This window comes from Ammospiza caudacuta, chromosome 1, assembly GCF_027887145.1.
Source record: "Ammospiza caudacuta isolate bAmmCau1 chromosome 1, bAmmCau1.pri, whole genome shotgun sequence".
NCBI lineage: Eukaryota > Metazoa > Chordata > Aves > Passeriformes > Passerellidae > Ammospiza > Ammospiza caudacuta.
Genome location: NC_080593.1, coordinates 67,743,291 through 67,815,379, shown reverse-complemented (window position 1 = coordinate 67,815,379; position 72,089 = coordinate 67,743,291).

Sequence of the window (72,089 nt, the reverse complement as noted above, 5' to 3'; positions counted from 1 at the left end):
AGTTGGTGAAGTATGACACCAGAAGACACTACCCTACAATAATGAGGCAGAATTAACTGGAAAACTATACCTTCAAAAATACAGCTTGCTTTTCAAGACTGGCACAATACATGATGTGATGAGCAGGCTGCAGGCACAGAGTGAACACGACAGGCCATGTTTTTATACTAATTATTAACCTTGTCAAAGCTATTAGTGGTGTGTCACATGCAAACTATCCTTTCACCTTCTGATTATCATAATCAGATTCTCTTAAAAATAGTAATCAAAAGTGCAACACGTGTAGAGTTTAATAAAAACTCCCTACGGGCACCTTTATTCCAAGTCCAGACAAAAGAAAACATCTGCCACTTGCTGTTGACAAGATGTTGTCTGAGTTTCAGAATATTTAGTAAGGAAATGCTTTTCTGGTGCTTTCCTTGTATGCTGAGCTTCCCAATGTGGAGGTTTGTGGAGGGGAACAGGCACAACGGCATGACCTTTACCAAACTTTGCCTGAATAATGGTATAGGGTCTGTCCCACTGTACCAGAAGATATTTTGGCTCTGCCCAAATGCAATCTGCAGGGTCCAGCGCACAACAGGGACTCCCAGTTAGGCTTGTTGATTTGAATGGAAAAAAACTCCTTCTGCAATAACTAACTATATAGTACTTAAAATCAGAATTGCTGTTTCTCTTTTCCCCAAGAAATCAATTTCTTGCATCATTTTGAGGAAACACTAGTGCTAGGTCTTCTTTTAATGCAACTGGATATCAGAACCCATGCCACACTTAGGAATCACATGGCTACCTTGACTACTAGGTTTAGTGGTCTCACAGTAGCTAATAATCTCTTCTTTAATCCTGTCTTGGATTTATTTTGGAAGAGATAGCATATTTCCATATAGATAGAAACCTTCTGGAATTAAATTAAGCAGTTAAATAAACAGTTGAATTTGTTAAACTTCTTTTGTTTCTGCACACAAACCATACTTAACAACTAATCTGAATGACAATTATTTTCAGCTTAATTAGAAAATCTTAATTAACAATGAAGATTTAACCTTAATATTTTTGGTTTCTGAATCGTATAAAAAAAAATTAACATTATATGAATAAATAAGACAATCTTTTTAAACCTCAAGGCAGGATTACTGATGCAGGCAGCCTTCGTTATTAAACACATTCTAAATTAAACGCCTCTATGAATTTTATACTGAAATATATTGTGATAGTTTTGCATGCCAAATGTGACATTTTGTATTTTAGATTCATCTTCTGTAGTAACTTTGGAAATGTCATACAAACAAAGATTTTGTCATTTACCAATGGAATTACTATGCATGGCCGGTTAGCCATCTCTTTTCTGGCTCTTCTGGTTGTTTCAAGTCAGCAAGCCATAAAAAATCTTTATCTCTCTGAAACACAGCAATTTGGAAGATAATCGAATAGTGACTGGGGGGCAGAAACGCCAGTCTGAGGAATTATACCACAATCTCTCTTGCATTTACAACCTTCCTCAAAGCGAGTGTCAGTCGAGTAGGAAAAGGAGAAAGAAGATTCATCATATTTCAAGCCTGTCTCATTTGCATGGTGGCATAGCTGTCTCATCTCCTGCTGAAAGACTTTGCTTGGCCAGCACTGACAAACTGTTTTGAAGAGCTCTTGCCATGCCCAAATGATTCATCATTAATAGCTTTAGACATTCTCTTTAAGCATATGGTTACTTCTGCTGGAAAGCATATTTTGAAACTGCTAAATTCTATCCTCTTAAACTATGAAAAGAGAAAAAAAACCAAAACAAAACAAAAGGCAATAATGGAATGCAATTGATCCAGTGATTTAGCAGTTCATATGAGGGAAAAGAGTGCTCATATAGGATCTCACCTTCCCACGAGGTCCTGCTGCTCCATTTAATCCAGTATTCACATCTGTAAGGTTACCAAAGCTGGCTACCATTTCTTCTTCAATTCCACTCTGCTCTGTTTTCAGTAGCTGACTTCCTACTCTGCAGAGGTTAGAAAGGGAAGAAGAATGGAAAAGAAATTAAGTATAATGCACACAGAGAAATCACTTGTTGTTGGAAATACAACAGTGTGATGTTTTCCTTGAACATACCATAAGACTTGCAGGGCACCCAGGAGAAACAAGAATGTGCTAAAGCAGAGAAATATCTAGGCTTCAAAAAGCAGCATTAAAAAGAAAAAAAAAAAAAAAAAAGAGACCAGTATTTGTCAGTCTGTGTCACAGGTCGATACAAGGAACCCCAGCTTTTACTGCCTGTCTGGCTTTGGGACTTAGGATCAGGTTAAGAATATTTCAGTAGGAAACCATTGCCTCTGTCACCACCTTGAAAACTGACTGACAGCTTCAATAAACTTGGACAAGTTTTTGGAAAACACTGATTCTTTGGGGCCTAGGTTGCTCAAAACCACTAAAAATAAATAATTCTGTTCTTAAAATTTTTACTTTTTTCTTTTTGGTTTTTTTTTTCCAAAAATGTCTTGTAATTTTATATGTATATCTTACATAATTTATAAATCTTCATAATATATACAGGACAAGAGCTCTATATACAAATTATATACATGCACATACACAAACTTCCAGGTCTATGTGAACCACAGAACTTTCCTTGTTTTTTACATGTTATCTTCTTTTGTATTTAATGATTTGGGGGGGGGGGGGGGGGTAATATATAACCTCAAAGTTGTTGGGTTTTTTTTTGAAGAAAGGTCACTATAGCAACACAATATCAGCAAATACGGCAAGAATAGCCCAACACTGGATAACCCAATGCTTAGTGCACAGGATACACAAAAGGCACAGTACTCTATGGAGAAAACCTCATTCCTAGAACACAGCAGGAGCAAATGCAAAACTAAGTCATTTACAATGAGCACTATAAAGCTGCATGCTTTGGCAATCCCATCCCACTTTTCAACAGACACAGAACCATGAGTAATTCCTCTGTTCCTAAGTGTCATCAGCATCTAAATATTATTGACCCTAAGTAAAAACATCTGTAGATGCTCTGCTGGCTTCAAAACACGTCAGCTCTTGCTTCCACTACGTGCTTTAGGCCAGGGAGGGTCAGTCAGTCACACCAGTGCTGGTGATATTCCAGCCATGCTTGCAGGTGGAGCCAGGGAAGGCACAGACAAAGACATGGTAGGTCTCAGAAGATGGAGGCTGAGCAGGCTGGCCCTGAGCCATGCTGGAAGTCAAGGGAACTCTGCAGCTTCTTGAGAGGAGCTGCAAGGAGCCAAGGAAAAAACACGGCATCAGGTGCACTTGCAATGCAGGACTGACTGGGATGTCTACAACACAGGCATCAGAGAACAGGCAGCCTTAGGTTCCCAAGCAAATGCAATCTGTTAAGTCTTTAGCCACAAAAGAAAATGCTATCACTTGGTGTTCAGTCAAAAAAAAAAAAAAAAAAAAGACAAAAAAAAAAGAAAGAGAAGACTCAAATCAAGACTCAAAATCAACAACATTTCTCTGGACTGCATTTCTGAAACATTCCTTCAGTATTTTCTGACTTGCTATTGAAAAATTCAATACCAGTGCCATCATTCCAATTTTCCTCCTGTGCATGCTAGGTTATATGAGATGTCTCCACATTTGTAAAGATTAACATGCAACATGGTTCTTCATTAAAAAAATTACAGTCACGCTAAACATCATGTTTCAAATTCCCCTCTTCTGAAACAGATGCTCCTGCCCCCAAGATCACAGGACATCACTACAAATCAGTTTCTATTCAGAAATCAGTTTCTTTTCAGACCTTGCTTATTTCTTTTCTTTTCAATTTGGACATATTTACATATTACCAGCAAAATTACCACTGCTTCATAGCTAAACTCTTTTCCAGATTCCTCTACAGTAGAATTGAATCACATAAATTCTCAAGCAATAACTGAATCAGTTGGAAGGTCTGTGTGGATGCTAGTGGTAAGTAGCATGTAGATGCTAGTGGCAAGCATGAAGTACATGGAAATTTTGCCCAAGCCAGGACTGACGAGAAATAAGGACAAGATTCAAGTGCTAAGAAGTGAACACATGAAGCACAGGGTCAACCATATCTGAAGTTTTATCCCTGAGCTTTAATCACACCAACTTGGGTCCAGTTGTCCTGAACAGAAGTATAACAAAAGATGACTCTTGAATGGCTCCAACTAACTCATAGATCTGAAACATCAGAGAAGTTAAAGCATTCTCAAGGAGAGAAGTTGTTTGGAACTTTGTACTTACTTCGCTTCTCATGATGGAAATTATCTCACTTAATTTGGTTAGAGTTGCATTGACACAGGGGTTCATTAGAATGCCCATTTGCTTGCAATTCAATTTAAAATTAAATACACTTTGCTGTTGATTTTATTACTTTTAAACTACTGTATCTATTGCCTTTATTAGCTGCTAATACACAATTATGAAGGTAAACAGTTTTCATTATTGAACATCAAACATTTAAATAACCACATTTGATCTCTCCTAGTTGCACCATTTTTCTCCTTTCTCTGAGTATGAGATTGAAGACAATAATTTATTGAGTGAAGTTAGGCCTCTTTTATGCTCAGCAGCATGCTCATCAGCTGTCACAGCAGAATATGGCTTTCTTTGCTCTATTCATGAGGGTTTTTATTTTGTCTGCTCATTTCTTTACAGGTAATTAGATGCATGTATTTATCTGAAGGTCATTGATTGCAAAAACTTTGCTCCAATTCCTATTTCCTTCACTCTCTAAGACTAATTCAGAGGCAAGGATGAAGGATGCTGGGCCAAGCCATTTGGTCACCTTTTGAAGTGCACTGTGTGTAGCACTTAAAAGCTACAGTCCAAGCTGGGTATCTGAAAACAGAGGTAATCCAAAACAGAGACTTCTTTCAAATGTACAGGCCTAATTTTTCTAGTCCTGAGGTCCTTTGTTTGGGAGAAGTTCCCTTCATTAATATCTGTAAAGAACTGAAAGATCTTTAGAAGGAAAGTACACTAGATGGAATTACAAAGTAGCCTTTATCTGACATACCTTTGAAAGAGTTCATGAATCCTGGCTCTCCACTTTTGTTTCTTGTGGTGAGAAGCTCCCTTGTGCTTCGAGTCCCACATGCCAAGAAGAAAAAGAGAAATCAGAATTTATTTCCAAGTGTACAGAAATAGCACAGAAATAAAAGCTATAAATGTGCAATTTTCCAAAGGTTTGCCTTAGGTCTTCTGGTTGAAGCTTTTCAGAAGCAATGAGGAACTTAAGCCACCATTACTTTATTACTTTTTTTTTCCATAACTTTTTTTCCCCCTGTGTGTTTTCCAATATTTACTGCATTATTTCCAAGAGAAGCTGAGCTCTCATCTTGTTTTAAAAGTTTTTTGGTACAAAGTATATTTGTATGCGGTAATGTCTACAGTCCTTATTTTTGCAAGACCTGATCAGACAGTCATGTGTAAGCATACATACATTCAAGTGTGTTTGTATACACACACAACAAAACAGCACACAAAGCAGTTAGGCATAGACCACAGAACTCATATCTTAAAACCTTGCTTGAAATCTGCTCCAAATCGTGATGTCTTTCTTGTCTTACCACAAAAGTTTTTAAATGTTTGGTGAGAAGGACTGGCATTTTTTTGGAGGTTACAGCACGTGGGAGGCCAACTCACATGAGCAGTCCTCTCCCCCAAGAGTTCTGCAGCTCTCCAGCATGAAGCTGGAGGGCTTGAAGTTATTTTTCCCCTGCACAGCAAGCTGAAAAAAGTCTTTCCATCTAGAAGCTAGCATCAGCATGTATTAGGCTGTGCTCTCTGTGCAAAAATTCATAACAATAACTGCTGAGGGCTGTGCACTCACGAAAACAAAATTCTTCCCCATGACCTGCACTGTTCAGAGATCTTGCTGAACATTCAAGGGCATTTCTCAGGTCTGGATCTTTTCCTGGGTGTCCCTGAGACCAACATAAAATGTGAATACACTACCAATACAGAAGAAGACATCCTACTGTGTACCCTAGACTGTCATCTAAACAGTGTGAAACTATGCTTCTACTCTCATCAAGCCTCAAGGGCAAAAAGTCATTTTAGTAGGGAGACAATGCAAGAGCCTCCCTACTAAAAACTCTCCATTGAGCCTCCATATCTGGCTGTTAAAGTCCCTCGTTTCTTCCAAATCTCTTAAATTTTTTGATAAATTTCTGGCTGTTTTCAAGGAAGCTTGGAAATGTCTGTTGAAGACTAAGGCAAAGCATCCTACTTATTTCCAAAATTAAAATTGTCAGAGTGTGAAAACAGACAAAACCAACAAAAGCCTGTGCATGTAGCTTTTAACGTAACTTTTTTAACACTGTAAAATTAAAGCAGCAACAACATGGTTGCCTTAAAGAACAGTGGGATTTGTTGGCAGTCCCAACAGCTATCCTCAGACAGATGCAATAAATCCTCCAGGTCAAGCATCACATACAAACAATTACAAAGGTGGCATTACTGAACTAGCTCAAAATGAGACCTTCCAGTTTTCCATATTGCAATTGGGTCATGGGCAATTCTTTCTTCACCACTGCCCCTCCACTGGTGAGAACCAAGCCCTCCTGCTCCTGGACAACTTTTGGTTAAAATTTACTAGGACTCTCTATTGCCAGACCTGTTTCTCTCCCACCCCTAGTGGCACTGATTTTCTTTGCCAGGCTGGTAAATCACCACCCACACCACATCCCCAGGAAGGGGCTGGGAGCTGGCTCTGCTCTGGAGTTCTGCTCCAGCAGAGCTGGTCACTGCTTAGGGCTGTCAGAGCCCCCCTGTGACACTCCCCACAGCCCAACAGGCTGCAGTCACCAGGGAACATGGCAAGAGGTCTCCAGTTTTGGGCAGAGGCAGTTAAAGCCAAAGTTCAGAAAGTTGGAGTAGCATTTGGATCACATTTTTTCTCCTGGACGTAGCTCTTGGTGATGTCTGTGAAAGCTATTTTTGAGGTGAGTACTTAGATTAAGAAATAAGATGAAATAGCATGCCCACTTCATGTAAAATATCAAGTAGCCATAACACTGTAACAACATTCAGACATTACCACTCCAGGTTTACACTGAGCCAGTAGTAAAGAAATTTTCTTTAAAAAAATCTATTTTATCACCAGACTCCCACAGCTGTCCAATCTCCTTGTTTATCTTCCTAATCTTAATTAAATAATGAATATTCAAAAGAAAATATGAATCAGGCTTCTCTGTATGAACTGCACTGTTTTCCATCTCTGCCTCTGAAGTAGCAATGGGAATATGATTTAAAACTATTTCTTCTGGATCCTAGTAAAATATTTGTCACAGTGTGTCATGATAATTTTTAAAAAGCTCTATCATCTACCTAATAAATTTGTTAAGTTTATTCAAATCTTATTGAACAGGAAAAGTGCAATGAGTCATGGTTAATATTTCTTTACCTATACTAAGAAAAAATTATATCAAAAATTCAGTGCTCAAGGTCCTATTCAGAAAACCTCTATGAGTCTGTAATACATCTTCTACATGATTAAAAAAACAGGAAACTTGCTTTAAAATGAATTATTCACCACCTTGAATAAATTTCCATCTTTCCTATTTGCAAAACCCCTAAGTCAGTTATGTAAATTTTAACCTACACTAATTACCTCAGGGGTGTGCAAGCTAAAGGAAAGTAGATGCAGTAGAAAAAAAAATCCCAGACATTTCCATCACCAGGAAGCAATTTAATAGAGGAAAAAAATGTGTAAGTTTTCAAAAACAGAGCAGCCCACATTCTTTTTTTTTTAATGTGGAATAGACATTTCTGCAATGTGCCTTGAATCAGAGCTTTATTGGAATAAAACAAGTGCTTTTCTCAATGGCATGTACCATGGCACACATAGCAAGGCACTTGTTTCTCATCACGACACCAGCATTGTCTGGACTGTGACAACGACCCATTGTTGACAACGGGCATTCCCAACGAGAAGGCATGAAATGTGGTTTAGCTTCAACTCCCTATAGACATTGAGGGCCCCTTTGGAAAATAAGTGGCTAAAATCTGCGAGCTGCTGTTCCAGGAGGTACTGGGAAAAGTGGAGTTGTTTGAAGGCAGAAGGGCTCAAGCACAGCACCACTTTGTCCTACTCCACACCACAATACCAGGTTCTGCTGTAGCTGTGAGCCAGCTCCTTCACACGTCTCTCCTGGTTTCTTCATCAGCTACCTTGAGGTCTAATTACACAAATAACCTATCTACTGATTTCAGAGCATGCTGTCAAGAGCAGGGCTTGAAAAGGTCTTTCAGTCTGGGCTCAGCCTAGACACACACAATGGTGCACATTGTTTCTACAAAGACAAGAACCTGACTCAACACTACTAATCAATGCTGACTGGATATTTTCAGCGTGAAACTACTTCACAAATGGCAGGATCTGGTTGTATAGCACTTTTCAAAAAATTAGAAAAATTAAACAAAACCCCGCCCAAACACATCCTTTCTTTTTGAAAGCAAGCCCACGAAATTCAGCAAAGCTTTGAAGCAAAATCAATTTGGCTTTTATTGTTCAGCAAAAATGGAGCATTTAGGGAAAACATTTACACGCACACACACCTTTTTGGTCAGTCCTAGTCTATCACAGCCTTCTGCTGAGGAGCTCTCCCCATGGCAATTTAAAACAGCCAGTGGAGCACTGGCCTTGGTGAAAATCTTACTCCATGCAAGGAGTGCTGTAGGGGACCACCTTCCGGCATGCCTTCCTCGCCAGGTCAGGGTGCAGGAAAGGCAGCATGGAGACACAACCTGTGGGGTCTCCAGCAGCCTCCCGCTGCCCACAGCAATCCCACACGCAGGGCTGGTGCTTCCCCTTTGTTCCACTCCTTGAAACACCATGTTGGTACATCACAGTGCAGGTAGTACTGACTTCTTTTAGGTTTAAACAGATATCCAATTAAAATATTTTACTTAGAATTTCCATCTCTGCATCCTAAAATGTTTTTCAGTGGTGGAAATCCTGCCCACTCTTTTTTTACAGATGGGAGAAGGGAGAGCTCACTGAGCAAAATATCAGCAAGACCAGAAAAAAAAGCCCAGATCTCAAGTCCCACTGGTGCCACCTAATTCTTCTCCTTCACAGTCTGGCTGCTGTCTGGAGATTCATTCCCAGTGACTTCAATATCTAATGCACTATACACCTCAAAACAAGTTAAAAAACGTAGAAACATTTGAGATTAACAACAAAAAAAAAATTTGTAAGAAAAGTTAACATTCTTTTCAGGCAAACTGAAGTTCTGGAAGGCATATCTGCTCCATGGTAACTGTAGAGAGAGATCACAGGGAAGGGAAGCATGGACAGGTAAGTTAAATGGAGTGCCCTTCATTGGAAGCAAAGACTAAAGGAGCTTGATAAGACTTGCTCTGAAAATTGCACTACTCATTACCTGATGAAATTTGTTTGACCTTGTTAAGGAGATGGCCACAAACCAGAAAGGAAAGTTGTGCCAAACCATGGACACATGGTAGTATTATTGATGGTGCACTCTGCTAAAAAATGCACCACAAACTCTTAGATGTTTTTTCAAAGAGAAAGAGAAAAGGCAACAAAGCAAATCCTCCCTGACTTTCCTTTCAAATGGAAAATTAATTTACTGTTCATGAGAATCAAATTAAAAACTTAGACAATTGAGTGTTTGTAACAGAACTCAAACTCTCTTTTAAAACTGATACTGCTGAACACAAAGTGAGATTTACTTTAGTCGTGCTACAGCCTTATTACACTGAGTGATACAGATACATTTAGTGACAACATTATAGGCTGATCATTTTGATAAATCGGTAAAGCACTGCATTATTTCTAACAATGCAGCAAAAACTGAGCTACCAGTCACAACAGAGGAAAGTAGTATTCTGCTATCAAGGTAAGTGCTTTTATAAGAATGTACATCAAAGATACTAATTTTGAACAGATATGGAAACTAGATCCAGCTGTAAAGTAGGTGTGATAAACAAGGACCTGAATTTTCTCAAAACTTAGAGATGTTTTCATTCAGGATTTTGGTCCAAGATGATAGGACTGGACTAACAAATTAAAAGAACTTGAATCACTTTGCTTAAGATGCATTGAGAAAACTCTGTTGAGTAGCTCTGACTGCTGCAAGGCTACCCAACTTCTGCAAAACAAGGATTTTGCCTCTCCAGTCTCAAAACAGAGAATTCATTCTTCTCATTTCTGTCTTGCTGTTGACAGAGAGACCACCTGCAGTATCTTCAGAACACCAGATGCTCCTTCAGATGCTTCCTACTTCACAGCTGAGATGATGTAGCTTCAAGGTCATAAACCTTTGGTATCCTCATCAAAATCTAGAGAGTGTTGTAAGAGAATGCAAGGCCATTTAGGAGAACATCTGACTACCATAGCCAAGCACTGAAAACATGTAATGCTGAAATGTCTTTTGCCGATGATTAAGAGAGTTTAGGCAGAAACATCTTAGCCTGTCAAAGTTCCACAAGTTCAGGTGTTTCCAGATTAGCCTAGAAATCACCAGTTACTAAGATTCAGCAACTTTTAAACAGTAAGATACAACAGAATATGCTACCAAGAGATGATGGAAGAAAGTAACCACATTTTATTAGGGAATACATTCCCTCCAGTATAAAGCCATTCAGCATGAGAGATGCCACTGAAAACCAAAGTGAACTATGCCAATCTATAAATCTAAAATGGATAGTTTACATTGACAATGGAAAAATGTTCATAAGCTACGTAATGAACTTCAGCATTTTGCAACCACCTTCTACTTTTTGGGTACTGACAGCAAATCGGGACACAACTGAAGGGAAACGGAAAGGAAATACCAATCGGAAACTGACATTTTTATTGTGGTTTTCCCCCATTCTTCTTCAATTTAAAAATGTTTGTCAATTTCAGCACAGAATGTTTTTATTATTTGTAAAGCCTTTTCAAAGTCTCTCATGAAACTTTACTCCTTTAATCCTTTTACTCTTCCACAACGCAGGTATCTAATTTTAGGTCTGTTTTGCAGATAGGGAAAACTTGAGTCATGGCAACAAATTTGCTTGTTACAGCTGCCCAAAAAAATCACGTTCAGGCCAGAGGTTACAATCTATTTCATCTTTCTGAGTCCCTGTTCTTTTTTCTGACTGTCAGTAAAGCATTGCCTCACAAATCTGCCTCCATTATAATTGTAATCAAAAAGTACAGACTTTAACTTTATCCAACAATTCCCGTTTGTACTCCCTTTCACATCATCTTCTGTTTCTAGTGTGCAGACATATTTGAACATTTTATAATTAAGACAGACGTTCACTTACAATTAGTGTATGAAAATTACAGAAATGGAAAAAATACTAAGTATGGTTTACTGTATGATTGTCTTAAATACAACAGTGGCAATGATGAGTTGCCATGCCTAATGATTTTTCACTGTAAAGAACAGACCTCCTCCTGCTGGCCCACATCCTGCTCCAAGTCTCAGCTGAAAGGAAATTGTTTCACATATTCAGCTGGGATCTTTCTCTGATTTGAATGCTGATATGAGCAACTGTATGATAACATCATATTCTGCTGATGTATCTTTGAGTGAACATGTTGACGTTATTATATATTCTCATCATAACCACCTAGTTCTGAAAACTGTATCTTGTCTAAGGGTCTGCACAGTAATGAGAGAAACCAACTGTGCTAACAGGTTGCCAGCAGGCTGAACAACAGTGGTGATTTTTCAGCTTTGTACTAAATAAATAAACAGGCATGTAATGCAACTGGACTCTGCTTCACGGTATTTTAACATCTTTCAGTTTACAGACTACTGGTTATATTTCCCACTTGCAGACTGATGTGAACTCCAAAGCCCTTAAAAAGTCTGGTTACACATGAAAAACCCAATGCACCTCAAGAACAGGAGGCTGGACTAGACAGGCTCCAGAGGTGTGGCTCTTCTCCTCTTGAATTAATCTGTTCTATGAAGTAAAGGTCAGATGTGCCATACAGCACAGATTCCACTCAACAAATTCAGTTCTACTTTAAGACTACAGAAGTAAAACTTTCCACTGTATAGAGCAATTCCTTTATCTGCAGCTCAAAATCTATGTAGTCTATTAATGCTGCTAAGGAGTATGTACCCCTGTTACAACAACTAACTTGTTGGTAGATTTAGCTTCATCTGTGACTATAGTTTGGCTACAAATGTATTAAAAATACAAATAAAACAACCCTGGGGGAAAAAAATAATTCTGGAGAATACATGAGCAATTAAAATTTTGGTTTTATTGTACTTATTTTTTTGCAGGTTTGTGCCTCTATTCATCAGTAATGTGATGCTTTCCTTACAATCCTCATCTGAGTTTTGCTTCTTTTAACAGGTGGTCAGTGCCTGATGAAGTCTCTTAAACTTCATCAGGATTTGGCAATCACTAATTCTCTTTGAAGAATCTTTCCAATTGCCTCTGTTTATTGAACCATAGAAATGGACTTCCTTACTGGAGTTTATAGTGGGATAATGAGCCAGAGAGCTGACCAGTCAGATTACCTTAAGCCGCAGCAAATGCAGTATCATCATTTACAGCAGCTGTAGGAATCATTGTTCCAGCTCAATAGACTATCAAGAATTACTTCAGTTCTTTAATTGCCCTTCTGATCTTAAAGTGTGAAAGAACACAGTAAAAACTAAATGAATTTATTTTTAGTGAAAAACATAGGAAATATGGAAGATTTTCATTACTTCCATTTAAATATTTACTTAAATAAAACTCTTAATATTTACTTTAAATGAAACTCATTCAATTCCTGGACAAAGCAATCAAAAAAGTGCCACAATTTAAAAGGGGAGCTATATCTACATTGGGGGTATCGTGACAACACAGCAACAGACTACTTACAAACACATCGAACATCTTCTCCACTATTTTGTTTATGTTAATTTCCATGCTCTGTCTTCAATACCCCCCCACCAGCTCCTTTAAAACAAAAAATTATCTGAGTGCCCAGAAGCAATAAGGTAGGAACCTCAGAAATTTGGAAGGTTCCCAGGCTTCCAACTGAGGACACAGGAACAAGCCTAATAGAATGAAGATATTTAGAAATCTCGGATTGCCGACCTCCAGGGTGGAGAAGTCCCCATGCTACAGGTATGGCTTCTACATCAGACTATGGGTCTGCCCAGACTATGGGCACTGACACATATCTGAGGGCCACAGGCTCTCACTGAGCAGGAAATCAGAAGTCCAAGGGGCAGAAGCCCAATATCCCAACCATTGGGAAGTTCACCTTTTGTATTTTGCCCCCAAACATAGGCTTCTGTAAGTTTTTTTTCACAAGTACAAGAACAGGCTACCTATAATGAATTCAATGAGCTCAGCCTAATGATGGATTTCAAAAGAAAATTATGTGCTAAAGAAGACAGCCATAATTCCTACTATATCATGCAAATGAAATGGAAACCATTACACTAACTGGCTTTAGAAATGCTTTGACAGTCAAATAATGTATGTAGCATATAGGTAGCTTGCCTAAAATGAAGTCACCCACTTTTAAGATAGAGTGAAAATTAAACATTTTCAGTTTTTGTATTCTTGACATGTAATTCTCAGGAAAGAAAAAAAAAGAAAAAAGAAAGAAAACAAACAAGGAAAAAATCCCCACCCCAACTAATTTACACATAACCCTCATTTAAAGTCCTGGTAAAAAAGTAAATTTCTGCTGACAAAAAGTCACCTTCAACTCTGCATTGCTCTTAGATGAGCATATTCCTACAAGGGTTATACTCAGAATGGACTGTACAATGCTTAGTAGGCTAAAGCTGTGATGAGGGAAGGTCTGTAGGTACCGTCAGGATATAAACAATCTTTCAGGTCCCTTCCAACCCAAACCATTCTGTGATAGGACTCTATGACATATTATCCAACAGGATAGAACATGCAAGAAAATGTGCGTTGGTGTTTTATCTGATGTTTATCCAACTGAGGTCTGATCCCATTGGTTAAATTCATGATTGGAGAGTAAATTTACCATCTTACATAGTACCAAATTTTACCCATGTTCTATCTACTGTAATGAAAGGAAATCCGATCTCTCCATCATCATATAAATTGATCTCTGTGACTTGGCAAGGAGTCAGAGCAGTGATGATAATGACCCTGTAAGAGTATTAGACCTAATACCCTGAGGCATTAACCTTTGTTTAACCAAAAGGTAAATCTTTTGATGAAAGACAACATTTTATTACTATCCACCTGCAACAAATAGCTCCTTTCTTACAACTATAACTCAGCTGCTGGTACCGAAGAGCAAAACTTGCACTTTACATTCAGAGGCTCCTGAGTAATTCACAGGGAGGTCATGGATCAAAACTGATTATATAGTGATGATGATCAAGTCCTGCAAGGTTCTATGCCCTGCACAGAGGGGTAAATGTAGCAGCTGAAACTGGTAGAGAGAGATGGAGGCTGCGAACAAATTGCCCCTGGTGAAGAATACTGGCTGAGTTGCAGGAGGAAGGTGGGCAAACAGGAAAGATGTTCTTGGTTTGTGGAGCAGTACTGATCCTTTCAGTCACCTCATTATTATTTTTTTTTCTGAGAGAACCTACATAAAACTGAGTAGTCACTTCTATTATCTCAGTTCAGAAACAGCTAAAAATTCTAGAGTTAGTAGTACTTTTCCATGAAATTTAAATTAGTGTATAGCAAGATTATGTTGCCAAAAGCCCATCAAGTGCAATCTCACTCCAATCATCACTGTTTGCTCCAACTTCAGCAGTGTTTTGAGAGCACCCCATTTTTAAGCAAACATGGTAAGTCAGCATTATTTCAGGTATTTCCTTGCATATTTCCCTGCCCTGTAAGATCAATTTCCACCCCTAAGCACGTGCCCCTGCATTGTCTCATGACAAATGCTTTTCTGTGGTGCTCTGAATATCCAGCCTTGGTTGTACCTCCTCAGTTTCTACCACAACACAGTCTCAAGTTTTGATTTTCTTGCAACAGAGCTTATTTTTCTTTATTGAAAGCAAATGTCATTGGGGCCTTTGAAATCCTTGTGTCTACATGGCAGGTCACACAAAACAGCACTGCTTTCCAAATTTAATATTCTTTAATGTATTTGTTAACAGAACATTGACATCTGCTTAATGCTTTCTTTGCAAGAATCTATCAGATCTCCCTTTATGCATTTCTTGCCAAACTCAGCTCTTTTTTCTGCATTTACAAAACAGGACATGAAGCAAGAAACAACACAGCCTAAAGTTCCAGAGCTAAAATCTAACATGAACCCCTTTTCCAAAAAATATTATTTTGAGAAATGCATCTGCCCTTTCAAAAGCTTTGAATCATGGTCATCTCACGCATTGAGCTGCTGTTTAAAAAAAAGTCACCCATTTTTTGTAATGCTACAAAGCAGAGAAAAACAACAAACTAAGGGATAGATGGTTGATATATAGCTATCGTTTTCATGCCAACACTTTCAGCAATGCTCCAGAGTAAATCAGGTGCCTCATTGGAGAGAATTTTTGGCAGCCTAAAAAGAAACAGCAGCAACTCAAGTGTGTTCCTGAACCTCACTTATAAAACCAGTCTCACATACTGTAAAATCTCCCCTGGTATTTTTAACCCTTGGGCTCCCATGGGGTTTTTTGCATTTTGTCAAAACAAAGGAATGTGAGGGAGATGTCTGTTAGACTCCTTTACCCAGCCCAAGGGTTAATTACTCAGTTTTGTAGACATTTGAAAATATTATGCTACCTCTAATGGCAAAATTGATAGAAGCTTGTTTCAGGCTCACTTTATGTCATTATGGCAGATTAAATTAACTAATCATAAATTATGCTGGCTAAAGTACATCTGCTACTCACTAAACCTGCAGAGACAAGGGAAGGGTTTTTCTACAGAATAAGAAGTAAATGCCATACACAAAATTAAAGACTTTTACAAACCAATAAACATACGTCAAGCAACAAAAGCTGGAAGCATCCCAAAGTCAGCAGCAACAGATTCTGAGGGCCATGGCAGCAGTCTAACAATGAACCTGTAGCTGCTGTGGAAAAGCATCAACACTGCAATGCTGCAGGGGTATACCCATGGATCAAAGAGTAAAGAGGTCCATTAAAGAATAAAGAAGATTAATTAAACAAGAATTAGCATCCTCACATTATTGCTAGAGGTCTTGGAATACAATAGGACTGTAGTGGGCTGACCGTGGCTGGATGCCAGGTACCCACCAAAGCCCTCTGTTGCTCCTCTCTGCAGAAGGACAAGGGAGGGAAAATGTAATGAAGGGTTCATGGGTTGAGATAAGGGTTGGGAGAGATTGCTTGCTAAAAATCTTCACTGGCAAAACAGGATAGAATTGGAAATGTTAATTGAATTTATTACTAACAAAATCAGGGCAGCATAATGAGAAAGAAAATAAGGCCTTAAAAATACCTTCCTTCCAGCCCTCCCTCCTACCCAGCTCTACTTCCCCCCACTCCAGCCCAGGGAAACTGGGAATGGGGGCTACTGTCAGACCATCAGGCAGAACAGGTTATTCCTGCCACTGCTTAGGAAGAGGAGTCCTTCCCCTGCTCCAGCTGGGGGTCCCTCCCATGGGACACAGTTCTCCATGAATTTCTTCAGCACGAGTCCATCCCATGGCAACAGTTCTCCACAAACTGCTCCAGGGTCACTCTTTCACACAACGCGGTCCTTCAAGGACAAGCTGCTCCAGTGTGAGTCCCCACCATGATCACAAGTCCTACCAGGATACCTGCTCCAGCACAAGTTCCTCTCCACAGGTCCCACCAGGAACATGTCCCAGCATGGGCCTCCCACAGGATCACAGTCTCCTCTCAAGCATCCACCTGCTCTGGTGTGGGCTCCTCCCTGGGCTGCAGGTGGATCCCTGCATACCCATGGTCCTCCCGGTCTGCAGGGGTGCAGCCACTTCACCATGGTCTGCACCATGCAGGGGAACCTCTGTTCCACCACCTCCTCCCCCTCCTTCTCCACTGACCTTGCCTGGTGTCTGCAGGGCGGCTCCTCTCACATATTCTCACGCTGCTCTCCTCTGGCTACAATTACAACTGTGCAATAGTTTGCCTGCTTTTTTATTCTATTTAAATACGTTATCACAGAGTTGTTACCATTTCTAATTGGCTCAGCCTTGGGCAGTGTTTGATCTTGAAGCCACCAGGGAATGGAGCTGCTAGACATGGGGGAAGCCTCTGGCAGCTTCTCATAGAAGTCACCACTGTAGCCACCTCCACCACACCAAAATTTGTAAATACAATGACATGATGTTTGCAGCATCTACTTCCAATGTAAGCGCTTCTATTTTCTGTTCAAAGGGACTGTTTGAACATTTCTGTAGTCTTTTAAGGAAGGGGTGGATGTACAGATCACTGATCAAAAAGACAATACAGATTTTACAGGGATCCTCTTCTTACTCTCTGTATTGCAGAATGCAGATGTGACAGCTAATACTGTGTCAATGGGACTAAATTCCCTAGCAGGGCATGAAAAACTGAAGTTAGAGATGTGTGAGGAATGGACATAAAACACAGGGACTCAAGACCTCCTTGTTGCAAAGTAAAGAATGAGTCCCTCTCCGAAAACTCATGGTAGACCAGCTCAATCAATACCACTAAATGAGGATTCCCTTTTTTTTGGGCTAATATAAGGAAGAAAAGCACTATTGTATCATATTGTATGTAAATTTACACATGTAGTTGTCAGTTAAAAAGCAGAATATAGTTTTGGGGTGACCACATAGATTGTTTCTAGGAAACAAACTCTGCTGAACACCTCCAAAAAGATTCCAAGTAAGATGATCAGCCATGTGACCATGTTCAGAGGGAGGGTAAACAAAATTTTGACACATCTCTTGTGCTCCTTTAGGTCCCATGAAGCTTTGGGGGCGTCTGAATACCCCAAACATAGTTAAAGTGCAAATTCTCAACACATTATAATCTTCTGGAAAGGTGCAGCACTTTCTGTTCACCTATTCCCAGGTTCATTCTCCATCAGTCCCTTGAGGCAGATGAGGGTCTTAGTACCATCTGAGTCCTTTTCCCTCACAGTTCCTTTCCATTTCACATTCTCTGAACAGTATTACCCGTACCACCTTCCATGCATGATGCATACAGCTATAGAAAAGTCACAAGGAATGAAATATAGCTACAGGATTTAGAGGAAAGCAGTAAGGAAGAGAATTGTGTCCCTCACCATCATGCAGAAGGCAATGATAAGGTTTAGTCCTGCAGTGGGAAAAAAAAAAATCTAAAAACTTCCCCTGAAAATAAAAGAAAGCTTAGATCACCATCAGTCACTGGATAACCTATTTTAAGCCCATCAGAGCCAGTGCGCTGTTCTCATGTTGCTAATTAAAAATGATAGATTCATCAATTAATCTCTCTTCCTGTCCTCTAGTCTTAGTATGAAATTTTTCAAAGGGACAAATGGTCATTAGGTGCCCACAAGTATCATTTCAGCCCTGCAAACTTGTGCCTTTGTCAACATGAACCAGAACCTGTCCCTTCATGCCATGAATGACTAAAAGAAAAAGCTTAGAAAGATCTGCCACCCTGACAAACATAACAGATTTATAAGGGAGAAATAATCTTATCCTCTGTACAATGAACATTGCTTCATAAATCCTCCCCGGGCTCCAATCTAGCTCTCTGATGAATAAGCCTCTGTTAAATGTGGCAGAGAGAGATGTCCTAGACTTAGTCTCTTGATTGAAACTCAATTGCAATATTACTACATAGCAGTCAGAAACTCTCCACTATTTAGGAAAGAAGCCATGAAGGCAATCTATTTTTATTCATATTGAAATGGAGACAAAGATAAAGGTCCTGCTGTTAGCTTAGAAAAGTGCCAGTCACATAAAGCATGCCAATGACAATGGTTATCCTTTCCTCTTTCAATATAAGTATCACCAGGCAGAGAAATAGAATTGGGGTGTACAAGGTTAACAAGCCAGCATCATGTTATGAAGCAAGTGATAAAATTGTCTTATAGTTCTTAACTCTGACCTGTTCCAGTGAAAAGCTGCCAAGCAGAATTATGTCATTCTGAACATCTGTCTCAAACTGTTCGATATATGAAGGAATCTCTTCATCTTCGAGCTCCCTGTGAAGGTCACATGCCTTACTGGAGCTGACAGGCGTTACAGCGTCCGGAAAATCTTCACTGACGACACGGGCTGCTGGAAACAAAAGTGGCAGACTATCTCTCAGCAAATGGGAGCTCATTCACTGATTACTACCCTCTCAGTTAGCATGTTTGGCCCACCAACACTTTAAGTATGAAAGGGCATCAGTAAGACAACTGACAGGTGCCAAGTGCCAGTGCCAGGAAAAGTGTCCTCAAGTGCAACATCTGAATTCAGGTACAAATTAGTAGGTGCAGCTTGTTCCTTACATAATTTTTAAAAGGCATGATCTATATTTCCACTGGCACTTTGCTCACCTGTTAATCTTAGAGGGATTGGGATTTGGAACAACTTTGGCATGCCTTCCTGCAGAAGAGGAGTAATAACTGCAATTGAATGGGAGTTTTAGGTGAAGCTACATCAAGCATTTCATCTTCCTTTCAACTCATCACAAATGATTGGATTCCTTTCCCTAGGTGTATGCGTGCAGGTCCTGTCTAATTAACAGGGTCCAGTTCTGCTCTCACCCACAACACTCCCCTGATTTCACTACAGTAACATATGCAGAACAAAAGGGTACATGCACCACATAAATAAAAATCTCATTCATAAAGTCAGCCTTAAAGAGAAACTTGGTCTTTTTTCAGTTTAATTGACCATGCTATGTTAAAAAAAAATTAGATCCTCTCATCGATGTCTGCTATAGCACTAATACTAATTTGGATCATAAGTAATAACAACTATTTTTGCTCATGTCTCCGCATTAGGATCATTTAAAAATAACAGATATCAGATTGCCCACATCTATCTGTTTTGCTTCATATTTCTGTGTGCAAGCTTTTATAGTTCTCTGTGCCTATCTCTTAAAGAAATTGACCTATCTAGTTATTTGCTTCTCTTTGTCCATCCTACAACATGAAAGCAGTTAAAAGAGAGGGTTTTTTCCCTCAGCCTCCTTTGAAGTCTTTCATTCTCTAATGAAGACCAGAAAAGGAAAGATAAAACTAAGGCTATTAACATTTCCAGTTTTGCTCACTGCTCATTGTCTAATGACTTTAATTGTTAAGCCTCCCGAGTACTTAAATCACCTCAGTGCCACCAACACACAGGAAGTATGGTGGGTTTTCTATTTAATTACAACAGGATACAATTCAAAATAATGTTGGGGGAAATGTACAGTAGATATAAACAACTCAAACCATTACCTTAGGGTACACATCCCTTCATGTAGCACTTTACAAACCTAATGAAAAGTGATTTGACCTACAACTATTAACTGCAAAAACAAAACAATATTTACATTTAAATTTACTGTAACATTAAGGGTTTGGCTAGGAGAGAGAAAACCCAGGAAGCACAGGAAAAAGAAACATTGCCAAAAGCAGAAGATGGAGCATCTCTTGTTCCCCTTGACGCTGTGCTGTACACAACAGGCCATATGCTCAGCTGGTATAAATCAGCTGCTTTACTGCTTTCACAGGAGCACTGTAAGTTTACATCCTGGGAAGTCAGTAGATTCAGGATAGAGCAATAGTCAAAAAGGGAGTAAAACTATTTGGTTCAGAAAGATAAACATGAAGCAATTCAGCAAAATATACTTTTTCTTTTTTGTGTTTCTTATTTTTGTGAGGAATCATAGCAAGTTTACTCAATTTTGGTGGAAGACATTGGACTCATTAGCATAAATTTTGTCAAAAAAGAGCAAAAAAAAGAGCATTTTCAAAAGCCTTTTCATGGGAAGCAACTCTGAAAAATAATGTGGTAAATTACAATTTAGATTTGAGAAATATTTGATTAAAAGATACATATGCTCATTTAAGCACAGTTGCTAATTTGTCTGCATTGGAAACAAGGAGAGAACAGGGTTAGTTCAGCTGATCTGCTCCTTCTGCAGTGTCTTTGCGAAGAAACTTCTCAAACTTGGTCAGCATCAGGTTGGTCCTTGCTTGAACTGATCATGGGTTGGAGGACTGAGGTCATGCCCCAGAGCAATACTTGACCAAAAGAAAAGCAACCAAATCCTCACTCTACAAAAGCAGCCAGAGTCAAAAATCCTACTACTTTGTACACAGAGGATAAAATGGCTGAAAATTCATTAATGGATTGCTGAACTAATTAAAAACTTTCTGCTTGAAGTTGTAAGCATGGGCATCAAAATTTTCATTGCTTTGGATGTACCTAACCCTGAGAGTCATGCTTTCCTTGTAGCTTAAATCACTTCAGCACAGGCTGTATTTGCAGATGCTGGACTGTAATTAAAACAATCTCTCCGGTACTAGCTTGACTGCTTGTGCCTTCATTTACTTGCTGCTATCTGTATTTGTCCATCCAGATAGCTGCAGTTTATATACTGAGATGATAATTTAAAGGGTATATTCAGCAGCAGGCTACACCTCAGGATGGATTTGATAAAGCTTCAACAAACTCCATATGGAAAAATAATTTTGGCTACCTGGTCAAGGAAACCATGGATTAATGGACAAATTGTATCTAAAAACGTTCAGTGTTGAAGGTTCATGCACCAGGTTCAGACAACTAAAATTCTGTAAAACTTGGCACTTCAATTTTTTGGTTCTTGCCGAAGAACAACATAATAGAAATTACTTTTTATGGCATTCACATATCATCACTTAAATTGTTCATGGATCACAACTGCATATTGACAAAAATTCAAGGTAAAAATATGTAGTCTATATCTTTAAAAACAAACCACCAATGTTGCCTTTAAAGTTGCCTTATAATATGAAATAACACATACCACAAGAGTGACCAACAGGTTACTCAGACGCAAAATGCTTTAAATATACAATTTATAAATTCTGAGCCATCTTCTTTCTTTTCCTTTGGGGATAATCTATTAATTAGGACTGTATGACTACGTGATTTTTCAGCTCAGTGGCCAAATGAAGAAACGAAGCAGTTCTGTAAGAGTGGAACCAAATGAATCCTGGTTTTCTATGGTTTTTCTGATGCTAATAAGGGTCAAACTCTATATTAGCTTTTCCTTCGGTGGAGATATTAATAATGCTTGTCTGCTCTGCTCAACTGCCCCCTTCCATAAAACTGGTAGGGAAGTCATACCTGTGAGACTTGCTCCCTGTTAAAAAAGAAAAAGGGTTGGAAGTGACCAACTGGTTCAAATACTGGGAGGGAAAAATGCAGGCAGAAATAAATACACCCTGATATATGCACAGAGGTGGAAACTGCACAAGCTTCACGTCCCCAGGAATATCTCTCTTTTCTGGATTTGCTTCACCCAATCAAAGAAAAGTAATAAATTCAGCTAGAACAGTGTGCGGCTTCACCCACAGGACTAGCTCTGATACCCATCATGGCACTTTTAAGAAATAAAAGCACTGAGGCCCAGCTTGAGACACATGACAGCAGGGGCCTGCAGTGCGTCCCCCATTTGCTGCCCTCACGCCTGCACAGGGGGCTCTGATGTGCACATGAAGAGTGAGGCACACATGCTGATGCATTTTCTTGTCCCAGAATTGACATTAACATAGAACAATTGAGATCTTGCTAATAAGTTAAAGCTTTTTGCTTAAACTATCTGTGTGAATTTAGTTCTGATGGTTGCACTTTTTTCTTCTTGCATTTAAATGAGATAAAATGGGTTTCAAAGATGTTACTGATATGACCAGTGCCAGTTCAAGAGATTTTGCAACCGTAGGCAAATGAAAACATTTGCTTCCTCCAGAACAAAGTTGCTTATAAACTAAATAGTCATAAAACAAGTTGCAGCTCCTGGAGCTCCAGTGCCGTACATAGGCAGCCGCCTACTCTGTCTCTCTGACAGAGCAGGCCCGTGTACTGCTGAAATACAACAGGAAACCTCCTACAGACACAAAGGACACAAAATAATTTTGCAAGAAAGACAACTGCTGAAAAAAGAGGGGGTGGATAGGCAAAAAATACAAGGACAGCTCTGAGCTGGGCTCGTGCAAACATCACTTCTCCTGGGATGAACCAGAGAAGAGCAGCAGACATGGGCCTTGTGTAAAGGCTGTGATGGTAAAGGTCTCATTAATCAACCAGGTTTTATGTAATGCCTTAAATGACTTAAAAGTGAGTGAAATCAAAGTAAGACTGGTCGCTTGAGGTGAAGAAATCTCATATACTTAATTGTTTTTACTGTAGATGGAGCATCAATTTGTATTTTCTAAGAGAGCCACAGAAAACACTTTCTTACTCTTCTGTTAGGGTAAATTCTTGTATAGATAACCTGAAACAGTGTAACATGACCCATGCATCAAACAAATTTCATACCCATTTATCAGCTTAAATAAGGAATTCCATTTCTAGATTTGAACACATAAGCAATGATATTTCCAGCCTTCTTTTGTAAGTGTGGAATTCAACAGGCAGTGAAGCAATCTAGAGAAAGCACGCCACTTAAGTTACAGTTAAAACCACATAAACATGACACAAAACAAAAACATTTGGAGAAAAAGACCTTACAGAATTGCATTAAAATCATCATCCCTTTGACTTCTGAGTTCAAGGGGATGGATTACCCTCTCTCCTCCCCACATGCAGACTCAATAGAGTTTTATTTTTCTTTATGCAATTGACTTTGTTATTTACCTTGGAAGTCCAGCATCTTGTTTTCTTCATCTAGAAGCTTCATCAGTTTAGAGTAAAGGATTTGCTCATCAAATTTCATAGGATCTTTAAAAAAAACAGTGAAACAGCTAGATTCTTTCAGTAATATTTCAGGAAATACTATTTTAAATTGAAAGTAAAGATATAAAAATACAAAAGTTAGGAAGCCCTTTGACACTTGAAGATAGTTTTTACAGTGCTAATTTCATAGCTCAGAATAAAATTACAGTCACTTCTTTGAAGCAAGACAATTCAAAATAAAAAATATAGTCATATACTTTAAAATGGTGGGCAACATTATATGTTGATCTGGACTGAAACTGGTTTATAAATTCTGCTAATAGAGCAGCTGAAATGACTGTTTAATTCAGATTGCCAGATGAATTATATTTGACTCTTAATGAAAATCAAAATACTCAATTTATTCTAATGTGATTTTGGATCTTCACTAGAAATTTTACCTTACTGTCCATAATACTAACACATTATCTAGTATGTATAGTCATTACAACACTTTATGAATTTTGAATTTGTGGCTGATTAGTCATTCAAATTTTCAGTAATATCTGCAGATTTTTAAAAGCAGCAAAGGTCATGCACACTTACCCTTTTCCATGAGACTTGGAAAAAAAATTACTTAAAGGTTCTACATTCAAGGAAGAAATGAGCAACTGGGACCATTTTCTCTCCAGATGTCCCAGACCCTGACTTCTCTAAGTTGTCAATGAAGACAGGCAGATAGAAGACCAAATGCATAAGGTAGACTGAAGTACAGCTACATGCAAATTTGGGTGGCTCTTTTTAAGTGCTCAATACAATCCCAAAGAATAAATTTCTTTTTCCCATGAAATTTCAGAGGCAAGTTTTTCAAATACATGGACCTTTCAAAGAAGGTAGTGGCTTCTGCAGGCTCTTCTGAAAGTATAGAATCTCTTACTTTTCTTTTAGCCTGCAACATTGAAATGTTCCCTTGTCAAGGGGGGAAGCAAATCCATAGTGGGACATTGTTTGCTCTCAGGGCATTATGAATTCATACAAATTTCCAGAACAAATCTAATTTATCAAATATAAGAAAGATAATTGCCAATAGCTTAATTCTCAGAGAATAACCCATTAGATAATAATTAGTGGCTGAACATTTGCTTTTCACCAGATATTCTTGTTGGTCATTGAGCCTGGCTTCCTAAAGTTCTAAAAGTCTGACTTCAACATGTGCCCTGATTTCTTCATGTTTTTCTGGTTTTGACTCTTGCTCATGAGAACCTGGAAAGAAGAGGTAAACCAGTATGGTTTCCAATCAAGGGATGACCATGCAGGACCAGGCTTTAGTTCTGACCATCTTTTTTTAATCCATCCACTACATACAAATATATTTCCACTAATTTAACGCTTCTTCAAGGAAAAAGAAGCCAGACAGTGAGCCTGGTTTGTAAGTACTGCTTACAAATCAGACTGCTTAAGGTAGGAAGGCACCTCTGGAGTCCATCTAGTCCAGTTTCCCCTGCTTAAACAGAGCCAAGGTGCCCAGGACCATGTCCAGGCACCTTTTCAACATCTGCAAGGTAAATGTTTTGCTCTTGGCAGAGGTATTGGTAAATATAGCATTATAACTGCTCTACAGAGGTCCACACAGCCAACCTGCGGCTGGCATTATTGCTATTTGACTTTTAATAAGCAAGAGTTATCCCAACATTTGAGCAAAATTTTTGCCAGGGAGACAAAGGAGGGCCACCAAAAAACAGCTCTTCACACATGGACCTCAGGCTTAGCATGATATTGACTAAAACCGTCTCTCTACTCCAAACCCTGGAAGTCTATGGACTAAGAGCCTGTTCCAAATTCTAAAATAAATAAATCCCCACCACACAATACAAAATCAGCATTCATGACTAAGTTTATCACTCAGCCTCCTCAACACAGTCTAGAGAACATTTCCTCCCAACGAGAACTGTATTTCCGTATATCCCTTATGTCACCGCTCTGTCCGTACATGATTTCAGGCATACATGCATAGATACATAAATCTAATCTGCTTTTCATTCTCTGGTTATGAAGCAGATCATGACTCATAAAGCCTTTTCATAAGATGAACCAAGGCAGGACCAACAGGAAAAAAGTCTTTCCTTTAAAAACTCTGAGCCAGAAGTTGACTTCCAAGATATTACACTGCTATCCTACACAATGAATGAGGAAATAATTTGGATTAGATATAACTCAACCTTGATCAACCTTTTTTTTTTTTCACCAGAACACAGAAATTCAAGTCAGTTATATGCAACAGAGCCTGCTTTTTTCAATCACACAAGTTTTTGTCTCAAAAGTTTAAAACCTCCATGTGTGCTCAGAGTTTCTCATGACTTTCAGAAGTGAACAACTTTGAGACACAACAGATAACTTTTTGCTAGATCTGACTACAGCTGTGCACCTAGAGAGTCTCTGCAGTAGAAATAAGCACAGGCTCTAGAGAAGCCAAGGGCTAGCAAGGTAACACAGGAGAGCTGGCTCTTTCGTGCTTTCGGCTTGTTAGTGCTTAGCAACAGGAGCCGGGCCAAAGCACTCAGTGCACAGCTAAGCACTTCATTACCACGATGATGCTCTTACTTAAGTCCATGCAAATTCAGGCAGGCCCGTTCCCACCCTTTTTATCTAAAAAGCCGTGACAGCAGAGGAGAATTTCCTCTGCTAGACAATACCTCCTGGTTAATCTCTCTCATACCTATGCATAACTTCTGCTCTTCCAGCTCTGCGGAGCCACACCCTCCCACCGGTTGCTGTCGCCCACAAAGAGCAAAGCAAAATATCTCGCCTAAACTGGCAAAGAAGAAAACCAAAAAAGCCTCCTCGTGCACTTTTACTAACTCTGGGGTTTCCTTCTGTTAGGCAAACACACATTCAACTCTGTAATAAAATTGCTGTCCGAGGAGGACTTTGGGAGCAGGATTGTGAAAAAGCTAGAGTTTAGCGCTCAGTTCTGGACTAACTTCATTAATTAAAAAGAAGATGGTGTAGAAAACGCTCACGGAGCATGCTTCATTTTGTTACAGTAGCAGAGTGAATCCAGAACAGGCTCATTTTTACCTGCCCGTTAACTCACTGTCCTTGATCAAAGTCTGTGTACTCTGGCTATCGTGTTCAGAGCAGTTAAGGCTTAGAATTTAAATTGTAAACCTCAATATTTAAATAGAACTGCATATGTGATCTCTGACACCTCATTTTCATGAATGGAAAAGAATATTCTGACACCAAAATTACATACTTAATTCTGCCTCACCTTCCTCACTGACCTCCATCCCACACTGCCTTGGGTTTATTTCCTCACCCATCAATGGGTCAAAGTAATTTCTGCTGTATTCATTTCCTGTGGAAAGCACATGAAGTAAGGGTCAGCGATTATTAGAAGCACATGAACTAAAATGTTAATTTTGAAATCGACACCAGCAAGCAAAGGGGCATTTTTTGCTACTTTACAAGCTTAATTTTTTTAACAAGTCCTCTAAGCCTACTGGTACTGCAATCATCTTGTGAAAGGTCAGAAAAGGTAATTGTGGAAACAAGTGCACTTTATGTTACTTTTTCTCAGGAACTAATGAAAAATAATTCTCACATTTAGATGGCAGAAAGATAAGAAACATTTCTATAAATACAGCATCCCCAATATAAGTCAAATTATTCTTGAAACACACTGTACGAGTGAATTTTCCATACTGCAAAGGAATTTGTATTTCACAGCTGACCTCTCCAATTTCAACAGTTTTAAATTTCACCACTGAGGTTTCAACGTCTGGTGCATCTTTAATACTGTATTGAACCAGAGAAGTGTTTAATTACGGAGGAGATACCAGGACACTGCCTCATTAATCTGAACAGCAATTATGTTCAGTTGGACTAGGTAACTAATCCAAGATTTTGATGAGATAAACCCACTCATTTTAGTACTTGGCTATTTTAACAGCTACTTTTATCTGTTCTTCAGAAAATAAACAAATTTACTAAAAAATAATTTGTTAGAATTATCATAAAATAATACAGCATCTAGCTGCCTGGAAGAACCGATGGTAAAAGCCAGAAGAATTTTCCTTACACAAGCAGGGAGGGAAGAAAATTTTTCTTAAAAATATGTATTTTCTTCAGCGAAAATGCTACACTCTGTTAAAAATATCCACATGTTCACTGGGTTTACAAACACTGTAAATTGTTATTAAACAGGGGGAAAAGAAGTAAAATAATTAAGTCCATAACAAATGCTTTAATTGCTTGAATAGACATGGATGCATATCCTGGAAAATACATAAAAGCTAAATGCATGAGGGGGTTAATTCATCCAAGATACACTATGGTTGTCTACAGTGTATTTGTTTTAGGATCAAAAATAATCCAAGAAGCAGCTCCTTTTCAGAGACTAAATGAAACTTTGATATGAAACTAGGTTTAATTTATATTTCTGGACTGGCACATTTTGACTGTCAGTCTCTGTTCCTTCAATGTAGTAAGTACAAGAACTGAAAATTTGCTTTACCTTGAGGTCTCAATAAAGAAAAAATAAATGAGTTTCATTTTTGTTACTTTATCTGTCAACAACTACTAGGCTGGTATGAATCTTGGCAGTATGTAATCAAAGTCTTATGTACTGCAATAACAGAGCCATTCTACCTTATTCACTGTAATTGTTTTTCTCTAGCACAAAGCACTATGATGTTATATGAACCCCCCTTCCCAAGTTGGTAAAATAATTCACCTATGTGCTAAAAAAGAAAATGATGATGCATTTCTTTATTCAATTACTTCATAGCTGTAAATGTAAATTGCTGGAACATGTTTTGCACCCATGCAAACAATACTCGGCTATGGCACAGGCTTTTTGCACAATCTGACTATCACAACAGCCTTTACGGAATTTTATTATCCCATGTGAGTCTGCTGTAAAACTTTGAGGAGTAGACTTTTGGGCAACTCTTCTGGACAGAATAATTGGTATTTAGAAGGAAGTGTCATGTTATATTTGCATCTGCAAGGCATGGAAACCATTATTCAAAAAAAAAAAAAAGAGATACATTAACAGATACCATTAAATAGCTTGCTCTCTGGTCCTCCTCAAAAAAAATAACAACCTCAACATTTTGAGGAGTATGACATATTTTGTGCAGGGCTTTGGCTCTGTCAGAACCACACACAGCTGGTGACAGACAGTTATGCAGAAGGAAAAAGAACCACCAGGCTTGATTTCTTCAGAGCAACATACACACTTCAAAACTTACATAAGCAGAACAAGTGGTAAACAACAGAATCACCTCCTCACAGTGATTTTACACATAACAAGGCATTCTAAAATGCAGGACTCCACAGAAAACTTTAATTGAGGCTTTCAGAAGAGCTGAATCAATCAAACCTTAGGTCACTGCTCTGGATGGGGGATGTTGTTGTTTGTGGGTTTCTTGGTTTTTTTACCCCCTCACCTCAACACACACCTTGAGAAGTGGTGTGACCAGAAGATCTGGGCTCTGGGCAGGCCCTAAAATTATTCAGGGGCAGTGGGAGTTGCTTTAGTTTTAAAATACAAAATTATCAATTTTAGTCAACATAACACACTGCCCAAGGCATTTTGCTAATAACATTTTGTGAGCACGCGAACAGATTACTAATCATTTCACATTTGCTTTTGGAAATATTTCAAAGTGTATAACATGTAAATTAACAGTCCACTGAGGAATTCACATTGCTCTGCTTTGTGGTATAAACACAGTAAATGTTAATACAGAGCTTGCTTGTACGTGTTTTGAACAGCACCATATAGGTTGGTGCTTTCAACAGGGCAATATACTTTGACAACCTGCTCCCAAAAGGACCTGGCCAACTTTAGAAACTTGGGTCTTTGCTTTGATCCAGAGATTCCCTCAAACCCATTAGCTCAATTTGAAGTCCAGTTCACCCTCAAAATTGTGTTATTTCATGTGGAAAACACAATGGATAATTCAGGAAATCAGAATTGAAATGCAAACCCACAAATTATCTATACATTAAAATAAAAAAGGAAAGAAGGGTGTTGGCACAACAGTGACCAGATGGGAATTTATACAGTTTAATTAAAGCAAGAGGAGTTGCTAATAAAATTAGCATAATCCTTGGATACAGCCCATGGGACTGTACACGAATTACTAGGACTGGATGAAACTTGAAAGATGGCTGTTAAACTAAGATGTCTGTAGTCAATTATGCCATCTATGTCCTGAGAATACCACACAGGAAAGGCATGACTAAGCTGAATTTCTATGTTGTCCTCTGCTCCGCAGAGAGATCGGGTAGTCCGTATCAATTACACATGAAAGGTATAGCACGGAATTTGGATAACAGGCCATTATTCCATTTATGTTTTATTACTGATCTAGGTTTTTAATTTAATGAAAGAATAGACAAAACTCTGTTGGATTCATTAAGTGCCTCCCAATTAAAGTAAAAATTAAGGAAATATCAATAGCCAGATGACTGACTACTAAAAGCTTGAAAAAACAAGAATGAAGCTTGATTTTCAAGATAAAAGAAAAAAAATTGGCATGAGCCATCTTTCTTTAGAAGACAGTATGCAGACAGTATGGTCTGCACAAACTTGCCGTGATAAGTAACAAGTCCCTTTTCCGACAGCAGCGTGGTCAACAAGTGTCTATCAATGACTTAGGAGAACATTACTGGGCATTACGAAGGCAACTCCTAGAAGCCTTTTGCATCAGATAGAATAAGACAGAGGAATTGTGGAAAGATGAAATTCCAGCCTGAGACAGCATTTTGACCCAAAGTACTTTTGAAACATAGTGGTGCAGCTGGGAATGGAAAAGAGTAATCCTCCTTTCCTACACCTGACTTAAAGCACTGATTTCAACTGCAATTCCTATTAGGGAACAGCAGAGCAAATACTCACATTCTCCATTCAACAGAACTGGATTTATTTCCCTGGGGATAATCTTCATTTTACTTAGCAGACAAGGCCCTTTGGGTGGCCCAGACTGAAGGCTCTGTGATGATGTATTTTCCCACTTCTTTATGATAGCCAAAGCTGTGTCCCAGGGTCAGACTTGAATGTCCTCAAAAAAAAAGTGACCTCCTCAGCTTGGCCAGGAAGAATCAAGACTTGGGATTTGGGATTAGAAGGAAGGAAAAGGATCCCACTTCCAGCATTTCCAGCAACTTCACTTACCTTTCCTCCAAGTCACAATGGTTTATGTGGCTAGCAGTCCCACCCACCTGTTTTCATGATTAGGTACCTACATTGATAAAGTTTGATATCTACGAGTTGCTTATTTGAGCCTTTTATTTTACTTTGTACTTTGAAAAAAATCTATAAAGAACTCTAAAAAAAACCATTCAAAAGGATTAAAGAATAAGAGAGGAGAAAGAAGCCTTTCACCTTAAAAAGAATCTCACAGAATGCAGAACCAAAGAAAAATCATCAATGAAAACTGTAAAAATAGTAGGAGTTCCTGCACAGTGAAAAATTGAATCAGTTTCCAGTGAATTTATAAGTTCTTACTTCATATCAGCAGTGACTTAAAAATGGAAAATAATGTAAGAAAATATGAAACTTTCACAAGAAAAAAAATCTAAGATTTTACTCCAAAATTTTGTGTTGCTAGAATTACTCATATTGAAATGTTATGAAGATGCTAATAAAACTACAATCTTGTAGAACATAGTGAATTAATATGCATTCCATAAAGCAGTGTTTACTTGCCATTCTCATTTTTTTAAGGAGAAAAAAAGAATTAACATTAATCAGAAGCTATACTTTTAGTTTGCGCTCTTAATTATTATTGCTGACTCAGGATATTGGTCACATTTACCTCGTTCATGTCCATTTGAGATATACATATCTAACATTATTTTCTATATTATATGTATAAATAAATATTTTTTATGTAGATCTAAAATAAGATTCCTGAGGGTGCAATTTTATTCCAGAGTATCAAATATATGGAAGAGTGGTAGGGATTTTTACATAGAATTTCTAATTATCATTAATAGTACTCAATAAAAAATTGCATGTTAATGGCACCTTCATACTGAAGAGCATTTCACCAGTGGCTGGACATTAGATTTTCTCTTGAAGACACACCTCGTTAAACACTACTAACACCAGGTAACTTCCCAATTTAAAAAAAAAATAAAGGTATTGCGTGTCATTCTCCTTATCCTCAGCAGACACCATAGGTAATGAGGAAATCAGATAACTGTGTCTAAATGTTCATATTCCAAGCCTTGAATAAACTCACTTGTCAGCTTTGATGGTACACTGGCGAAGGGGCAGTTCCTGAGGCTGAGTAGTGCAGACGGTGCTGCACCTGCCCTGACCCCTGAAAAGCACCACATCGTATTCATGGCATCCACGATTTTTTACTCCCAGCTCCAGTCCTGCAAGACTTACCATCTTCTCTGCTGTTTAAACAAAGATACAGCATGGAAATTAGTTCTTTTCCCCTTTTTTATTTTCCTGCAGGCAACAGAGGGCACTGTGCCAAGCGATGCCAGTGTGAGACCTGCTACTTCTCCTGCGGAACGCTGTTGGTCGAGGGCATGAGAAAAAGATTTACTGATGATGATGATGGAATTCTTTTAGGAACAGTATCAGATAATGTGACGGACATTAATGGGGAAAATGGTCCCGTTCTATGCCAGTGGGGTAACTTGCCAAATTTTGAGGATCTGATAGCACCATTACAAAGCAAAAAATTTCCAAGTGTAATAAATTAGCTTTAAAAATATATATTCTATCACATTCTGAAAAAGTATTTTCCCAATTATAAAAGGCATCCGTTCTTCACAAGTCTTCTCCCCTACCTTTCACAAATTCAATTTTAGCACATTACTTAGATGAGTGCTGCGGTATCCCTGTTAAAATTGCATGCAATGGATCACGTTTTGCACACTACATTACACCTTGTGCCGTTCTGCTGATTTCAATTGGATTACACATTGTGTAATTCAACGCAAAATTACTTCCAATGACAACCTTTTATTCCTATGCATACATGGTGATCCATCATGCCCTGCATACCAAGTTTGGCATTTCCATTTCAAAGTCCCTGTTGGAATCAGAAAGCATGGAACCACATACATAGAACTTGAATTACTAGATATAAACTTTGCCATTGTTTAAGGAAAAAAAAAAGTACAGTTTTGTTTCATATTTCTGGTCCCATCCTTTATGCAAATCAATTTGTCCAATACAAATCAGCAGTGTTGCAAGCTCCCATTTCCTTCACATGCAGCACAAACATAAATTTACAGCAGATGCCTATTTTTTCACCTGTGTTTGCTGTCTCTCCAATGTCTTGTCCTACCACTTCTTTAGAATAAAATTAGACCCTGTTCAAAAAGTGTCAGCCTCTAGCTCTCTATAAACAGACTGAACTCAGTGCAGCTGTTGATACTTTTAGCAATCTAATATCCTACATAGCTCTTTCACAAAGCTTTTTTGTCCGTGTATTCCTATATCAATGTCTTGCCTGGTTACATTCTTGAGCAAGAAGGGCCTTATATTGTCCTGACACATTTGAACAACTTTTGTCAGCAACTGTTCCTTAGCAAAGGCTTGTCCCTACTTTAGCTTTTGATAAGGAGCAAGGATGCTCTACCTTACAGTGGGATTTTCCCTGTAGGACATGTGCAGCACTGTGTTAGGTACGCCCAGCCTAGCTCTGCAGCTTGGAGGTGATGCAGCAGAGATACACGCAGACACTAATTTGTTCCCAGAAGCAGTATAGCCATGCTAAAGCCGTTCTGTACCTGGGCTAATTAGAAGAATAGTTCCTGGTCCTCAGCTGAAAAGGCTTTCTTTCCCTCCATTTTTTCTTTCCCTTTCTTTCCCCCCTCAGATGTTGTTAATCTCTGTGGGCAAATTTATTGGAGCATGATATGAGATGTTAACAGTGCCTGTTGCAGATAAAATGGTAGAATTAATTAGAGCTTCTTTATTTTAGGAGATAATCTAGTTTTGAAAAAAGATTTGTGTATTGGGGATAATAGGGAAAAAAATTAATACTTCTTGTCATCTGGAGACAATTTTAACCTGAATCATCAATATTTAGGGTCCGACTGCCTCAAACCGTTTACAAGTGCAGAGCATACAGGAGAAGACCATTAGCATTTCCTTTATTTTCCTTGCAAAAGCCACAGAATATCACAGGTGCTTATACAGCCACCAGCTACAAGGCAGGCCATGCAGTGGGAATATGCCCAAAAAGCCTCGTTCCTGGATTCTGCAGCTTGCATGTGCAGTTGACACCACAGAAAGACCACATTCTAATTTGATCTGACATAAATTCTCTCGGTATGGCTGGGCTGGAAATTTTACCTATCTTGTGGCAATGTGAGCAGTGCCATCCCACAGGGCTCTTCTCAGCACAAGCTAGACCAAACCTTTGTATCACTGTGATGAACACTAAAAAGCACAAACTGGTACAAGGCATTTGGACTTTTTCTGATAACAGCAGCTGAGGAAAAAAATGTACTGAATGCTAAAATACAATAACATCTGCTTTACAGGCCTACAATAAAATGCTAAGTACGGTAGTCCTGTGTTCAGGGATTGCTTGCAACATACATCATCCATTTGAAGTTGAGAAATTGCCCGTGTCTTCTGCTGTAAGACAAAGATAGAATAATTCCTGGAAGTTTGGTGTTCCTGTCATGACAGTTTGCTGGAAGCTCTTTGCTGGGCAGAGACTTTACCAGCCTGAACTTTAGGACACTCTACAAAGTATTTTGTGTCTAAACCCCCCTGGAGAAAAGAGAAAAACTGATTTTGGCTCACCTTGAGATCAAGTGTCTGACAACTGAGGAAAGTGGTGGACACAGGTTCTTGAAGATTTGGGTGATGCAATCCCTAATGTTTTTCCCAGGGAAAATTATCTATTAGACCTTCCATTGGGACGGCCATCATGAAAATCTCTGCAATTCAATGTTTGATGAGGGGGAGAAAGGCAGAAGGGTTGGTTGGATTTAGCCATGAGGAAACTGAGTGGTTTCAAAAATAAAAAAAAAAATGCAGTTTGGCAACTTCAAGGCGGCTGCTAGATGGACTTAATTTCACAAGCAATATGTGAAAGAAATGAAGGTGATGGCAGCAATCAGCAAAAAGTCAGCATAGAATCCAGAAGAGAAAATAGGATAGAAACCAATTAGTTGGCTGAAAAATCAGGAGATTAATCTGAGTAAATAGTCAGGCAGTTCCCCTGGGTCATTACAACATTTAACGACAGTACCAGGACTTCACTGATGATGAAGAGCAAAGAGTTACTCAGTGGCCTAGTCCCGAACAACAGGCTACCAATGATGATAAAATCTGGAATTTTTTCCATCACAGAGAATAGAACAGTGAAATATATGGAATAGGCTAATGAAAATAGGAATGGACTAAGGATCAGAGCTTTTATTTCTGTCAAAGGCCTTCTCTGTTGATGGTGACAACAGAGAAGTCTCATGCTCTGCCCCAGTTTCCTAACAAAGGATGCAGGAGCCTCACACTTTGAGTCACAAGAATGGCCCCCACCAACATAATTCAAAAAGTGAAAAACTCTCTAAACAAAAATACCAAAAAATTTTAATAAACTTCTTGCAAACAAGAATGAGTTCGCAAACTCTTATTTCTAGAACATATTCTATTATGGGAGAAAAAAAATTGAAAAAGCACAAACATATATGTGAATTAGGTCCTTTGGGGGCAGGTGCAGAAAATTTACAATGACTTGGGCCTTTCCACTTGCTATTTAATCTCCAGTTAAGGGGTGTTCTGTAGAGGAGGCCCCGTGCAGATAAATAGCCAAATTCCAGGAACAGGTTTTAAGGCTGTCTTGAACATGCAGCTGACTACTCACACTGCTTCCCAATATATGTAGTATGGAGGTGTGCAAGAAGACGTCTCAAAGTAGGTGGAGGTTTTTTCCCTCTGGCAATTGCTGACAGAGGAACAGCCTGTTACTCTGTTGCCAGGTGGAGGAAATGATAGCAACCCCTGTGGCTATTAATTGCTGCCATTAACAACATGGGTGATAGGTGGAAAGATAATAGAAAGGCAATGCCATCTCTCTGCCCTGCCTCCAACTGCTTAGCCTGAAAACCCAGCCTGATGTTTATATAGTGTTCTCAACCTGTAATCTGCTAAATCCTGCGATTAAATAATTTTGCTCAAGGTTATAACTGGTTTTAAGTTGCACAGTTTAACAGCAAGCATTAGAATTGACAAATGCCATTCCCTATTGAGTAAGCAACTGAACTTAAGCCTGGGGGCTGAGAGCTGGAAGAGCAGCCAACAGCTGTGAAGGGAAGTAACTCCAAAAAAAGGAGAGTATTTTATTGGCATCTGGGGAAGAAGAGGAGAAAAGGGAAAGGGGGCAGTATAGAGCCTAAACTTTTTTTTTTTTTTTTTTTTACACGGGCTGTTCTGTCATGTTTGGTGTGTGGGCACATCCTCCTAGAGAAATAGCCTCCAGCATGGAGTACAAGTGGAAAAAAAAAAAAGGAGAATTCTGTGCTATGTCTTGTGAACTGCATAGTGGTTCCTGAGAGCAGAGGGGCAGGAGAGAATGCTGTGGAAATGTTTCCCCTGTGGTAGAAGATGGCAATAATGCTCAGCACCATGTCTGGTTTTGCTATGAGCTGAAATAGCACCAGCTATGTAAAGCATCTATGAGCTTGGATCAAAGGAAGGCAGGTTTGAAGAGCTGATCCCTTGGGTTCTGGAGGACACAGACCTCAAAAGACTGATGCATGCAGGCATAAACTACCTGTAGACCTAGTTTTCACTGAGGACTGTGAAATATGACTATTTATACATTACTACCTTAATGTGATAATGTGTTTACCTGTGCAGCTGGCTTTTCCCTCTTTAATGAAGAATTGTTACCCTTGGAAATGGGGAAAATTAGCTCATGAGGTACCTGAAATTTTTTCCCAGATTTCAGGCTTGAAGATGTTGGCTTATTAGCAGCCCTTGATAAATTTTAACTGGTCCCTGTGATTGTCAAACAAGTGCTGACACAAGTTAGACTAAGAATAATTTAATGCAAGGTTAGACCAGATGATCTCTAGAGATATTTTCCAATCTAGACTTTTTTATGATGGTATAAATGGATGATTACTTTTTAATAGCTGCTTGACTTAGAGCTATGTGAATAACTGATCTTTTGGCTAACTGGATGAACAGAAGGCCGAGAAGGGAGACACAGTGTTGGGAAACAAAATTCCAACTCTCAGCAAGCTTTCCTCTCCCATTACAGAAACACTTAGCATTGTCTCAAGGCATTGCATTCCAGGCAAAATGGAACAATTTCTACTCCTTTCACAAAGACTATATTCAGCTAGAGTTTTTTTTTAACAAAATGCTACTTAGGATGAAAAATCAAAATGTTTAAAAACGCATTTCAAGCTTTTAAAAAAATGTGTTGTTTTCTTGAGGGAACTATTCATGAATTTCTGAAGAGGCGACTGAAAGCATGGATAGTCTCCAGCGAGCCCGACTTCATTTTTTGCCAGATAGACTATTTCATTAAAAAACAATCAATCCCTTTGTCTGCTTAATCACTGTTCTGACAGTCTGCAAAGGAAAGACGAAGAATTCCTGCTCCATGTGGCACTGCACAGAGTCACATGAAGGCTAAATGGAAAGCCAAACCTAATTTTGCAAGAAGCCATTAGGAGCCGTGGGCTCTCCAGTCCCGCAAGGATAAAATCTTAACACAACAAGGTCCAATGTTTAAAAAACGACTGTCTGAAGGTCTGCTCATCAGCCTGCACTTACCCATTTAAATACCTGGGTTCGCAGCGTGCAAGGGTACTTAGCAAGCAGCAGCTCCATTGTGAGTTTGATGGGAGATGCTAGCTGATCAGGACTGTTCAAAGCCACACCAGTTAATTTTGGTACCTTCTTCCTTACTGCATTACTAAGATAACCACTTCCCTTAACATCCAGGATTAATAATAATTCAAAATGGAGTAATGAAATAATAGATTAAAAGAGATCGAACCTCTGCAAAAGGAGAACTGACATCAAGTGATGCTCCTTATAGTTCAGATAAACCAAAATAATAAACAGAAATTGCTTCCCAAAGCAGCAATTATTTTAGGTGATGCATCAAAACTGAGCTGAAAAGCCAAGATCTCTCCCCTGGACAAGCCGAGCAAACAGGACTCAGCTCCAAACATCTGAGCAACACTGGCTGAAAAAAAATAATGAAAGATGAGACAGAGGCAAGATGTCAATTGACTGAGGGCATATGGGAGACCTAAGGACAACAATCAATCATGGATCCGTAAGCTGTTTCAAACTATTCAGTGCAAAGGAGCCAGTGAGGGAGCAGCATCTGTGCTCAGACTGGCTGCAGCACCTCCAAAACCCAGCTCAATCCAAATTAGGGGGATGCACTGCCATGAACACCGACTCCCCGCACCCCCTCCCACTGGCAGACAGCCCACAAAACCTGCACCCCGTCACAGGGAGTCACTTGAGCATGGAGACAAAGCCCAGGTCTCTAAATATTTAGACAGCCCACGTGTTTTTGGCAGCCTGTTGGGTTTCCTACCCAGGGTTTGCAGGGCACCTGCTTGGACATGCCGGGATGGCAACGCCCAGCACAGGCCGCGGAGCGTGCAGGTTGGATGGGGAACAACCACAACCACTGCTGCTGTGTTTGAGGCTAATCAGGTTTGATGTCTCACCTCTTGGTTCAGCATGGGCTTGCAGCCCGAGTTTTTGTTGGTGAGCTGCAAGGGTGCTATCTGGCTTGTCATGTCTAATAACTTTCTCTTCTGAAGGCTGATATGCTGAAAGATCTGTGCTGCTGATGTTAAAAGCTGGATTTTCAAGGCCTTCTGTTGCTGCTCTCTCTTCTTTTACTATAGAAAACAAGGAGGTCAGAAGAGCACATTATAACAAAGTGTATTTCAATGACAAGCAGAAAATTCCTTCTAGTAATTCCTTTGCTGAAAGACACAAGTGTATCGTCCTCAAATGTCGCCAAAACAGAATTAGGTTAAAATTAACTCTAAAAAAAAAAAAAAAAAAAAAGAATAAATGATTAAAATAATTACAAATTGCACCCTGACAAGCAAGAGCAAAATTTCGCCCACAGCCATTTGTCTGTAATTAGTTAATTAATCCTTACACAAATTATGAGCAATAACTCATCAAGCAAGGCTCACCCATCAGAAATTCAGCCGACTTGGATTTCTTCTGCTTAGTTTGCTTCAGAGCCTTCTGCTGGAACTTCTGGAGGGAAATTGTTAAATGAATAAATTAGCTAAAGAACGAAGATCATCCTTTATGATCCACAACTAACACAGTATTTTAAATATGGGATGGCATTGAAATGTCATTTAATTTAAATCTCTGCTAAAGGGGTCAAACACTAATTGAACAACAGAAGTGGAAGAATTAAATAAAATAGAAGAAAAGTTGAAACAAATGCCAAATGAAGGTCACATTAAAATACTTTGGTTTTCCCCAATTTTAATTAATGCAAAGAAACCTCAACAAATGAAGAACATTATAAGACTTGTCTCTCAGTATGCATTCAACAGCAACTGCTTTATTTCACTTGCAGAACGGCAGTGCTTCATTTAGAAAAGTTTGATTATGTAGCATATTAATAGACAGACTTCACTGATGTCCCCCATCCTCCTATTTTCTAAGTCCACTTACATAACCAGTGTATCTGTTCATCACAGAGGAGCTAAAAATGAATGAGTGCTACACTTTCATACAACGCAATAGAATGACAAGAGAACTAAAACAGTTTTAAATGAAGTGTCACAAGAGAGATATCACAGTCCAGGGGAGAGAGGAAGCAGGACTCATTACAACAACGAAAAGTTCATTTAATATTAGAGAGATGCCAACAAGGGTTACGGTGAAACCAAACAGCAGGAGATCTTGTGGAACCTTAACTCTGACATGTCCCACAGTAATTCCCATGGGCAAGCAAGGCTCAAAAATTATATGGTCACATTGAGCTAAGGAAGGCCCAAGTGCTGAACACCATCCCTGTGAGCAGCATTGGGCAAAAGTCCCAAGTGGTCTGGTCTGCGGCTACAGACTCTATTTCAGATGTTGACAGTCAAAACAGGCAAAGATTACCTAAAATAAAGCCCATCTGGGAATATTAATCAAAGCCAAAACCAAAGTAAGAAAACAGTTCAGACCCATTTATTTTAGAACGTCACATGGCAGCTTCCAAAATCAGCATTATTTTTTCAAGCCAGTTGCTTAATTGTCCAGTGATAAAGACCACTCCTGGCAACACAGCTCCTGGAAACTGTCAATACAAAAGGATTAATTACAAGAATCATTGAAAAATTGCAGTTTTTACAGCATCCATCTTTCCCGTTTGATTGTGGGTGTCAATTTCCAGTAAAAAAACAGCACTTGCAGCAGACACAATCAATAAACCTGTCAAAAATAACTGAACCATACCACTGACAGGTTACTATAGATATTAATATCTTCATATTCATACATGTATATATGCACAGGCATATATGGTTTTCTAGAAACAGTGAACATCCTCTAAATTAAGACTAATACCCTACTAAAACACAAATATGTAAAAATGACCAGACACATTCTGAAAGCTACAATAAACAAATACAATAAGGGAAAAAATTCCTGCAAGCCACATGCAGCACAACTGAAGTTAATGATAATTTTGATAGGAGTCCAATAGGTTCAGAAATTCAACCATGCTGTTCCTGATTTTTCAAAAATGCACATTCATTCCACTAGTATCTTCAGAATTATGTCTGCTTTGCAATATTAAAGAATTGCTGCATTCCTGCATGCCATAAAATTTTAATTGAGCCGCTTTTAAAGATTCCAGAGTATTTGTAACACTGCTGGGTGATAATTATTCTTACTATGCTGTGTGTAATCACCACACAAAACCTTCAAATTCATGTTAGCAGCTAAAGAAAACAATATCAAGCCAAAAATTCTGGAGCAAATTTTCAAGTGGTATAAATCACTATACATCCACAACTCTGATGGAATTAAGATGATCTGCATTAGATTCTGTGTATTCCTTCTGCATGTCAGATTTGCCTAGCAAAACTAAGTGCTCACTATATTGGCCATAGTCAACTTTCGACTGTTATAGTCTGGAAAATGCACAAGCTTCTTTCACAGCACAAAATAAAAAAAAATATATTCTTCCTTCCTTATACATTATAAAGATGTGTACTGCAATGGATTCTGGAGTGGATTTGTGCATGTGTGTGTTTTGGGGTTTTTATTGTTTGGAATTTTGGAGAGCTTTTTGTCTTGTTTCAGGGAAGGTGTTAAAGTGTTGGATCTTTGAGGGGTTCTAGTTGATTTTTTTAGGATTCAATACAGTTAACACCAAATTTTGTATTTTTCAGTGACACAAACGACTAAATTATTTGGTACTTCAGTCAAATAGTCACAACTAGAATTTTCAGGCAATTGATGGAATAGGCTTGTGATCCCTATGCACTTCAAAGAGATGATGCCCTTGTCCCTTAATGCAATAAGGTTTTGAAAATATGTTCTTCATATTTTTTAGAATGGAAGCAATGCTTGATTTCCAACAGCTGAGTTGAATTCTTCCAGTGTTACTTCTCAACATAGCTGAATAACAGTGTTTCAGTGGTGGCCTTTGTGTAATCAACACATGTTCTTGTCACTTCGTGCTTGAGAGGAAATTAGAAGACATTTTCCTTTCATACCTATTTCCAGCCAATTTCCTCATCCTTCTCTCTTTTACACATGAGCAATTTTAAGTTGTGTAAATAACACTATTTCCCCTGCTTTTTATTTTAGGTTTCCTTTCCCAACCCCCCTACCCTTATAGTACTTTGCCTTCTCATCAGAGAATAGGCAGGAAATTATCCAGTTGCATTTTACATTCATTTTATCATTAGTCACTACTACTTAATGTATGTATTTATGCAAATTTATGTCTAAAGCAAATGTTCTTTAATCAGTTTGCACATACCTGAAAAACTTAGGTTTTCAATAGCAAATTAAATAAATGCTCTCAGTGACCATTTGGATTGTTTGCAGGCAAAGTCCAGTTCTGTGAGCATACCAAGACAATGCACATGAACACACATCCTTACAGAAAGCCTCCCCTCTGATTACAGAACATTATACCAAAATAAACATTAAAAAGCATCTAATAAAAAAAAAGCTGCACAACCTGAAGCCAGAGCCTCAAGTGATGCAAAGGCCGTGCTGGTTTACACCTGCTGTAACAGGGGTACAACTTGCATCCACAAACCAAATGCATCAGACCTCTCCATCCACAACCAGCACACAGAAAGGGGATGTCCCTTGCATGCAAAGTCGAGTTTAAAGGGTGATCTTGCTGTTGGTAGCAATTCATCCTACCTCAAATCTCCATGACTGCTGCTGAAAAACAGGTCCTATCTTCTAATTATTTTTTATGTCTTTTTACCTTGAGTGTGCTGCACTACAGCAAAAACAAGGGGAGTTAGAAATGTTTGAGCACAGCGCAGACTAATCACCATGTCACTCAAAAGGGGACCTAAACCTTTAAAATCTTTTTTGCACGCCATCATCATTAAAACGCACTGCCTGCTTTCTGATACCGACAGAAACAAAGGGAAACCGGGAGCACCAGAACCTGCAGCACTCACATCTCTGGGAGAGCAGTGAGCACCACAACAGCAGCAGCAGCAATGGCGAGGGAAAAAACCCTCATTTATAACCAGTGACAACTAAAACCTATGAAGTTTTTAAAAGAATGTGATTGTTGTCAAAAGGAATTGGGTACAACAATGCTGCGTTCAGCTCTGGTTCCACTCAAAGCCGTGGCTGAGGGGCTCTGGGAAAGCTGCTGGAAGGCTGGTGGGCACAGACCAGCAAGAAAGTGAATTTTGCATACTGTACGGATCATCGCTCAGTTCAGGGCAGTCATATTGAATCTGTGATCAACCAATTGTGCTTCATGAAACCGTCAGCCCTCATTTATGTCTAGCTGTTTTCTTCTGTCCTGCTGTAAACAAGCTCTGCGCTGAGCTGTCTCCCTACCCTTATCTGCTTACGAAGATCACACAGACAGACCTCATCAGCAGCCTTAGAGTTAAAGTTAAAGTTACTGCTTCCAGACAGCAGTCCCCATGCAAGCTGGAAGTCAAAAAGAAGAGCAACTTTGGAATGACAGAGTTTTAGTTCCTTTTAGGAAATGCATACCTTAGATTCATACACATACTGGCATGTTATGTCTCTTTCATGAAATTAAATTAGGTGTTCCTAATATGAACAACTGTTTCTAACATCAGCAAACTAGCTCAGCAGATTCATCCATGGTTTTGTTTGTGGGTTGGTTGTCTTGTTGTTGGTTGTTGGGGGTTTCTTTGTTTTTTCCTTTGGGGCCTTGTTTGAATACAGCCAAAAGAGAAGTAGCTGGAAATACTGTCAATCTGGTAGGGCTCCAAGAACATAATAAGGCCTGAAATGCTCCAAGGAGTGTAACAATGGTAAACAGGAACAGGTATGTTGGCTTCTGTTCTCATTCACTTCAGTGAGAGCATTAGCCTTTCAACAGAAAGCAGAGCACAGTTTTCAAAGAATGATCCTCTTGCATAAAAAGGGATAGAGCTTCACTAAGCACTTATTCCTCTGTGAATGCACTCACAAACACACAAATGCATTACTTGGTATTTACAGCATTTAATTCTTGCAACCAGCTGCTGAGTCCCTGTTAAGGCTTTCCGTTATGCAGCTGGAGCTGGAACCTTTTCCTTTTTTCCAGCCTATTACTTTGTCTATTTAAGGGATGGCAGCCAAAGAGAAACAGCTTGGTATTTGCACCTGTCTGCTTTAAGTACTCCATGTTAGATTTTGCAGAGAACAAACTCTTCATTGCTAAAGAGAATGACACTTAGGAGGGTCAAAGATATTTTTAGTTGACTCTGCAGCAATCAAAAATAAATAAAATTAAATAAATAAATCACCCCACTCTTTGTTTATTCCAGCTAGACAATGAGGCCAAAGGAAAAGGCTTGTTGTAAAGGAGCAGCTCGGTGTGTGGGTGGAAGATGTAACCCTGTGTGTCTAGTCTAATAGAACACCAGGCACAGCTAGGCATGAGTGAACCTGCACGCTGCCCACGCAGGAGCACGTGGGAGAGCTTTTGCCTCTTCCCCTACAAAACATAGAAATGCTTCAGAAACCAAACATATGCTAAGAATCTTTCTGAATTTCTACATACCGGACTGCCTTTTAAGCACCCACAGAAAGCCTAGACAGTGAGACCTATGAGAAAATTGATTTTATACAATTAAAAAGAATTGTACACTCCATTCATGAGTATGCTCAGAGGTGTGCAAGCGTGGCCATACATAGCCCCACTAGCTGGAGAGTAAATCAGTGAGGGTGCACATCAAGCAAGTAACCCACGTGTGATCTTTCAGCCCTACACAAATTATCTTAGCACTCTTGCTTCTTGCTGGGAAACAAACGCGGTGCTTTCAGTCAACTTTCATTTACAATTGCACTGAAAGAAACAACAATCTCACTGGTGTATTAGCTCAGTTACTAAGAAGTAGTCTTTTTATTGCTTGCTCTTAAAATAGAAAAGCCCTCAAAAAACTCAAGCTACAGAGCTGATGACAAGAACAAAAATGCCAGGGGAAGAAAAAAAAAACTATAAGGGAAATAAAACAAAGTAAAACATACAATTTATTAAACAAAACATTGGTGCTGCATTTTGATTTCATAAATTGTCCCCATTTGTACTTCCTGCTTAAACAATAACTAACATGATGATGGGTTAAATGAAGTTGAGATTGTCACAACCATGGCCTCACTAGTAATTAATGTAGTTTAATATGGTTGTTGGCACACATCTCACATGACAGATAATGTTCCAACATGTCACTGATAGGACCTTTCAGCACAGCTTTAGGAGATCTACCAGGCATTGCCGAGGTTGGTTGGGTCAAAGGGTTGAACCATGTGTAATTCAGAACAGAAGAGGTCCCACGGTCACTCCACAAAAACAATTACACTACTTATTTCACTCCATCCCTTGCCCGAAATTCACAAGCCTCACAGTTTCAGCGCAGTCAATCTCTCTCTGCCCTGGGGCTATGAGCCACATGAAAATATGTGGTGCTGTGTTTATAAATCTAATCAAAAATAGAAACAGTAGACAAGCACAATGAGGTCCTACTATGGATCATGGGAATTCTCTAAATTCTGAAGGCACTTTTGTTTAACTTCTGTGGGCCTTCTCCTACCATTACATTGTCTGGTACTCTCGTTAATCATCTCCTTGACTTGTCAATGCTATAAAGGAGCCTATGCGTCTGCTGACTTCCCTCCCATCACACTACAAATAATATTATGAAATAGCAATGCTAGGAATAGCCCCTTTCAAACTTTTCTCTTTAGAAAGCATGGTTTTTGCTTCACTTACCTCTTTCTCCATGCCAACCTGCCCTTTCTCAGACCTGCAGCAAAAAATGCTTCCTCCTGCAACAAAGGAAAGGCAGTATATCTGAATTTTCAGTCTGCAGTTTTTAATACCACTGGGTTTAACACCCAGACTTGCAGAGTACCAGTCCATAAACCTGATGAAATGGGATGGGGGGGGGAGGGAGTCTTTCCTGATGCCATCCCCTCTCTGATCTTGTCAAAGAGCAAAGGGATGATGTAGTGCTGCTCCTTTGTTTATTTTTTTAAAAAATTTTGCATCAGCCAGTTAAAAAAAAATCTGCTAACAAACATAAACAAAAAACCATAACTTAAGATCAGAGGAAGCAATGCCAACAAAAACTTAGCTTTAAGTGGAAGTAGGCCAGAAGTAGACAATTTCTACCACGAGAGAGTAACTAGTGACATGACACAGAGTTTGCTGTAGAATACACCTTACCTGAAGACTACAGTACCAAAGCTTCAAACACAGGAACACTTCTGTAATCTGGCATTTACATGGCTCCCATTTGTGCTTCTTTTCCTATGCTGGGGGTTCCACTGAAAGGTTCAAAATTTTCCTCTGCTATGAGGTTATAATTTGCAAACATACAATAACTTCACCATTTATATATCACGTCAGCAAAAAGGCCTCAATTTTATACCAGCTACTTTTGTCTCTATGTGGGAATAAAATTAATTCATTCAAAATGTCCAGACAGGTTGCCCCTGTGGCCACTGAAATCAATGGCAAAACTGAGTCTGACTCCACAGTTTCAGGACCTGACCCACAATGAATAACAAGCTTCTTCCTTGGCCAGATTTTCCCTTGAGCATTTACACAAACACACTTTGAGGTTATTTTGCTGAGCCTGAAAACAAAACAAGACTTTGAACAATTAAAAATATCCCTTCAGAGTCCCTCAGAAGCCTTAGGTGACCTTCTGGGTCAGAAGATGCCCTGTACAAAGTACATGTTTGGCCCCACTTGAGGAAATTCTCTCTCCTGAGGGCACCAGGCAAAGAAGTGCCTAATTCTGAGTATGTGCTTAGATTTCATTGAAATCAATACAATGGACAGTGGATGGGGCCACAAGTGCTCCACGGAAAAAGGTTTCATTGTCACTCCAGTTTCTCACTAATGAATCAAGGGCTGAGCTTTTGCCCAGGCATTGCTGATGCTGAGAGCCTGCTGACCTTTGCCATCACTCCTTGATTTCAGTGTCCTTCTTGGGGTGCCAAGGCCATTGAAGCGATGCTGGGGGCTGTGAATCCAGCAGCTCTTGCTCTTCCTAGAGCCAGCCCTTCCCAAACAGCCCTGCACCACAGCCCACAGCTGTTGCAAAGCTCTCTGCCCCAGGGCACTGTGCAATATTGAAAATAAAGCCCCAGCAAGACCCTGCAGATAGGCTCAAGTCACAGATCTGGTCATTGTATGTCTCAGAAAACAACTCCAGTCCCAAATCCAAAATCTGGGATGGGTTTTAAGGACAAGGTAGTATGTGCCTTTCCTTTCCAACCACTGGAACTGAACATCCACTGAATGCAACAGGTACTTGTTTCAAGCCCAATAGCATGGCATATGGCTTGTTACAACTCAAAGGGGAACAGCAGAAAAGAACCACCTGTATGAACCAAAAGCAACAAAACTTGAAAGGGCTCCTTTCCTCCTCAAAGTAGAATGGCGAGAAGCTGTCAGCAGAAGAGAGCTGATCAAGACATAAACTGTGAATGCAACATTTTCATCCATGATCAACATCTGTGCATTGTAGAAGAGCCAAAGATGCAGCAATAAGGACTTGTGAAGCCAGAACAGCCCAGGAATCCAAACATTAATGGGAAGACTTGAAGTTGCATCTTTAAAAATGTGATTGATTAAATAAGGACAGCAAAGGCAAAGACAGATAAACAATGAGCTCAGAAGAGACATTAATAACATCAGGGTCATAAAACTGATTTTCTTAGAGTTCGAGAACTTCCTATTATTTGGGTTTTACAGGAAATTTCTTTTTGTTTGTTTGCTTTGGTAGGGGACACTTCATTGTTTTTTTTTTAAATGAAGGTGTTAGACATTGCTTTTCCTTTTATCTTTATAGTACCAAATGCAACACATTCAACTCTGCATCAACTGATGCTGACTGTGGCCTTAATTAACCTCATCAGCCTATTTTCTTTAGCTGGATAACGGCTGAATCATTAGCATTCAACTAGCTTGCAGTCCTGAAAGAATACAGCAAAAACAGAGTACATGATCTTCTCAGCAATCAAAACACAACATAAAAAGTATCTGAGATCGCACCAGGTATTTTATTTCATACCTGGCTGATGTATTTTGCATTAATTAGGGATGGACTTAAGTTGTTTTTAAGTGCATTTGTAGTAAAATGGCAAAGCAAAAAAATTACTTCGAAGTTCTTGAACTGGATAGTCCATTTTGTTTTCTAATTTTTCACCCAATTATGCTCTTTTCCCCCACAAGAGGAAAAACTAAGGATGCTAGATTAAATATGCAAGATACATTAATAACTTTCTGTAGTGAAAGCAATGTATTTTTTAATACAAAAATGGAGGAATTAGAGAGATGCACAAAAACACTCTTTTAGCACCACAACCCTATTAACAGGCTCCCATCACCAGCTGCAGCTCTGGGAGAGATCAAAACAACACACTTTTTCACTGGAGCATGCTCAGGTACATATTTCTCCCAACAGTTGATACTTTATGCTGTATCAGCCACCAGAAATCACTTTGACCAATGTACAACAAGGGCCTTACAAACACAGCCATAAAACGTACAGTTTTCACCACGCTGCCACACGGAAGGAAAGAACCCTCCTGTTGGTAGCTGTGCACCCAGACCCTGCCCAGGGTGCACCCCAATGCCCAGGCACATTACCAAGGAGAGCAATGCCCAGCAGAGCTGAGGTGGTTGGAGGAGAAGCAGCGGGTTCATGGCAGCAGCAGCAAAGCAACAGTTTGTCACGGCGGGGGCTGCCCTCGCTGCTCCCGCACCTTCACCTGGGGCACCATCTATCACACGCTAAGAAGCAGGGCTGCGGGATCCCTGTGCTACAATATCGGCAGAAACCACTGGGTAAATGATAACCCTAACAGCCCCGCTTGTAATTCCCTTTGGACTCTCTCATAAATACCAGGTAGCCGGCCTTGCTCTCTAAGAAATATTTCTTCAGGGGAAAATTGCACCTCCAGTGAAGAGAATCCATCAGTCACTTAGATTCAGCAGGGCTGACCTTTGAAGCCAAAAGCACTGTGCTTATCCTCCTTTAATCATCAATTTTGGGAGCAGGTCCTTCAAAGTAATTTCAGATCCATGCTATATTTTTTCTTTTTATTTTTTTTTTTTAATTTATAAAGAAAAGAGTTTTCTGCAATATGCCTTTATAAAGACCATTAACACACTCAAAATCAGGCTCACATTAAAGTCATTCACTTGATAGGTTGTGATGTTCCTAGCCTTTTTCTGTGTGCCTGAAAAGATTGATAGATACACAATTTTTCCAGTGACAAACCTCAGTAGGCAGCTAAGCACCACTCAGCTGCTCACTCACTCTCACTGGAATAGGAGTTAGAGTCAGAAGGATAAAAGTACAAAAACTCATGGGTTTAGATGCAGACAGGTTTGGAGGGGACCTAAAAGATCATCCAGTTCCAATTCCCCTACCATGGGCAGGGACACATGTCACTAGACCAGGTTGCTCAAAGCCTCATCCAACCTGGCCTTGAACACTGCCAGGGATGAGATATTCGCATCTTCTCTGGGAAACTCATCACCCTCCAGTAAAGAATTTCTTCCTAATATTTAACATTAACCTAATTTCTTTTAATTTGAAGCCATTTCCTTTTGTCCTGTCACTATGTGCTCTTGTAAAAAATCTTTCTCCATAATTCTTGTAGGCTCCATTCAGGTACTGAAAGCTCATGATTAGAATATCCTGAAGCCTTCTCTTTTCCAGGCTGAAAAATCCCAGTCCCTTAGCCTTCCCTTATAGGAAAGGGGCTCCATCCCTCTGATCATCTTGGTGGCCCTGCTCTGGCTTTACTCTGACAGGTCCAGGTCATTCTTCCTGTGCTCAGGGCTCCAGAGCTGGAAGCAGCACTCCAGGTGGGATCTCACCAGGGCAGAACAGAGTGGTAGCATCACTTCCCTTGCTCTGCTGTCCACGCTGCTTTTGATGCAGCCCAGGATATGGTTTGCCTTCTGGGCTGCCAGAGTTTATTTTTTTAAATTAAGGGAAAAAAAGAAAAGGGAGTAGGGAGGGAGCCACAAGTAAACAGTGATGCAAAAGGAAACAGTTGCTTACCACCAACCGACTGATGTCCAGCCAGTCCCCAAACACCTTTCACCCACTCCCCTCACACTCTGTTTTGTTGCTGGACATGACATCATATGTTATGGAATATCCATTTGGTCAAATGGGGTCAGCTGTCCCAACTTCTTCCCCTCCCAACCTCTTGCATAGCCCCAGCCCACTCACTGATGGGGTGGTGTGAGAAACAGAAAAGGTTTTGACACTTTTTAATCACTGTTCATCAACAGATAAAACATCCCCATGTTATCAACACTGCTATAACAAACCCAAAACACAGCCCCACACAAACTGCTATGATGATATTTTATCTCAGCCCAAACCAGAGATTCCTGGGGAAGTTGGAAATACCAAAATTTAGGTTTTGTGCCACCATTCCAATATTCTCATTTCCCATCAAATGGAAAGCACCACACATGAACGTTGACCACACCATTTCAGAGCCTGACTTAGGGATGACCATCTCCCGATGAAGCCCCAGGGCTCATGTTTAAGAGTACTGAAATTTTTAGTGATCTCCACCTGATAATGAGTATAAAGTACTCATTATCAGTCAACATTTGTGGAAAGAGACACAACCTCTTTTTGAAAGTGTTTCAGAATTTCCTCCCTAATTTACTTTCAGGGAACAAGTAGTTCATTTTCTGACTATATTTTGTATTTGCCATAGAGTTTAGTACTTCCTTATGAACGTCTACTTTTCATTTTCTGGTTACCACTACTACTACAAAGAAAAGTAAACCAATCAGAAGTTATTTTTAGGCACCCTGGAATTTAGGAAATTAGCCTACAATGATTGGAGCATAGTTTTCCAAGAAAGTTTCACTGTAAATAGTACAATCTGCACAATCTGTGCTCTCTTCTCAGGGAGAGAATCTGCAAAAGGAAAAATTCAGTTTTGCTGTTTGTTAGTTCAAAGATCAAAATTTCAAATATATATATGAAAGTGTAATATGAAGGGTTTTCTCTCTGAATTAAGCAACAGTAAAAACAAGGATTCACTGGAAAATACAGGAAAATGCTTCTTGTAAAAGTTGCACTTGTTACATACATCACTTCAGATATCAATACTGCGGCTAATAAATCAGGAGAGTTTTCTTTCAGTCAAAGAGACAGAAATCTTACTGTATGAGCAGTCCCAAAAGGAATGCCTTTAGTTGTTCAAAACATATTTCACTTGCCTCTGGCAGGAGTTTCCGGATTAGTGTCATATATGTGTCAACACGAAACAACACAGGCTACTTGTTCATACATTCCCATTAGTCCCCCTTACATCAGCCTATATGCCAGCTGACACTGACTATACATATATATATCAATATATTCAACCCAGTGAGTGCACTCCCCTATCAGGCATGTGTTAACGAGACATAACCACCAAGTATGAGTGAAGGGAAACTGAGGCAATGGCATAAATTAGGCAGGGAATTAAGAATTAGGTATGCATTTCTAATTTGCATACGACTAATTAGAAATGGCAGTGTATAAAGACATATTTAGACTAATAAGCAGAGCTGCAGCTTGGTTTTTATGACCCAGTTAGCTGATAAGACCTAGACGCACACAGTTCCAAGTCTGGAATGGTTTCCATTAATTTTCAATCAATAATAGCAAGAAAATTGTGCCTGGCGTGTTTTAAACTTGGTACCTTCAGCCAGCACAGCTAGATGTGAAGTTTCTTTGTCCCAGCCAGGAAATCAGCACCTGAAATTCTGACTCCAAGATCTGAATTCCTGGACCAAATCTCCCTTTGAAATAAATGCTAGTGATGTTTCATTTATTACATGCGAAAAACAGCTACCTCAGGACCTGGAACAAGCAAAGAATAGTCAAACATGACTGCTTCTGAATTCCTGCATTTTGGGATAGATGGCATGTCCAATAGGCCCAAAGCTGTTTTCTAACCAATGGAGAAGCTGTAAAACTGATATGCCCTCTGCTTGACTTCCTCTGGTAGAGCAGAAGAGTCAGCAGCAATCCCATGGCACGCTCTCCTTGGTGATGCAGCAGCTTAATAAATTCCTGCTGTTTGTCCCCTTCTTCTCTCCAGCCATTCACTCCTGTCCTTGGAAAGCAGCTCACTGAAGTCTCACTGGGCTGTACTTACTGTAGATGTAAGCCAGATTAAAAATATCTGTCCCCAAAACACCTCTTTTTTTCATTATTTACCTTGAACGACTTCACTGGTCATGCACTTGGTTCTGCCACTAGAGCCAGGGCACAACCAACTCCATCAAGGAAAAAGATTATCCTTAAGTGAGCTTTCCCAACAGAGGAAACATATACTAAAGCTAGACCCTCATAATGACATTAAAGTTTACTACCAGCCCCATAAAGATCCTGAAAATATTTATGTTGCCTCCACCAGAGAACAAAGTGAAAAACTACACTGATGGATACTGTGAGACCTAGAGTAGAATCTAATAGCATGTTGCAATAGTTACAGCTAATTAAAACGAAATAAAGCCAAAACAAATAAACAACAATTAAAAAAGAAAAAAACTCAAACAAAACCAAAACAAGAAAAAGCTTCAAAGAGGTAGCATCCAGCAATGATTTGAGAATTTATAAACAGGAAGGAGACACATTACCGCGTGCAGCAATCCAGCACACACCAAGAGAGGATGCCCACACATTGTGTGTGTGTGTCTTCTCACCTGTCCACTGCCTTGGAGAAGAGCAGGGTTGCTCTACTTCCTTCTCACCCATTTGGGCACAACTTGATGCCCCAGAACTTGATGCCCCAGTTTCAGATAGGTGCTGTCTGGAAGTAAAAAAAAGCAATGAATTTGCCTTTCTACACAGGGTCATCAAAAGGCTTAAAAATCAGTGAAGTTTTTTAAGGTTTTAGTGGCATATTAACATTTTGATAACCTGTCTTGGAAGAGACAGTTTAATGTGAAAAGTAGGTAAGTTGAGCCAGAAGAAGCTGTTTTCTGAGCATTACTGGCCATGTTAGGAGAATAAGTGAGGTTTGGATTTCTTGTATTTTGCTATCTTGGGTCATACCCAATGTGAAAATAGACTTTAATATTGTGTTTTACACAACTTCAGAAAAGGGTTTGAAGAGCAATGCATGTCATTTACTCATTAAAGACACTACAGTCTATAGGTTCATTGATTACCTAGTTAGGATTTGGTTTGGACAATTAGTAGAATTTAAAAGCCTCTTACATATTGAGTGGAAGACATTAAATGAGGAGGAAGTCTGTAATTTATAGGTCTCAATCCTGAAAAGCATTTATGCACACACTTTCTCCTTGCATGAATTACTTTATTGAACACAGCAGACTAAAGTACAAGCTCACTCCCAACTGAGAACATTTGTAGGAAGTGGATGTGTGAAAATTTCTACATAACCGAAAAGACACAATTACATTTCATTTTTTTCTGTCGCCTCTTCCTTCCTTCACCCTCTCTCCCTCAAATACCAAGTTAAGGACTAAAGGAACTCATTCTAATATCTTTTCAGCAATTTCAAGTTGGTATAATTATACTGATTTGAGAGAACTCATTTGTGAAGTTCCTCATTCAGTGAAGATGAAAACAGTTTCAGATACTTACTGCTGATCAGTCACACACACGATAGCCCAAATACTAAGCTCTTTTTCACCAGAAATTTCAACATGTTTATTTCACATCCTAACAAACTGAGCGTTTTCTCATGCAAATTTTAACAGCAGACAATACAGAGTTTAAAAGAGTGACATGACATATTATGAGATTGTATACAGTTTATTGTCACCTTAATTTATTCCTACTCATTTATTGACCAAGGGTTAACTACTTAACAGGACCCCAAAAATTAAAAGTGACAGATGAAAAATTCTTCCCAGTTGTCATTTGCTACTGCTTTTTCTTCAAGTTAAACCTGTGCTGGCCTACTACCTTTACTACTGGCCCCAAAACAGGGGCCACAGATTGCTCATTGTAGAAGCAGTAACTTCGAGCTATTAATGAGTAGCAACTTTTGAGATCAGACTGATTTTGTCACTGCAGACTCTCCCACTGCAGCCTACATGGTGCTGTGCAGAAGTCAAATTAGGCAAGGAGCCCACTGGAATCAATGAGGAGACTACCACTGGAAAACTTGAGAGCATGCTGTCAATATACTACACAAGTCCCATCCAAAATGTAGGGACCTCAGGAAATCCATAGAAGCTGGTAGAAAGAGCAGAAGTGACAGAATTAGAAGTATCAGAATTCATACTTTGTGAAGTATTAATACTCACAGAGATCCATCACCGGTTAGACAGCAATTGACAAGAATTATTTATATAGCATGTTTATTCCAGATGGTATTTCCTTGTGGGTTTTTCCCATGATAGCTGAAAACTAAACTAACATTAAAACTAACATCACTGGTTTACTTCCTTCCCTTTAAATCAATTCACCTCCTAAACTGTTAACACCAAAATTAAATGAGAGTTTGCAGAAGGTCATGTTAAACTCTTGTAAAATCAATCTCTCCCTCAGACTTCAAAAGATCGTTGAACGTCCTAATACAGCCCTGATCTACAAGTGAGTGGGTGATTCTGCACGGTGCCACCTTCCTTCCTCACACCAGGACTTGGAAGAAACCTTCACCAGATCTTCCATTTTGTTCCATATGAACAAAACCTATGTTTTTGCTCTGTACTTGACAGAAAGTATAGAAAGGCAGTAGTAGTAGTAAAATGCAGGATGTAGAGCTCAAAATGCCCCTTTCAGGCCCTGGCTCACTAATGTGGTCTTCCTAGTTAAGACTTTTCATGTTGCAAGTGGAAATTGTATTGCAACTATGGCAACTGTATGTGGCTTTTTGTCTCAGAATGGGTGGATTAATCCTCCTCCATTTTTGACTCATGAATCATAAATGGATGACATCTCAGTTTGAAGTTATCAATATTCCCATTGGTTAAGTGTAAACCTTTAGATAGTTACTTCTTACACTTTACACTTTGGTGAAGGTAATCTTTAAGATGAAGAAGCAACTGTTCTTCCTTAAGATTCATATAGAATGCTTAAAAATTTTCCCTTTTCTTTTTTCCTTTGTTTCCTATTTCTCCCTTTCTTCCCCCCACCTTTTTAATATCTGAATTAAGAATGTAAAATCTCATTTTTCAAGATATTTTGTAGATGCTTCCAGAGCAGAGGACAGCTGGACTAGGAAATATCTTCATCTGTTGAATGAGTGAAACTGCTGGACGTCTCACATGCATCCCTGCAACTGGTTATTGGGCCACAGTTAATAAAGACCAAAGAAAACAAAGCAAAGATGATCACAGGAGTTTATGCTGCAGTGAGCTGTGTGTGGGCAAGCCACTCCTCAAGCAAAATTCAGCAAGACTCCATGAGATCCCAAAGGTCCTCTGCAATAGCATGACTGCAGGACTGTGGGCTAAATTTAACATGGAGCCCATCTTCTAAATGCCTGTCTGCATGTAATTCCTTCAGCCACTCAATTGCATCAGATGAGCAGGTTCTTAGTGTCACTTTATATGAATAATAAGGTGTAGTTTAATCCCAGCCAGAAACCAAGTCCCACACAGCCGTTCACTCACTCTGCCACCAGTCGGATAAGGGAGAGAATTGGAAGAATAAAAGGTAGAAAACCCATGGATTGATATAAAGACAATTTGATAGGGAAAGAAAAAGTAGCTCACACCAGCAAAGCAAAACCAGGAATTAATTCACTTCTTCCCATGGGTAGGCAGGTGTTCAGCCCCCTCCATGAGAGAAGGGCCCCTCACATGTAATGGCTACTTGGGAAAGCAAACACCATCACTCCAAACATCCCCCCTTTCCTCCTTCTTCTCCCCACCTTTACATGCTGAGCATGATGCCATATGGTCTGGAATATCCCTTTGGTCACTTGGGGTCAGCTATCCTGGCTGTGTCTCCTCCCAGCTTCCCGTTCATCCCCAGTATCCCCAATAGTGTGGCAGTACAAGAAGCAGAAAAGGCCTTGGCTCTGTGCAAGCTCTGCTCAGCAATAAGAAAAATATCTATTTTATCAACCCTGTGTTCAGCACAAACTGAAGACAGCCCTATACCAGCCACTGTGAAGAAAATTAACTTCCCTCAAACCAAAATCAACACATAAGGAAAACTGGACATTAAATCTTGCCTCTAACCTTGAGGGCTTCTTTCTTTCCCTTTGTACTAAACTATGACAACTTAGCTGATAGAACAATAAATATCATATTAGCACTGGCATTCTGTAGCATACTATAAGCTTCTTGGCACTTTATTTTGCCCTAAAAATACTGTTTCATGCCTATAGAGTAGACTTATCTATGGTATTTGGCTAGAGATTCTGAAGTCCATACTTTTGCATGGAAGGAAAATATTTCCTTTTGCATGCAAATAAAGTATTTAAGCAAACAATGACACTTCACTGTAGTGACTCCTTTTTTCCATCAAACATTTATAACAATAATACAGAAAAACAACAGGACAGATCAGAACCAGGAGTCTTCCTGGTCATCCCATCAGCAAAAACAATAGACATGGTATTTTTCAAAAGAGTTGTTTTGTCCTCTTACAAGAGTTATTACCACTTTGTAGTCTTTAATAACAAGTTCAAAGATGGGTTCACCTTAACAAAAAGATGAATCTGGAGTCATTATCCCATAGATCCCACAACAAAGCATATGCAAATGTTTAATATGTTAAAATCACTAACTTTTTGGTTTTTTCTGCCCTCCCTCCCCCAAGCAGAAAATCACAGGAAGAAGGCAAGTTTCAGGAACCAAGATATTCTACTTGAACCAAAAAATGTGATTTATTACCACATTTTCTTAAACTTATTCTTGGCTTTGATTCAGGTTCACGGTGTAATCTTGGACGTGTCTCCAAGCTTAACTGCTAAGATGGATGGATGGCATAGACACATAAGTTGGGAAAGTTATCCAGGACTTGTTTCAAAACCCCAGATTCTGCCATGCCTGAATCAGAAACTAGATTTTGAAATAGCCACTTGGAATACAACCTTGCAGAAAAGCCATTCCCTGGAGAACTTACTTTGAAAGTGCAGGAAAAGTTGCAGGAAAGAAAAGGAAAGCTCTGCCCCAGCACAATTGGTTTGGCACAGGATCTGAGTTTTTCCACACACTCAGCCATGGCTGCACCTGAGCGCAGCTACTGGGGTCATTGGTTTCTTGTGATGGGGAAAATGCATTTTTAGAAATTAAATTTGGGGTGAGAAGGAAAGTAACCTAAAGAGTTGCAGCAAGGTAAAACCCTTGCTTCAGCTACAATGAAGAACAAGCCTGTCTGGCATCCTTCAAAAAAATCTTCACCTATAAGCTGCCATCTGGAGGCAAGCTGACCAGAAACACACAATCTCCCTTCTCCTGAAACATGCAAGGCAATTACATGAGTCTCCATGTGAAATTTACACTTCATACCCTATTCATCTACTATGAAACAGCTTCTTTTGCCACACAGGCAACAGGAACAAGCTGGTTTCATATCAGGGTGTCAAAGAATTTGCTTCAGGTTGGACCATGAATGTTCATCCTTGATGCTGACGAGATGCCTTTAGAGCAGCTTCTTTCACACCATCTGCAAATGGTGCTACTGAATGTACTGAATACTTTCGAGCACCAAGCCCAGGGGCACAGTTTGCATCTCAACATGGCCAAGTGAGGAAATTCTACTTCTGTGTTCTAGACCAAAAGCACCACAGGTGCAGAAAGTTACTAAACACAAGCAGCTGCTTCATATAACAGAAGAATACTTGAAAAGGGCAGTGAAGGAAATTGAGAAACCATGTGTGGGTGTGAAACATTGCATGATCATGGATAAAGAAGAAGGAGGCCATAAGAAACCAAATCAGATAGGGCTTCGTATCAGCAGTAAATTTGCCTGTTCTTACATGAAACAGTTTTCAGCCTCCACAGACTGTTACCCACAATTTTTTAGTAGCACCACATCATCCTATCCTCTTAGAGGATAAGTCTCTGACTTATGTGGAAAACTTCTGATTTTTTTTTTAATGCAGTTTCTCCCAGCAATTGTTACACTCGAGAAGCTAGTGCACTTCAAATCCCGAGCATTGGAGGCTACTGGTAGTGACAGTCCCACATTAAAAACCACTATACTGTGCTGACTTCAACCCACATTTGCATTTCAAAGAATCACAGACTGGTTTGGGTCAGAAGGACCTTAAAGATCACCCAGTTCCAACCCCCTACCATGGGCAGGGACACCTCTCACTAGAGCAGGCTGCTCAAAGCCTCACCCAACCTGGCCTTGAACACTGCCAGAGATGGGGCATCCGCAGCTTCTCTGGGCAATCTTTTTCAGTGCTTCACCTCAATGTCTGTAAAGAATTTCTTTCAAATATCTAACCTAAACCCACCCTCTTTCAGCTTAAAGCCATTACCTCATGTCCTATCACCACAACCCTTTGTAAAAAATACCTTCCAGCTCTCTTGTGGGCTGGCTTCAGAAACTGGAAGGCTGCTCTAAGGTTTACCTAGAGCCTTCTCTTTTTCCAAGCTGAAAAACACTCTCAGTCTGACTTGATAGGAGAGGTTCTCCAGCCCTCTGATCATTGTCGTGACCCTTATCTGGACTTGTTCCAACAGGTCCCTTCTTTATATTGTGGGGTCCAGAACTGGACACAGTAACCAGGCTGGTTGACTTGAGATCAGAAGGGCAGAATCAACTCCCCTGACCCCATCTCACTTCTTTTGATGCAGCCCAGGACATTATTGGTCTACTGGACTCTAAAAACATATTGTCAGGTCATGCTGAGTTTCCTGTCAACAACACCCCCAAGTCCTTCTCCTCAGGGCTGCTCTCAATCTATTCTCCACCCAAGCCTATTTGTGCCTGGGATTGTCCCACTCAGGTGCTGGACTCTGTACTCAGCCTTGAGCTTCATGAGGTTCCTACAGTGCCATCTCTCAAGGTTCTGTAGCCAAGGTCCCTCTGGATGGCATCCCCTCCTTCCAGCATGTCACCTGCACCACACTGTTTGGTGTTACTGGCCAATTTGCTGAGGCTGTCCTCAATCCCACTGTACAATCACCAACAAAGATGGGCCCAACACCAAACTCTAACACCTCTTGTCATTTGCAGATGTTGTGGAATTAAATTATTTGCTCCTATTTGTTTTCATTCCTATATAACAATATTTCAACTAAGAGACTAACAACACTATGTGATGTATGTTTACACAGTTGTATTTGAATATTTTTATATATAAAAGTTAACTAAACCAAAGTAAAAATGACTGATAAAGATCTTTGTCTTTCCTTTGTATTGCTGCCATTAATACTGTAAGTTGTTTCTTAAATAGTAGCCAAAAAAATTTCTACTCCTTTAGGAACTAGTCAAACCTGTGCTCCTGGCTTTCCAGTAAAAACTGTCACATGTTAAGAGACTCACATCTTCTCAGATCCTCCTGCTACCTCTTGTCCATCATTATCCCAGATTAATGCCTGTACCTCCTTTGTTCTGCAACGGCCTTTGCTGACAGTTCTCTAAAAAAGTATTTTGCTGTTCTGCTTGTTGAGAAATCATGCCACCAACCATCCTTCTCATTTAAGTTACCACAGAGCAGTCACATCATGCTGTTTTCTCTGGGTCATTTGTGCAATGTCAGGTAAGGCAGGATGTGACTCAGCCATGACTGGCTTCTGAAGTAGGACTCTGAAATCTTCTGGCTTCAGTGTACTTTGGGAATTCTTGGGACTGACAGATAAAGGAAAGTGAACCAAGAGAAAATTGATGATAGATGCTCTAAACCTTGGTCTTCTACAAAGCCTCCATGTATCCCTTCCTCAGAAGGCATTGATTCTGTAGTCCTCTGAAGGGTAAAGGAGATTACGGAACCTGATTTTTCCTCTCTTTCTATTCCCTTTTTTTCCCTGTTCCACAGAATAAATCTTCCTATCCTCCAGCTCTAGGCTGTTTAGTGTTAGAAAGCAATTGTTCTGTCAGCAGCACTTGGAAAAACTCTTCCCAGACAGAAGATCCTATCTTCTCTTTCCCTTCTAGCAAGGGTGGCTTGGAAACCACCTTGTCATGAACCAGGCCTCAGCCTCCACCTTTGCTTTGAGACAAATCCTTGTTATACTTGCCTAAGGATGTCCTGTGCTCTGAAGGATGGCTTGAGGCCATCCTTCACAAAAGCCAGAGAACCTTGCTTAGCATTCCTAATCTCAGAGATACACACAAGCATACACTAAAGTTCTGATCAAGGCCGTGGAAGGCTGCATCTCTTATACATTTGTAATTATAATATCAAACATAAGATACACATGTTCACATTCCTTTAGCCTAGAAAGTCACTTTTTCCTAAATGATATCACAGCCTCTCTTACGCAGTGTTGTGAAGGTGAATGAATTTCATACCACTAAATTTCATAGAACTGAGCTGAACCTCACATGACTTGCATATGGATGCCAGGTACAGCCGCAATTTAATCCTTTGCTATTCATGAAAACAAAGAGCATATGCCTTTATCAATTCTATTGATCCAAACTAATATTTTCATGGAATACCTGGCATTAAGACAAAATATTTATACCCAAAATAAGAAAAGTGATACGTTTCTTTTCCATACATTGTTTTATCTATCTCACTGGGTCCCTCCCATTAAGTTTTCTTAGACTGATATGATTCACAAATTGCCCTGCAAATACAGTTCTCCCATACAGACCTACTTGCACAAGGTGACCCCCAAAAAGGTGCAACAGATCCAAAGAGGGGACAGAATGACCAGAGAGGAAAGAAATCAGAAGCATATAATAACCTTTTAGGACAATTCCCACAATTTTCCCAGGTAAACATGTCTGATATGAGCACTTCAATCATGCACAGATAGATGACACATTTGTGTGTGGGCAGAGGATGAAATTGGGTGTGGACTGCGTGCCTCTGCAACAGGCACAGTGATAGGTCTAACTCAGCACCAGAGGCACTGAGTCATCTGTTCAGAGCTTAGAGTTCATCATTCCCTTTATCACATGGAAAAATCCTGGCTGGATTGCCTGAAAATTTTTCCTTGCTGGCTGGGGCCCAATCTGAGAGAAAGGCCAACAGCACAGCAGGATTTAGACACACTTGGAAACCCTCCCCAAAGTCCACTGATTCGTGGAAAGGGATTGCATACCGCCACAATAACATTGAGCACTCAGAAATGTTATTTTGCTTCTTTCATCCTTCTACAGAATGAACATAGGTGAAAATACACGAGCTTGTATCTTAAGTGACACTTGAAGGATTGAGCTCAGAGGCAATTGAAAAATCCAAGCATCTATCAGTGTATGGAAGTGTGTAGAGAAAAAGCAATATCTAATTTTGGGCAATGATCACCACGATCACCACAGATGTTGACGGTGAGTAAACATGTCTATATTCTGAAATCATGCCCAGCATCAGTTTCACATTTTCTTTTTCCTACCTTTTCAACACAAATTGGTAAATCAGCTGCATGCCAGCAAACCCAGTGGCATGATGGCAGAGATGTACTCCCTTATTCTCAAAGCAAACACACAACTACAGCCAATCTTAAGAGCCTGAGCCAAAGAAAACCTCAGAAAATCTTATGAAGACATGACAATATCACACAATAACACCACAAGTAAGATAGCTGTCGTGGCTTTATTTCTTGTACCACCTCATAAGACCATGGCAAAAATCTGTTCTATATAAATACTCCTGCTGTAGGCAGGAAGAAAAAATATATTGTTACTGCATAATTTCCAGATGCAGACCCTGACCATTACATATATGCAGTCAAGTGAGAAGCATTATAGGAGAGGTATTATGTATTATAGAGGAATTATATTACCAACACTCCTAACAAGAGGAGAAAAAAGGTGGTGCTTGTTAGAATAGGTATTGTTCCCAATTCTCCCCTAGCAGGTAAAACTTACACACGCTGTGGCAAGAGCAGGTTGCAGGGGATGAGCAATCAGAGGAGTGGCTAATTAGCCCCTCCAGTCGAGAAGTAGCTGATTAAATGTGCCAAGTTCAGGGCTCTAGGCTGGAGGTCAAGCCCATCTTTATGTCCTGTCCTCCTGCTTTTGTTGTCACTCAGAAGTGGCTTCTGCATTAGTAAAACCTTTCAGATTGATAATGTTGGTATCTAACTCTCCTCTTAGCATCTGGCTTTGTAGTAATCTTAATTGATAATCAAGTTCTCAGAGAATGGTTTGTCTGTTGAAGAAAGCGAAGTTTCTATTACAGCTTAGAGAGCTTATCCCCTTCCTGCCTAGTGCAGGATTTCTTTTTCTTTTCACTGAAACAGCTGGAGACCACCACCACCACCACAGGAGACTGGGAAGTGAACTGGATGAACTCTGAATATAACATAAATCACAGTTTCTATTCTCTCAAAAAAGCATGATCAAATGATTAATGATGAGAGTGAACCATAGCTGACACATAGGCTGATCCCAGAAAGTGAGTCAAACCCGAAAGTTCACCAGCACAGATCATTATATCAATACCAAAGATCAATTTGGTCAGAAGGTTCCTAAAACAGAAGTCAGAGTGAATGACTAAAATCTGGGTAGACAAGATCCTGCAGCAGCCATCAGATAAAATCAGTTTAAAATGCAGTTTGTTACAGAAGTCAGCCAGCTCCCTGCATGTCCCAACAATGGTACCCCCAAAAATGCAAGCCCCAGCTGCATGTAAATAGACAGTTCAGTTCTTCACATGCACCCTGGCTGCCTCTCATTAGCATGAAGCCTACATGTATTATCATGGTTTGTAGAGGTCTGACAACAGAAGCCCAAGCAATGTTATCTCAAGGATTCCTTGTGCCCCCCAGGCACTCTCCGTGCCCTCCACTGTCTTTGTGCAGCAGTTGGACCATGAGCTGACTGCAAAGGGAGCCCTTTGTTCTGTTTGCAGAAAACGTGTGAGTGACGACAGCAGCAGGAATAATAAATATAAATGGTATTACGCACACATGCAAACATCCCTGCGGAAAATTCAGCCATGGGGTGAATACCCAAATTTTACTTGTCACTTAGCTATTTATAAAGTCAAAGAGACTCAGAAATAGCAAAAATTACTTATTCTTGCCAAAAACGTCTCCCAGAGTGGACAGCCCCAGGGGCTGAGATCTGAGCTCTGCTCCAAACAGCAGCAGTACCTCCCCAGCGGGGAATTCCCAAAACAGGAAAGATACCCCAGAGCTGACACAAAGCCAGGAGATTTGGCTCCCACACCAGACTTCCTCCAGCTGTCAAGACAAGTGTGTCATGGTTAAAAAACCTGCTGTACTCTGGCTATTTCCTGCTCGAGCTGTGGCAGGCTGGGCAACAACAAGAGGAGCTCAAGGGCTCTGTTGAGCATGTCTGGCCCGAGATCAGAAACACGCACCCAGCCCCATCCTCTCCAGCGGCATCCAGAACTGCATGGCCTTGCAGACAAGGTCTTTTATCAGTCCCTGTAAGCCTTCCACCACCCTTTTTGTAGTAATGCTTATATGGCATTACTCAAGAGTTCATCTGTCACTCTGCTGGCTGCACTCCTCCTTGCAGAGCCATACCTGTGAATTACCTTTTGCTGCCAAGGTATAAGAAACATCCTTTTGGGGTCAGCACCCTGCTGGGGATTATAAGCGTGCAAACTTAAGCGTGAAGCTTTAAACAAGTCCATGCATCACTGAGGTTGTATCTTCAAGGGATGGAGTAAACCCTGAGGAGGGGTGATTTTATCTGTTGATAAAGAGTGGGCAGAGAGAGATCTGCAAGCTGTCCCAGGCCAGTATAGACTCAGGCTTTAAAAGTCCCATGTGGTTAAACAATTACTTATGGCTGATCCCTACCTTGCCTGTCAACACTCACCACTGCTTTACATCCATACCCTTGCTAAAGCACAACTGAAGACCACAAAAAGGGGTAGAAGTGAACAACGTTAATTTAGAGCACACAACAGCTCACTCAGCTCCTATGCAAAACAGAAAATCTTGAAGCAGTGGATATTTACAACTTCTTAAAATTAAACTTAAATATAATTCAAGTTGGTTTTTTTTCCATCACCTGCAAAAGAAGAATTAATTGGAGGAGTACAAACTGAATGCTAGCAGGGTCTCAAAAAACCTGTGTTGGGTTTTTTTGCACCCAAGCCTATTCAAAAGAATACATGTAAATATATGCATAGGAAACAATACTTAAAAGCACATTTCCAAACGTGTATAAATATTCAGTAGAGTGCTCCTCTACTGTGGCCTCCTTTTAAATACAGCTTTAAAATCCTTCATGAGTTGAGATGCAGACCCAGCTTACCTTCCTACTTCCCAGCTTCTCTTCACCTTTTGAAACCAAATCCTCCTTGCTGTCTCTATGGTGACAGTGACGTCCACGTCCCCCTGATGAGATGGCTGCTGGCACGCACATCAGGTGCCAGAGCAAATCAGCCAGCAACAGAAACCTCTCCAGCTCCTCCATGGGATGCTCTTCTCCAGAACTCAGACAAACAACCTAAAGAAAACAGTGCTCAACCATCATTTTATGCCTAAAAGAGTGGGTAACTGGGTCTAAATATGGGATCTAATTTTTTTTTTTTTTCTTCAATAATAATTACTGCTGCTTAGGAAATAAATGTGACAGCACTGCTATCAAAAAGCACATCTGGGTAACCTACAGAGAATGAACTAATCAAAGGTAATTTCTGCCAGAGGGTTTGACAGTGAGAAGATACATGCGTCATGATGCAGAAGTAGCTGATAAGCAGCATGATGTAAACCTCCTGCAATGTCCATCCACCTGGCACATGGAACCAGCAGTGACAGAAGGATGTTTCTTGGCACATGTTAGCAGAGAGAGGAGCAAGAGGGGAGATTTTTATCAAGAGCTAAGTGAGAAGCACCAGATGGGACCTGCAAAGGTGTGCCTTTCAGGCAGCCACAGAAGGTGGCTCCAGCAACTTTCTCTCCTTAGGAGAGACACGGTGAGTCACTGGGGTTGCAGAACATCAGCTATTATATACAGCCCTTGTTTTATTTTATGGTGTTTGACAGCCTAGTTGCTAAAACACAACCCCATTGTAACCTGCTGTCCTGTAGCACCCTATAGGCACAGCAAAGGATGTCCAGTCCCGAATAGCTCTTCCCTTCTGACTGCCCAGATGGGGAGATATGTGCCAGGGAAGTAGCTTTGGCTTTCTGCCGCAGAATACTGCCAGCACCAGCTGATACTGCACTCACTGTAGTTGCTCTAGATGGCCTTTATACTCAACTGACTTTTTGTAAGTCTGCAGCTGAAGGTCACTGCTCTGTGTCACTGCAACCCTGCTCCCCAGTGTCGGGGAGGAGATGAAGGTGTTTGTGGAAACAGGCCTTGCCCTGAGGATTTCAACTGTGCAAGAAACTCTGCTGCAATCAGCTAAGTTCAGTTCTTCTCTGATAAAGTCATCTGCTCAAAACTTAAGGGTCCTACTCCATCCAGATATTTATTTGGAAAATTAAATACAGACGTTGATTAGTCCCATATTTCCCCAAGCTTTCATGTCCTTTTTCACTGATCATACAAAAAAAGAGATAGTCCATCATCCTAAAGATGAAAATTGCAATGGCCAAGCACATTAGGAATAACCCAGAAAAGCAATAATAATTTTTAAAAGCAATAAATACAATAGTATATGACTGAAACTTGCATTGCTGTAATGCATGCTAAAGATCTAGTCCCCAGAGTGGGTTACTGATGTACCATACCCATTGTTTGGATTTTTTCCCCTGTGTTTTCTTGTTCTTATTTATCTATCACCTCTTTCTAGCACTTGGATTGTATATGCTTGGAATTAGAAAGTACTTGTTGCTCTGCATGCTGCCCTTCTCATGCTTGGTTCCTGGGCCCTGCCTGAGACTTTTGATGCTACAATAATATAAAAACAAGGCAATTCGTGAAGAAATACAAGGAAAGTCCAAAACAAGACAGTATTACAAGACTAACTTGCATATTTAACCCCTGAGAAGTGAGAACTGCATCCAAATGATGCAATGCCTCAGTCTGCACAATTAGTAGGCACAGAAATTATCTTTTCATCCAAAGTAATGGAGCTTTCTCTGTATTTTTCTCCTCATGGGAACACCAGTTATAGTTGTGCTGCAGCAGCCAATAGATTTGTGTTTAAACGACCACAACAGAAGCAGAGGCACAGAAAGATCTGTCTCTCCTAGTTCCTACAGGATTAATTTCTATTTCACAGCAAGGAAATATAAAAAGCATCCCAATCAAATCTCAGTGTGCCTAGGTCACAGGAAATAAGCATTTCCTGTTGTCAGAGTTGCACAGGTGCCTGTAAGTCCCCTTCCATCAGGGACTTACAGAGAGCAATGCAACAGAGAAAAGCAGAGGTCATTTGGGCAGGTCCATCAGCGAAGGGAGCACTGGGCAGACCCAGGAAACCAAGGCATAACTTAAAACATTCCTTCTCCAGTCTCCAGAGATGTTCAGCAGCAGAAGGTGACCACAGGGTGCAGCAGTGTCAGGGTGAGAGCATGCAGAGCTGCTCCACAGTAAGGGCAGGCTCCACCGAAAGTGAGACTACCACAGTGCGCTGCAGGACAGAGATCAGTCTCCAAGGGCTGACCTGTAACTCACACAAAAGTTTAACAAGAAAAGCACCACGAGAAGAGGACCAGGCTTTAAAGTAACTCACTAACCAATGAAAGATAAACAGAAGTTTTAAACAGAGCATCCCAAACAAAATCTTTAATTCAATAATTTTGTGTATGAACACAAAAATTGATACCTGTGCATGCACACTGTGAAAAGAAATCTGAAGGGATTTTATACTTGGACTTATTGAGGCTTACAAAGTGATCTTTCAAAGAGACTCCCTTCTCAGTCTGCATCCATTTGATATTTCACAGGTATTAAAACACTATGCTATCTAGACTTCAGAATTTAGATCTCATAACACCAATAATGCACATGGTTAAGCATCATGTATTTCATACCACAACTATTTACACTGTTGAGAGTATTTTTGTATTCTGTGGCCATATCTGACTGGATGACTTTTAGGATTCTTTCGTCTCTCGTCTTGTCTCTGGCCTTTTGCTGTTTTCATGCTTTTAAAGTTTCTAATGGCAACAGTTTAACACACTTCTAATTGGAAATGCACAATAATAATTAAAATAGGGTGGATTCTTTAATATAAAAAGGCTATAATTACGCCTTTTGCTTTGTTTGACAAAGCTATGATTTTTACCAAAACACATGACCAGCCCTCGGGTGGTCTATTCACAGCAAACAATGTATTGTCCTGGGCACACAAGACAGACAAGATGTTGTTTAATTGAGACTCAGACTTCATTTACTTAACTTTTATGGAAACTACCAGCAATAACTTGTAGGGGATGCACCATTATTTCTTCTTTCATCAGCTCAGCCTCATCAAAGGTTGCCATTATCAGCTGCTTCTTTCTCATGCACTCAGTTACATTCATCCCTGGGACACTACAGCTCTCTTTGTATAGGGGTTAAAAAGCCAGAGGGAAGAGGTTTTTTCCTCATTGCACCAGACATACAGAAATACAGAGAATCTATTGCCGCGTTCTCCAAAAGGTTTCTTTCCTGAAGTCCAACCTTAGTTCTCAAGACAGTGAAAGCTTAGTTCCTCTGTTTCTTGGAGCCTGAACCCAGATAAGTCATTAGAAGATGAGCAACTCCTAAAACAGGTGAAAAAATCCATCTCTACAATCACAAAGCAGTCCTCCACCACTTCTAGATAGCTTTATTATCAGACATAATAATACGAAGCTAATGAATGATTTCCACCATTCTCAGAGTCAGAAAGGTTTGTAAGTGATCATCAAAAGCTGCTCAGATCAGTCTGGCACAAAGGCACTTCAAAGCAGTTAACTCTGAAAACATCATTTTCATAAGAGGAGAGTTTGAAGACGTGTTATTGAACCTGTTTGAACAATTACTGGGTGGTTTTAGGCCGGATTGCACTACTGCACAGAAAAATGACCAAGAGACATAAACAGGTGATCTCCAGGCTTTTTAGTGAATAGTCCATTTCCATGGAACTTGAGAGCTAAGTGAAGTGGGGTGAGTGGTGACGAGATGAGCTGGCATGACAAGGGAAGAAGCTCACCAAGGCAGCCATCAAAACGGCTGGAGACTCCCTGGACACTCCGGATCACTTTAAAACTGCCCCCACAGCTGCCCACCATCCTTATGCTTGCAAACATTACTCTGCAGCTGTGGCACCACATGCCTGGGCAGCACAATTTCAGCTCATGTCTCCCTCAAGCAGAAGGTGACTTGGCCATGTCCATCTCATCCAACAGCTGTGCTCTCCTCAGTTTGAGTCTGCAGAGCCAGGGCACCCATGACAGCCCGTGTTTGTCCTGCTTGCAGTGACACCACTCCACTGTGATGTGCTCTCTCCAGCAATGCCTGTCTCTTCCTGTCAGGAAAGTATGACTGCATACTCCATCCAGGAGTCAGCAGGAAAAACAGCATGTAGCCAACATGGATATCCATACACACAGTGGCTCAAGCCTAAGCTCAAATTCTGAGTCAATATGATGACATGGACTGTCCACAGCTCCCAGCATCCTGATCCTGCAGTTGTTCACCAAGGGTTTGACATCTGTCAAGTGTGCTTGTATTTCACAGGACAAACTCAGAACAAGCACATGTAGCCACACAATTATGCCTGCCCGTAAGGACTCAGATGTAACACATTTTCCCATTCCAGTATTATTGAAGAAACATTTCATTTTCAGTTGTGTTTTCAGAAGGCTAACAAGGGGCTCATGAATACATCAAAGCAAAGTCATATTATTCATTTACAACAAATGTTTCTGATTTCATTCCCTCTGACCATTCAGACAACACTTTATTCAAAAGCTAGAAAAAACTCTAATGTTTTTCAGGACTACCTCTCATAACCCTAGGTCCTGATCTATTTTACACAACACAATTTGCAGATTATTCACAGGACTTGAAATGGAGCACAGGTTCCAGCTCTCTGGAAACCCGAGGTCTGTCAGGAAACCACCTTCCAGCTGAGATGGAGCCATCTCCAGCAAATGCAATCAGCTATGAAAACAGTGGGAAGCACACTGTTCTACACACATTGAAAATATATATACCCTTAAGGGTCTCACACAAACTGCACCTTTGGTTGACTTCTGAATGGAGTCTCCAGGTGGTTAAAGCACTGACACTGCATTATTTATGGTGATTGAAATGCATCTAAGTAGTGCTTAGCAATAGAATTTACACAAAGACACTTGATGGAAAAAAATAAGGGGAGAGGAGGGGAGGAGGCTGTTTACAAAACAAGTTACAGTAATAAAGCTGCTAGGCTGAGCCAAGAGACCTCTTAGTAAATCATTTATTCCGCAGTTTGACAATATTTACAAAGGTTTTTACATGAATTATTTACTCAAGCTTTTATAACTTGTAACGTACTGTACACAAAACAGCAAAAACACATTAGAGCTACAAACCTGGGAACATACAGTTATGCAATGACAGATGGTGGAAAGGGCTCTGACAAAGGGAAGTTTACAACTAACACAAGCAACAGCCTTTTCTATCTGTCATCAATAAAGGGCTGAGGACTAGCAGGAAAATGTTATTCAAGGAAACAAGACGTTTTTTTCAAATGCTACATTCTTTGTGATTGCTGGATTTGGTTATTTTAAAAGGAGCCTTTTGTTTTGAGTGTCTAATTCTAAGAATTACCATTTCAGTGAGTTACCACCAACCAATGAAAGGCTGTATAGCACAAAAGCCAGAGTTTAGATGAAGGAAACCCTGCATCTCTGCTGCTTACCCTATGAGCTTTAGGTCAATTCAAGTTATACTGTGTATATATCTAACAAGTGTGCACAGTGACTCCACATGTATTAGTGCCTGTATCAGGAAATTTTGTGCACAATACGCTGGAAGAGAAATTCATTTCCCCAAACATGTATAAGCGAGATAAAAAAAGCAGAGTGTGCAGACAGCACAGATGAAGCTGTGGGTATTAATACGAAGGAGCCAGGGCGTTGTCTGAAATGCCTGAAAGGGGCGCTCAAAAAGAGGAAGTAGAAATGTCACACATCCAGCATCCTGATGTCCCCTACAACAGTGAAAACAGGACCAAAAAATCATTTGTTATCTCACTTTTATAAAAAATCTTTTCCCAAAGAAACAGCAGCATAGGTCTTCTTTATCTATTAGTCTTTTGTCCACATTGCCAATTAGTGCCAAACTTATGGTCCGAACAACTGGGCTAAGGTTTCAAAACATGAAACAGAATATACCAGGACATTCCAATGCCAAGAAAAAATAACAGACCCAGGTGAAAGGGCAAGATGGTAGCAGGAAACACCAAAATACAGTTATAAATGTAAGCAGAAATGCAAACAATTCTTTGTCTAGATGAATTACAGAACTAAAGGCTGGATGCAACACAGGTAAAACACTGTGCCACAGACTGTACAGCAGAAGTTGTGGTTAGGCAGTCTGATAAGTTATTGTCAATTACTACAGAGACAACAGCCACTATCTCATTCTGCCATGTCAAATCAACCTTTGATGCACAACTAGAATAGCAAGCATGAGCACAGATGCAGGTACAATAAAACTAGAAAAAGCACATGAGAAGGAAAGCAAGAAGATCAAAGATATTGAATGGTTTCTGCCTAAGAAACAATTAGATAGTCTGGAATTCTTTGACTGCAAAACAGATCTGAGGGGGCATCTGACAGATCTGTAAAACAGCAGGAGGTTTGGAAAAAACAGCATTGCTCACAGTTTGTTGTAATGCAAGAACTACTGGTCACCCAATGAAATAATCAGGTAGTAGATCTGAAATAGAGGAGCACTGCCTGCACGTGGCATGGTTAAGTACTCATGTCACAAGATATTATGGCTAACACAAGTTTACACAGGCTTAAAAACAGGCAAAATCCTGGAAGAGAAGCCCAGCAAAGCCTTTGAACACACACATATTACCACTTGCTCAGGGAGTCTCTAAGACTAGAAACACACATTGAGGAAAGATTTTGGAGATGCCAGTTGCTATTAGCACTTTTGCATGATGAGAAACCAAGGAGCAGTGCCTATTGTGGAGCTAATTTGATTTTCTTGAATGTTCACTTTAGTCCTTTTCAAAGTGAAGATGAAATGAGTAGGAGGAGTTGGATGGTTCATACAAGCTCAGATCAAAGGAGGGGAGAGAGCACGCTTCTCCAAGTTGGCTACCTAAATCATGACATTTAAGATCATTTCTAGAATCATGGCTGTGCTCAAGAAAGACTATAAAGATATTCAAATGCACTGTAACTAGAGCAGGTGGGAAAAAAAGGAAGAGGAATTGGACAAGAAAGCAGCCACTACATCCCCATTTTGGTAACAAGACAAAGCTTCATTGAGAGGCTGTCAGGTAAATGACAGAAAGCTCCAATCACCAGCTGAAGTTCACAAGCTTCATTTTGTTTTCCTTCAGGTCTTAGCATGCTGTAGGTCTAATAGCAATGGATTTTTTATTTTTAATTTTTACCCTCCTTTTTTGACACTTCCAATTTTCCTCCTGCTGGTATCTGAGGATCGTTCCCTGGAGGCAGACGTGTATCCTCACCCTTATTAACTGCTTTTGAAATATTGCCACTATAGTGAGGAACCATGCTATTGAATAAACTGCTCCAGAGTCCATTCCTGATATCTGGTGGGCATGTGCCCCTCAGAGAAGTTCCTGCTCCTGGGTACTCCTCATCTGCATGATGGGGAGAGATGTTAATGTGATTTATATGAGGACAGAGCATGCAAAGCATCCACAGATCACAGCATTCAGATCACAGCAGAAGGACCTGAAACTCCATACTGCCTTCAGTGGAAGCTGCAGATGGTCACCACTGACTTCTCTTAAGTGAGGTAAGAGAGTCACATAGATTAACAAATCACATGCCAAGGGGCTGCATGGCACCAGAGACTTCCCTAAGTGCTCCTTCAGCCTGAAGGTGTCAAGACAAACCTCAGCTCACTGATTTTTAATATATGAATGCTTCAGAAAATTGAGCATACCTGTGAAAATAGGGTATTTTCTGGTTGAGTTTTAAAAGAGTGGGTATATGAGAAACATAAGTTTAGCTGCTATCAGACCAACTGGTGTCAAAAATCTCCTAACATGAAACAATTTTTGTGAAATTAAATTCTTACCCGGTGACTGCCACAGGCTGTAAACATAGCCAGAGACCAAATAAGATATACTTTTTTCTACTTTTCTCGTGTTAGCAAACTTCTGTTCAGGTATGCATTTCAGATAAAGCTCTAAATAGTACCACCTCACTCTCACAAGACCAGTTACAAGGGAACCCTTCATGACTTATGATTATAAATTCTAGGACCAATGCCACAGATTTGGCAGGAGTACCCATGTACTTCTATGTTCAAATAATTACTCATTACAAGGACTGTTCCTAACACAACACCGAATCAAATTAAATAATAACAGTTTGCAGTAGCAGGCTGCCCTTAATTGATCTAGAGTAGGTGTTGGTACACTGCATTTCTGATTGTTGACATTTTAGACATAATTGTGGTTTCTTTAAATGAATAAAGTGTTACACCTCATGTAAAGTCCTTTTTTTATCCCAAGCTGGACTGCAAGCATGTGTTAATCTCAGTACAGTCAGAAGGAATGGAATTTTCCAAGAGA